At 43.1% G+C, this 72,089-nt stretch overlaps 2 protein-coding genes across 4 annotated transcripts; one reads left to right on the top strand and one right to left on the bottom strand.

The window, feature by feature from the left end:
- The first annotated feature begins 20,548 nt into the window (after positions 1-20,548).
- On the top strand, positions 20,549-41,540 carry LOC311129817 (equilibrative nucleoside transporter 1-like). The gene is made up of 14 exons (XM_084162273.1): positions 20,549-20,617; positions 21,938-22,035; positions 29,635-29,715; positions 29,844-29,925; positions 30,327-30,508; positions 33,184-33,323; positions 33,910-34,044; positions 34,180-34,277; positions 35,220-35,304; positions 35,583-35,668; positions 35,784-35,892; positions 36,141-36,226; positions 40,298-40,497; positions 40,786-41,540. The coding sequence occupies exons 3-14, from the start codon at positions 29,687-29,689 to the stop codon at positions 40,895-40,897; spliced, it is 1,344 nt and encodes a 447-aa protein (XP_084018399.1). The 5' UTR covers positions 20,549-20,617; positions 21,938-22,035; positions 29,635-29,686; the 3' UTR covers positions 40,898-41,540.
- Positions 41,541-48,157: 6,617 nt separating this feature from the next.
- On the bottom strand, positions 48,158-70,864 carry LOC311129500 (atlastin-2-like). 3 transcript variants are annotated; one of them, XM_084161797.1, is made up of 14 exons: positions 70,741-70,864; positions 62,761-63,125; positions 56,883-57,026; positions 56,610-56,714; positions 56,387-56,437; positions 56,216-56,272; positions 56,009-56,101; positions 55,037-55,175; positions 54,705-54,832; positions 54,518-54,574; positions 54,326-54,397; positions 53,090-53,521; positions 50,088-50,102; positions 49,447-49,958 (listed from the first exon to the last, which is right to left on the bottom strand). In XM_084161797.1, the coding sequence occupies exons 1-14, from the start codon at positions 70,817-70,819 to the stop codon at positions 49,845-49,847; spliced, it is 1,851 nt and encodes a 616-aa protein (XP_084017923.1). In that variant the 5' UTR covers positions 70,820-70,864; the 3' UTR covers positions 49,447-49,844. The 3 variants fall into 3 exon arrangements, with proteins under 3 accessions (XP_084017921.1, XP_084017922.1, XP_084017923.1); XM_084161795.1 differs by lacking the exons at positions 49,447-49,958; positions 50,088-50,102 and adding an exon at positions 48,158-49,430; XM_084161796.1 differs by lacking the exons at positions 49,447-49,958; positions 50,088-50,102 and adding an exon at positions 48,158-49,430 and having other exon boundaries at positions 56,883-57,023; positions 70,741-70,829.
- Positions 70,865-72,089: the final 1,225 nt, after the last annotated feature.

The following is a 72,089-nucleotide window of genomic DNA, read 5'->3' as shown; positions in this document are numbered from 1 at the left end:
TGAACTACCAGGACATTTTAAATAAAAACCTGATGGCCTCTGCCAGAAAGCTGAAGATGGGTCGTCATTGGGTCTTTCAGCAGGATAATGATCCAAAACATGTGGCAAAATCTACACAAAAATGGTTCAGCAGTCACAAACTCAAGGTCCTCCCATGGCCATCTCAGTCCCCAGACCTCAACCCAATCGAAAACCTGTGGGGCGAGCTAAAGAGGAGAGTGCATAAGAGAGGACCCAGGACACTGGATGATCTAGAAAGATTGTGCAAAGAAGAATGGTCAAAGATCCCTCTCTCTGTGTTGTCCAATCTTGTGAAATGTTATAGGAGGAGATTAAGTGCTGTCTTGTTGGCAAAAGGGGGTTGTACAAAGTATTAACATCAGGGGTGCCAATAATTGTGGGACACATGATTTCAAGTTATTTTTTTTCTAAATGTGTGATTTTTTTTTTTTACACCAAAGTAATGTACTTAAATAAAAGGTTGGATTTTTCTCTTTTTTTGCATTTGGGTTCTATGTTGTTTAAAAAAAAAATAGAATTTTTGGAAGTCCTCGACCACATCTTAAACAGGGGTGCCAATAATTGTGGAGGGCACTGTATTTGGTGGCACAGAAAGAAAGGAAAAGGGATTTATTGACTAAGTTCCTCTTGCCACTACACTACAGTGCCTTGAGAAAGTATTCATACCCCTTGACTTTTCCACATTTTGTTGTGTTACAGCCTGAATTCAAAATGGATTAAAAAATTTAAAAAAATAAAAAAATTATATATATATATATATCTCACCCTCCTACATAATGACAAAGTAAAAACAAGTTTTTAGAAATGTTTAGAAATTTCTTGAAAATGAAATACAGAAGTCTCTAAGAGCTTTGCACACCTGGATTGTACAATATTAGCAAATTATTATTTTTACAATTCTTCAAGCTCTGTCAAGGTGGTTGTTGATCATTGCTAGACAGCCATTTTCAAATCTTGCCATAGATTTTCAAGCCAATTTAAGTGAAAATTGTAACTAGGCCACTCAGGAACATTCAATGTCGTCTTGGTAAGCAACTCCAGTGTATATTTGGCCTTGTGTTTTAGGTTATTGTCCTGCTGAAAGGTGAATTTGTCTCCTGGTGTCTGTTGGAAAGCAGACTGAACCAGGTTTTCCTCTAGGATTTTGCATGTGCCTAGTTAGCTCTATTACGCTTATTTTTATTTTAAAAAACTCCCTAGTTCTTGCCTACAAGCATACCCATAACATGATGCAGCCACCACCATGCTTGAAAATATGAATAGTGGTACTCAGTGATGTGTTGTGTTGGATTTGCCACAAACATAACGCTTTGTATTCAGGACATAAAGTTAATTTCTTTGCCACATTTTTTGCAGTTTTACTTTAGCGCCTTATTGCAAACAGGATGCATGTTTTGGACAATTTCTATTCTGTACAGGCTTTCTTCTTTTCACTTTGTCATTTAGGTTAATAAACTCTGTAACTGTTGTAAAATCACCATTGGCCTCATGGTGAAATCCCTGAGAGCTTTACTTCCTCTCCGGCAACACAGTTAGGAAAGACGCCTGTATCTTTGTAGTGACTGGGTGTACTGATACACCATCCAAAGTGTAATAATAATTTCACCATGCTCAAAACGGATATTCAATGTCTGCTTGTTTTATTTTTTCATCCATCTACCAATAGTTGCCCTTCTTTGCTACCCATTGGAAAACCTCCCTGGACTTTGTGGTTGAATCTGTGTTTGAAATTCACTGCTCAACTGAGGGACCTTACAGATAATTGTATGTGGGGAATAGAGATGAGGCAGTCATTAAAAAGTAATGTTATTGCACAAAGAGTGAGTCCATGCAACTTAGTATGTGCCTTGTTAAGCACACTTTTACTGCTGAACTTTTTTAGGCTTGCCATAACAAAGGGGTTGAATACTTATTGACTCAAGACATTTCAGCGTTTAATTTTTAATTAATGTGAAAACATTTCTATAAACATAATTCCACTTGGACATTATGGGGTATTGTGTGTAGGCCAGTGACAAAAAATCTAAATATAATACATTATAAATTCAGGCTGCAACACAACATTAATGTGAAAAAGTCAAGGGGTGTGAATGCTTTCTGAAGGCAGTCTATATCTGGCTAAATCATTTTATTTAGAGTTAATGTGGACCCAGTGACTCACACTTGAGCACTTGGACCAGAACTTGAGCACGGGGACTCAATTCGGACTTGAAGTTTAATGACTCGACTACATCACTGGACGAAACAGTCATTAGCCTCTGTTCTACTTTTGGACACCAATGTGGTTGTGGAATGTTGATAACAATGGCAACCATCTGGTGATTGTACTGCTTCTCTCTCTCTCTCTCTCTCTCTCTCTCTCTCTCTCTCTCTCTCTCTCTCTCTCTCTCTCTGCAGCTTTTCTTACTTACAAAGCACGTAGAGGTCTGTAATTTTTATCATAGGTACACTTCAACTGTGAGAGACGGAATCTAAAACAAAAATCCAGAAAATCACATTGTATCATTTTAAAGTAATTAATTTGCATTTTATTGCATGACATAAGTATTTGATCACCTATCAACCAGTAAGAATTCCGGCTCTCACAGACCTGTTCATTTTTCTTTAAGAAGCACTCCTGTTCTCCACTCATTACCTGTATTAACTGCACCTGTTTGAACTCGTTACCTGTAGAAAAGACACCTGTCCACACACTCAATCAAACAGACTCCAACCTCTCCACAATGGCCAAGACCAGAGAGCTGTGTAAGGACATCAGGGATAAAATTGTAGACCTGCACAAGGCTGGGATGGGCTACAGGACAATAGGCAAGCAGCTTGGTGAGAAGGCAACAACTGTTGGCGCAATTATTAGAAAATGGAAGAAGTTCAAGATGACGGTCAATCACCTTCGGTCTGGGGCTCCATGCAAGATCTCACCTCGTGGGGCATCAATGATCATGAGGAAGGTGAGGGATCAGCCCAGAACTACACGGCAGGACCTGGTCAATGACCTGAAGAGAGCTGGGACCACAGTCTCAAAGAAAACCATTAGTAACACACTACGCCGTCATGGATTAAAATCCTGCAGCGCACGCAAGGTCCCCCTGCTCAAGCCAGCGCATGTCCAGGCCCGTCTGAAGTTTGCCAATGACCATCTGGATGATCCAGAGGAGGAATGGGAGAAGGTAATGTGGTCTGATGAGACAAAAATATAGCTTTTTGGTCTAAACTCCACTCGCCGTGTTTGGAGGAAGAAGAAGAATGAGTACAACCCCAAGAACACCATCCCAACCGTGAAGCATGGAGGTGGAAACATCATTCTTAGGGGATGCTTTTCTGCAAAGGGGACAGGACGACTGCACCGTATTGAGGGGAGGATGGATGGGGCCATGTATCGTGAGATCTTGGGTTTGTATGACAGGCTGTAAGATGGCTTTATCCTTGCCTTCAGAATTCAGGATCCCTACAAGAGTGGGTGAGTTGTAGTTGTATTGTGGTGTTTCTATTGACCTTCAGACTAAAAGAGAGACTGAGAACATCCTGTCATGATATCCGCTTTATCAGCCTTAATATGGCTAACAATGCAGTGTGAGCCTTGTGGATCACAAAGGCTGGATCACGTTTTAAAACTGCTATTGGTCTATTTCATTATTTTAACTCACACTTTAGGTCACAGATTCCTCTGGGTTCATGTACTTGGTTGCTCACCCAGATTCGGTTTGGAAAAGTTTCTGCAACTCAATTAGAACACGGAGGCAGTCTTCTAGATTCCATTCAACAGCTACAGGAAGAGGATATGTGGATTTTTTTCTCCTATATGATTTAATTAACTGCACTCGTCAGTCTATATCTCAGACTGCCCATCTTTTATTTTTATTGGCCAGTCTGAGATATGGCTTTTTCTTTGCAACTCTGACTAGAAGGTCAGCATCCCGGAGTCGCCTCTTCACTGTTGACGTTGAGACTGGTGTTTTGCGGGTACTATTTAATGAAGCTGCCAGTTGAGGACCTGGGAAGCGTCTGTTTCTCAAACTAGACACTCTAATGTATTTGTCCTCTTGCTCAGTTGTGCACCGGGGCCTCCCACTCCTCTTTCTATTCTGGTTAGAGCCAGTTTTCGCTGTTCTGTGAAGGGAGTAGTACACAGCGTTGTACGAGTTCTTCAGTTTCTTGGCAATTTCTTGCATGGAATAGCCTTCATTTCTCAGAACAAGAATAGACTGACGAGTTTCAGAAGAAAGTTATTCGTTTCTGGCCATTTTGAGCCTGTAATCGAACCCACAATTGCTGATGCTCCAGATACTCAACTAGTCTCAAGAAGGCCAGTTTTATTGCTGCTTTAATCAGCACAACAGTTTTCAGCTGTGCTAACATAAATTGCAAAAGGGTTTTCTAATGATCAATTAGCCTTTTAAAATAATAAACTTGGATTAGCGAACACAACGTGCCATTGGAACACAGGACTGATGGTTGCTGATAATGGGCCTCTGTACGCCTATGTAGATATTCCATAAAAAATCAGCCGTTTCAAACTACAATAGCCATTTACAACATTAACAATGTCTACACTGTATTTCTAATCGATTTTATTTTAATGGACAAAAACAATGCTTTTCTTTTGAAAACAAGGACATTTCTAAGTGACCACAAACTTTTGAACGGTAGTGTATGTCACGTAGAGACCGTGTTAATTTTGGCACTCTTTTTACAAAAAAATATAATTAAGTCACATTTTAGTCATTTAAGTAATGATTTAGTCTAGTTGTCAAAATGACGAAAACATTGGGCCATTTTAGTCAACTAAATGCCCTTTCATTTTAGTCACATTTTAGTCACATCACATTTGTATTGCCTCATTAACCTATAGTAAACAATCACTGACTTCCATGTCCACAAAAATACATAGCCTTGTCCTACCAACATATGTTTCTGCATAGCATCCTATTATTTTCCAAACAGCAGAAATATGACAAACATACACTACCGGTCAAAAGTTTTAGAACACCTACTCATTCAAGGGTTTTTCTTTATTTTTACTATTTTCTACATTGTATAATAATAGTGAAGACATCAAAACTATGACATAACACATATGGAATCATGTAGTAACCAAAAAAGTGTTAAACAAATCCAAATATATTTTAGATTTGACATTCTTCAAATAGCCACCCTTTGCCTTGATGACAGCTTTGCACACTCTTGGCATTCTCTCAACCATCTTCACCTGGAATGCTTTTCCAACAGTCTTGAAGGAGTTCCCACATATGCTGATCACTTGTTGGCTCTGTGGTCCGACTCATCCCAAACCATCTCAATTTGGTTGAGGTCGGGGGATTGTGGAGGCCAGGTCATCTGATGCAGCACTCCATCACTCTCCTTCTTTGTATAAGAGCCCTTACACAGCCTGGAGGTGTGTTGGGTCATTGTCCTGTTGAAAAACAAATGATAGTCCCACTAAGCCACGGGGGGCCAGTATGAAAATGTATGCACTCACTAACTGTAAGTCGCTCTGGATAAGAGCGTCTGCTAAATGACTAAAATGTAAATGTAAGCCCAAACCAAATATACATGCAGAGATAATCCGTTCACACACACCGCGTCTCACAAAGACACAGTGGTTGGAACCAAAAATATACAATTTGGACTCCAGACCAAAGGACACATTTCCACCGGTCTAATGTCCATTGCTCATGTTTCTTGGCCCAAGCAAGTCTCTTCTTCTTATTGGCGTCATTTAGCAGTGGTTTCTATGCAGCAATTCGACCATGAAGGCCAGATTCACACAGTCTCCTCTGAACAGTTGATGTTGAGATGTGTCTGTTACTTGAACTCTGTGAAGCATTTATTTGGGCTGCAATTTCTGAGCCTGGTAACTCTTATGAACTTATCCTCTGCAGCAGAGGTAACTCTGGGTCTTCCTTTCCTGTGGTGGTCCTCATGAGAGCCAGTTTCATCATAGCGCTTGATGGTTTTTGCGACTGCACTTGAAGAAACATTCAAAGTTCTTGTGATTTTCCGTATTGACTGACCTTCATGTCTTAAAGTAATGATGGACTGTTGTTTCTCTTTGCTTATTTGAGCTATTCTTGCCATAATATGGACTTGGTCTTTTACCAGATAGGACTATCTTCTGTATACCCCCCCCCCCCCCCCACCTTGTCACAACACAATTGATTGGCTCAAACACATTAAGAAGGAAATAAACTTTTAAGAAGGCACACCTGTTAATTGAAATGCATTCCAGGTGACTACCTCATGAAGCTGGTTGAGAGAATGCCAAAAGTGTGCAAAGCTGTCATCAAGGCAAAGGGTGGCTATTTGAAGAATCTCAAATAAAAAATATATTTGTTTAATACTTTTTTGGTTACTACATGATTCTATATGTGTTATTTCAAAGTGTTGATGTCTTCACTATTATTCTACAGTGTAGAAAATAGTAAAAATTAAGAAAAACCCTTGAATGAGTGTTCTAAATATTTTGACCGGTAGTGTATATAAGAATTAATTCAGCCTACACAGATATTGCACATTACATACAAAACAAACACACACACACACACACACACACACACACACACACACACACACACACACACACACTAGCGCAGAGAGAGAGAGTAGCAGCACAATCACCAGATGGTGCTGCAAAGTAGTATGGGTTGCACCTCCATCACTTGGGCGCGTCATCTCCATTGTTATAAACGTCCCACAGCCACATTGGTGTCCAAAATTAGAACGGGGGCTAATGACTTTGAACAGGTGCTAATGACTGTTTCGCCCAGTGATGTAGTCAATGGTGCAATTGTTTTTAATTTTGTAAAGCAGCTTCTGTTTCTTAACCAGGTAAAGGGTAGCTACCTAGAAGGCTGGTGGTGACTGGTTAGCAATGGGGAAGCAAGAGAGTCCCCTGCGAGATGTGTATAATCGGAGGCGGAGCCGGAGCGGAGTCTGTCTGTCCACACTCATAGTCTGCTGCTCACCAGTTGATGTAGGCTGTGTGTGCCGGGTGTGGCGCGTACTTCCCACTGCGCTGCGCATCTGTGCTGCTAATATTATTTGTGCTTATCACTGAAAAGCTCTCAATCTCTCCAAAAACTATTGTCCAGCCCACTTAGTAGTCAGATTTTAGTCACAGAGATAAATGTGTCTTGTCTCGTTCAACTGAAATGAAAAATAATTGTTGCTCAGTCATAGTTTTTCCTGGGTCTATTTAGTCAGTCTCGTCAATTGCCACTGAAAAATAGGTGTTTGACAACTATTTTAGTCACTGTTTTTGTTGACGAAATTAACACTACAAAGAGAGCACACTCACAGATATCAACATGCCTTCAGGCAGTGGTGTAGTGGTGCCTGGAGAACTGGGTATACTCCAATTTTTCCCAATAATTTCCAAGGCCCCACCCGACGAAGGAAAGGCGCCCTGTGTGACAAATTCTATGAGAAACAGTGATATACACTCTGAATGACCTAAAATGATAAATCCCATATTGGTCTTTCACAGTCAGGCCAACCGAAGCTGTACTGTGCAAGTAGGCTAATAGTAGGCCTAGCATTGAAACAAATAAATTTTTAAAATTCTCAGGTTTCAGATTTGTTCTCCTTTCTTTCAGGTTTTCACTCTCAAAGTCACACTTTTTTAATCAGAAAAACAACAGAATTGTATGTTCTAAGTCCATAACAATGCTTAAACCACATCAGGAGACCACTTTTGAGTGTAGTTACCCTTTAATTCAAGTGTGCAGGCACCTAGCACTGTTTGGTTAGCAGTGTTTCTGGAGCACACGAGTTGGAGTTTGCAAATGTATAAAAAATTCAAAACAGAAATACCTTATTTGCATAAGTATTCAGACCGTTTGCTATGAGACTCGGAATTGAGCTCAGGTGCATCCTGTTTCCATTGATCATCCCTGAGAAGTGTCGTGGTAATTATTCTAATCAAAGAAGAGACCTTTAGATTTCCTCAAAACAATTGAACTTTATTAATTACTGCAGTAATGGAGTTGGTCGGTAACCACCCTAGAGGTGATCACTGAGAACTCAGAAGAGCAGAACTGAGCAGAACTGACAAAGAAATGATCAGTCTATAATTTTAATGGTAGGTTTATTTGAACAGAGACAGACAGAATAACAAAACAAAAATCCAGACAAACGCATGTCAAAAATGTTATAAATTGATTTGCATTTTAATTAGGGAAATAAGTATTTGACCCCCTCTCAATCAGAAAGATTTCTGGCTCCCAGGTGTCTTTTATACAGGTAACGAGCTGAGATTAGGAGCACACTCTTAAAGGGAGTGCTCCTAATCTCAGTTTGTTACCTGTATAAAAGACAACTGTCCACAGAAGCAATCAATCAATCAAATTCCAAACTCTCCACCATGGCCAAGACCAAAGAGCTCTCCAAGGATGTCAGGGACAAGATTGTAGACCTACACAAGGCTGGAATGGGCTACAAGACCATCGCCAAGCAGCTTGGTGAGAAGATGACAACAGTTGGTGCGATTATTCGCAAATGGAAGAAACACAAAATAACTGTCAATCTCCCTCGGCCTGGGGCTCCATGCAAGATCTCACCTCGTGGAGTTGCAATGATCATGAGAACGGTGAGGAATCAGCCCAGAACTACACGGGAGGATCTTGTTAATGATCTCATCTGGGACCATAGTCACCAAGAAAACAATTGGTAACACACTACGCCGTGAAGGACTGAAATCCTGCAGCGCCCGCAAGGTCCCGCTGCTCAAGAAAGCACATATACAGGCCCGTCTGAAGTTTGCCAATGAACATCTGAATGATTCAGAGGTGAACTGTGTGAAAGTGTTGTGGTCAGATGAGACCAAAATCGAGCTCTTTGGCATCAACTCAACTCGCCGTGTTTGGAGGAGGAGGAATGCTGCCTATGACCCCAAGAACACCATCCCCACCGTCAAACATGGAGGTGGAAACATTATGCTTTGGGGGTGTTTTTCTGCTAAGGGGACAGGACAACTTCACTGCATCAAAGGGACGATGGACGGGGCCATGTACCGTCAAATCTTGGGTGAGAACCTCCTTCCCTCAGCCAGGGCATTGAAAATGGGTCGTGGATGGGTATTCCAGCATGACAATGACCCAAAACACACGGCCAAGGCAACAAAGGAGTGGCTCAAGAAGAAGCACATTAAGGTCCTGGAGTGGCCTAGCCAGTCTCCAGACCTTAATCCCATAGAAAATCTGTGGAGGGAGCTGAAGGTTCGATTTGCCAAACGTCAGCCTCGAAACCTTAATGACTTGGAGAAGATCTGCAAAGAGGAGTTGAACAAAATCCCTCCTGAGATGTGTGCAAACCTGGTGGCCAACTACAAGAAACGTCTGACCTCTGTGATTGCCAACAAGGGTTTTGCCACCAAGTACTAAGTCATGTTTTACAGAGGGGTCAAATACTTATTTCCCTCATTAAAATGCAAATCAATTTATAACATTTTTGACATGCGTTTTTCTGGATTTTGTTGTTGTTATTCTGTCTCTCACTGTTCAAATAAACCATTAAAATTATAGACTGATCATGTCTTTGTCAGTGGGCAAACGTACAAAATCAGCAGCGGATCAAATACTTTTTTCCCTCACTGTAACTCCATTACACTACTTTGGTACGTATCAGTGGGGATTAAGAAGTGAGTATATGCAATGCCCATGGAAAATTAAGTGTGTTACGGCATATACCTGCGTATACCCTCCACTACACCACTGCCTTCAGGCATGAATCAACCCCCCCCCCACTGATCCCCATAAGCAAAACAGAATATGAAGTTACACAACACAGATCATCTGGGATTTTGTACAGCTGTTGTCATAGCTTACTTAAAAAATGAAACAGAAAACATACGAATCTTGGTCAAATGAATCAGGTCTGCAAATTAATATGTTTTAGATCCGATGTTCTGTCACTTTCAATAATTTCCTTGATAAGAGCCTTGATTGAATGAATGATGGGCATATACATAATGGGAAGATCTACAGTAGTCTACTAATGTGTAGCAGCCACAGCCCTCATACCTGTGGACCTGTGGATCTACTAATGTAGCAACGGTCATCGAAATTGTTAAAAGGTTTTCAAAACAATTCTAATCAATGCAATAGTTGGACAATGGATGAAGACACTTCAAACTTTTTAGAATTGTAATAATCCATCAGAAATTGACTGAATTATAGCATATTAAACATTTTACATTGGTAGCAGATTTGGAAGAATGCTATGATAAAGATCAGGGGGATTTGCCCAACTGAGACCCCCTAGCAGCCTGGTCTCATTGATTAGATGTAACATAGTAAATTTAAATCCGTGACACTCAAATTAGTACTATATGTTATGTTTGGTATGTTTATATAAGACATATTGTTACTTAAGGCAAAAACTAAAGTAGGGTGGTTGGTCGGGGTGGATGGGTGTGCGTATAACGCGAATGTCTAGCAACCCAAAGGTTGCGAATTCAAATCTGTTCACGGACAACTTTAGCATTTTAGCTAATTAGCAACTTTTCAGCTACTTACTACTTTTTAGCTACTTTGCAACAACTTAGCATGTTAGCTAACCCTTCCCCTAACCCTAACCCTTCCGCCTAACCCTAACCATTTAACCTAACACCTTGTCACGGTTTCTGCCGAGGCTGCTCCTTCTCCTTGTTCGGGCAGGCTTCGGCGGTCGTCGTCCCCGGAGTACTAGCTGCCACCGTTCGTTGTTTCTGTGTTCGTTTGGTTTGGTCTGTTTTGGTACACCTGTTTCTCATTTTGTCTTGATTATGTGTCCTTTAAGTTCTCGTTGTTTCTGTCTTGTGGTTGTGTGTAGTTGTTCTTTGTCAGCAGGTGTTTCCATGTCAAGTTTGTGCTCATTTTTCTGTAGAGAGTCCGCACTATTGTGCGTGTTTGTTTATTACGCTGAGTGCGTTATTTTTCTTGTGCCTCCGGCTCTGTTTATAGCCGTTCATTCTGTGGACTCTATTAAAGTATTCGGGACTACTTCTGCATCCTGCATCTGATTCCCACACCACACCTACGCCAGCTCGGACAGAACTACACACCACTCATGGAATCAGCAGGAGCAGCAGCAGCGACCGAGTCATGGGAGGAGCACGTCCGCGGACAGGATGACAGGATAGCTCAAATCACCAACGCTCTTCAGGGAGTAATGAATACCCTGCATCGCCTGGAGACCAGTTGGGCACCCACGCCTCCTCCCACATTACCACCAGCACCGGTCAGTCCCTTTGTCCACGCTCCGGAACCCAGTGGGATTCGGCTCTCGCTCCCAGGGCGTATGATGGTACCGCTGCCGGGTGTCAAGGTTTCCTCCTACAAGTTGAACTCTACCTCGCCACCGTACACCCGGTGCCCTCGGGACACGAGAGCGTTTCCGCCCTCATCTCCTGTCTCACCGGCAAGGCGTTGGAGTGGGCCAACGCCGAATGGAGGAGAATAGACCCCGCGACGATCACCTATGCGGAGTTCTCCCGTCGCTTCAGGGCTGTATTCGACCATCCACCTGAGGGGAAGGCGGTGGGAGAACGTCTATTCTACCTCCGACAGGGGAGGAGGAGCGCCCAGGAGTTTGCACTGGAGTTCCGGACTCTAGCGGCAGACGCAGGGTGGAATGAGCGGGCCCTCATAGACCACTTCCGCTGCAGCCTACGGGAGGACGTCCGTCGTGAGTTGGCCTGCAGGGACACCACCCTCACGTTTGACCAGTTGGTGGATATGGCCATTCGCCTAGACACCCTGCTGGCCACCCGCGGACGTCCTGAGTGGGGGTCGTCCATTCCACCCTCCAGCACCTCCGAGCCTAGTCCTATGGAGCTCGGGGGTGCTGGCGCTAGAGAGGAGAGGAGAAGGAGCCCCAGGGGGACCAACCCCTGTACCAACTGTGGCCGTGGAGGACACACTGCGGCCAGGTGCTGGGGGGGGTCTCCTAGGGGACAAGACGGCAGGCCACGCACTGGGGAGTCCTTCCAGGTGAGTAGGCGCCCCACTTACCCAGAGCTCTCTGTTGTGCACCTAACCATACCTGTTTGCTTTCCACAGGTTGCACCTCGTTCCCAGCATAAGGCGCTAGTAGATTCAGGCGCAGCTGGGAATTGTATAGATCGGAGATTTTGTGCAGAGTTAGGGATTCCCCTCCTTCCTGTCAACAATCCTTTCCCTGTACATGCTCTAGATAGCCGTCCGTTGGGATCGGGGTTGATTAGGGAGCTCACAGCTCCACTTAGGATGGGGACGCAGGAGGGTCATGAGGAGACTATACAGCTATATCTTATTGACTCTCCTGCGTATCCGGTGGTGCTGGGGCTTCCCTGGTTGATTACCCATAATCCCTCTATTTCGTGGCAACAGAGGGCTCTTAAGGAGTGGTCTGCCCAGTGTGTAGGGCGATGTCTGGGCGTTTCCGTAGGGGCGACCTCGGTGGAGAGTCCAAACCAAGTGCCCGCATTGCACATTCCCCCCGAGTATGAGGATTTAGCACTTGTGTTTAGTAAGGCGAAGGCGACGCAATTGCCACCACATAGACAGGGGGATTGTGCGGGTGGCCAACGTTAGCCAGGGATGTGAGGGTTTATGTTTCCTCCTGCTCGGTGTGTGCCCAGTGTAAGGCACCCAGACACCTGCCCCGGGGTAAGCTACAACCCCTGCCCGTTCCACAACGACCCTGGTCTCACCTCTCGGTGGATTTCGTTACTGACCTTCCCCCCTCCCAGGGAAATACCACCATCCTGGTCGTTGTGGATCGGTTCTCGAAGGCCTGTCGTCTCCTTCCCAAGCCGGGTCTCCCCACTGCCCTACAGACCGCTGAGGCACTATTTACTCACGTCTTCCGGCATTACGGGGTACCCGAGGATATAGTGTCTGATCGAGGCCCCCAGTTTACCTCTCGAGTCTGGAGAGCGTTCATGGAGCGCTTGGGGGTCTCGGTGAGCCTTACCTCGGGGTACCACCTGGAGAGCAATGGGCAGGTTGAACGGGTAAACCAGGATGTGGGTAGGTTTCTGAGGTCTTATTGCCAGGGCCGGCCGGAGGAGTGGGCGAGGTATGTTCCCTGGGCCGAGATGGCCCAGAACTCCCTTCGCCACTCCTCCACCAGACTCACTCCTTTCCAATGTGTACTAGGGAACCAGCCGGCTCTGGCACCTTGGCATCAGAGCCAGATCGAGGCTCCTGCGGTGGATGAGTGGGTGCAGCGCTCGGAGGAGACATGGAACGCTGCTCACGTACATCTGCAGCGGGCCATCCGTCGACACAAGGCGAGCGCCGATCTCCACCGCAGTGAGGGACCGGTGTACGCACCGGGAGATCGAGTCTGGCTCTCGACCAGAAACCTGCCCCTCCGCCTGCCCTGCCGGAAGCTGGGTCGGCGGTTTGTGGGGCCTTTTAAAGTCCTGAGGAGGTTGAACGAGGTGTGTTACAGATTACAACTTCCTATTGATTATAAGAATATTAACCCCTCGTTCCATGTGTCTCTCCTCAGGCCGGTGGTAGCTGGTCCACTCCAGGACTGTGAGATAGCAGAGACTCCTCCGCCCCCGCTGGACATCGAGGGGGCTCCGGCGTACACAGTTCGGTCCATCCTGGATTCGAGACGCCGGATGGGGGGTCTCCAATATCTCGTGGAGTGGGAGGGGTACGGTCCGGAGGAGCGGTGCTGGGTGCCGAGGAGAGATATCTTAGACCCGTCTCTTCTGACTGAGTTCCATCGTGGTCATCCCACGCGCCCTGCTCCGCGTCCTCCTGGTCGTCCCCGAGGCCGGGGTCGGCGCACGGCTGGAGCCGCTCGTTAAGGGGGGGGTACTGTCACGGTTTCTGCCGAGGCTGCTCCTTCTCCTTGTTCGGGCAGGCTTCGGCGGTCGTCGTCCCCCGAGTACTAGCTGCCACCGTTCGTTGTTTCCATGTCAAGTTTGTGCTCATTTTTCTGTAGAGAGTCCGCACTATTGTGCGTGTTTGTTTAGTGCGTTATTTTTCTTGTGCCTCCGGCTCTGTTTATAGCCGTTCATTCTGTGGACTCTATTAAAGTATTCGGGACTACTTCTGCATCCTGCATCTGATTCCCACACCACACCTACGCCAGCTCTGACACACCTAAACTTAACCCTCACCCCTAGCCTAGCTAACGTTAGCCAGCTAGCTAGAATTTGTGACATATCATACATTTTGCAAAGTCGTGACATATAGTATGTTTAGCAAATGAGTACCATATTGTACGTTTAGATCATTCATTACATATAATAAGAATTGTCATTCGTAACATATCATACTCAATGGAGTGTCTCGGATACCCGTACAGAATAATACAAAATGCTCTGAGACCAGGTCGCCTAGTGTTGTCTTTGTTTATACTTCTTTAGCAGTTCATAGGTTAATCACAGTGTTGATGACACTGAGTATGTTTACATGCACAGTAATAATTTGATATTAAACTGATTATGGCAGTAGGCAGATTATGCAATAATCGGCGTAAGGTCAAAATCGAAGTAAGCATAAGGCGATTAAAACACATGGTTTTCTGAGAAATCTTTCGAATTATTAGGAAAATTGCATTCGGAAAGTATTCAGACCCCTTTACTTTTTCCACACTTTGTTATATTACAGCCTTATTCTAAAATTGATTCAATTGTCCCCCCCCCCCATCAATCTACACACAATACCCTATAATGACAAAGCAAAAACGTGTTTTTATACATTTTTGCACATTTATTAAAAATAAACAACTGAAATTTCACATTTACATAAGCATTCAGACCCTTTACTCAGTACTTTGTTGAAGCACGTTTGGCAGCGATTACAGCCTCAAGTCTTCTTGGGAATTACACTTCAAGCTTGGCACACCTGTATTTGGGGAATTTCTCCCATTCTTCTCTGCAGATCCTCTCAAGCTCTGTCGGGTTGGATGGGGAGCGTCGCTGCACAGCTATTTTCAGGTCTCTCCAGAGATGTTCGATGGGGTTCAAGTCCGGGCTCTGGCTGGGCCACACAAGGACATTCAGAGACTTGTCCCGAAGCCACTCCTGCGTTGTCTTGGCTGTGTGCTTAGGGTCGTTGTCCTGTTGGAAGGTGAACCTTCACCTCAGTCTGAGGTCCTGAGCACTCTGGAGCAGGTTTTCATCAAGGATCTCTCTGTTCTTTGCTCCGTTCATCTTTGCCATGATCCTGACTAGTCTCCCAGGCCCTGCCGCTGAAAAACATCCCCACAGCATGATGCTGCCACCACCATGCTTCACCGTAGGGATGGTGCCAGGTTTCCCACAGACGTGACACTTGGCATTCAGGCCAAAGAGTTCAATCTTAGTTTCATCAGACCAGAGAATCTTGTTTCTCATGGTCTGAGAGTCTTTAGGTGCCTTTTGGCAAACTCCAAGCAGGCTGTCATGTGCCTTTTACTGAGGAGTGGCTTCCGTCTGGCCACTCTTCCATAAAGACCTGATTGGTGGAGTGCTGCAGAGATGCTTGTCCTTCTGGAAGGTTCTCCCATCTCCACAGAGGAACTCTGGAGCTCTGTCAGAGTGACCATCGGGTTCTTGGTCACCTCCCTGACCAAGGCCCTTCTCCCCCGATTGCTCAGTTTGGCCGGGCGGCCAGCTCTAGGAATAGTCTTTGTGGTTCCAAACTTCTTCCATTTAAGAATGATGGAGGCCGCTGTGTTCTTGGGGACCTTCAATGCTGCAGAAATGTTTTGGTACCCTTCCCCAGATCTGTGCCTCAACACAATCCTGTCTCGGAGCTTTACGGACAATTCCTTTGACCTCGTGGCTTGGTTTTTACTCTGGCACTGTCAACTGTGGGACCTTTATATATACAGGTGTGTGCCTTTCCAAATCATGTCCAATCAATTGAATTTACCACAGGTGGACTCCAATCAAGTTGTAGAAACATCAAGGATGATCAATGGAAACAGGATGCACCTGAGCTCAATTTCAAGTCTCATAGCAAAAGGTCTGAATACCTATGTAAATAAGGTATATTTTTTATTTATTTTTACATTTGCAAAAATGTCTAGAAACCTGTTTTCACTTTGTCATTATGGGGTATTGTGTGTAGATTGCTGAGGATTTTTATTTATTTAATCAATTTTAGAATAAGGCTGTAACGTAACAAAATGTGGAAAAAGTCAAGGGGTCTGAATACTTTCCGAAGGCACTGTAAAGACCTTAATCAGCGTTCTAGCTGTGTATTTAATCTGCGCATGTGCTAGCACCAGCCGAGTGAGCCTCCCTCTTTAGCGTGAGTGAAGTAAATGTATGTATCTTAGAAGTAGTTTTCACATACAAACTTTGTATGTTCGAACTCAGAATCAAATATGCTTCCCAAAAATAACATGGTGTAAAACGTTTATTTTGATTGGCGATTTTCTGCATTTATCAGAGTGCCATCAGGTAGCCTGATTTTAGATGTCAGGATGTAAACAGGATTATTAGGGAAATCGTTCTTCTTGCAAAGCATGTAAACGTTTTAATCAAACTATTATATTAATCTGACTATCCACAATAATCACATTATTGTGTGCATGTATACGTACTCTGTGTTTTGTTCCCCGCAAAACCCCTAATCCTGCATGGGGTTCAGAGCTCTCAACAAAGAGTTAAAAATGCTTTCCCCTTGAATTTGTTTCTGTTCTCAGTCTTCAATTTACATTTTGATATTTACATTTTAGTCACTTATCCAGAGCGACTTACAGTAGTGAGTGCATACATTTTCATACATTTAACAAAAACAATCTCAGTATGTGGTCAGAAACACCACTTCCACCCCTTTTTGTGAATGTGTTTTTTCTTTCTTTTTGTGCCACTAACTCAACAGGAAGTTATAGAATAGACATTAATGTTTACGTTCGTATTTGCATATTATTGTCTGTCGTTACTAAAATGGGTAGATGACATCAGCCAGAATTCAAACAAATGTTAGTAAACAGACATCTTGACACGTCATGATTGAATAAGCTGGGGTTACTAACCAGAATACAGTTTGTTGACTGGTCTAGTAGTGGAATAAATGGAAAGGGGGTGGCAGGACAAGCAGTACAAATGTAGACAACCATAACAGGTCTAACCCTGCCCCTCTTTCCCATACTACGGCCCTGGAAAAAAACTGTCAGAGCTGTTCTGCTCTGTGTGCCGAATGAGTTTTCGCTCCAGGAGGAAATTAAAAAAATATGTGGCCGAGGTTGGAGAGACAGAGACAATTATGATATGATAAAAACATATTTGTTTTGTGAAATGTAATCAGGTCTACTTCTTTAAAGTGTAATATGGTGTTGGGCGACGACGTACCATTTAGAGGACTGGCTTTGGACTATCCATCAGCCAGCCCAGCTCCTTCGTGGGTTTGGGATCTGGGGTGTGTTTTGAGGGGAAGTTGCTAGACTAAAACTTCTCTGATGGTCTCTGTCCAAACCCCAGCAGCCTTATTTTAGACTAGACAGTGTGTGGGTGAATGCAGTTGGAACATAAGAGCAAACAACAGTCTCCCACTCAGCATGTCCAGATGTATACTGTCAAAACCGAACATAAACAACGCTTCAGCCAATTCCATTCAAACATAACAATTTAACAACCACAGCAGACAATCTAAAGAGCATTTGGAAAACAACACTCAGAGTAATGCTTTATAGTGTTGTCCAAAGAAAAGGGCTAAAATGTATAAAAACATGTTTTGGCTTTGTCATTATCGGATATTGTGTGTAAATTGATGAAAAAAAACAATTTAATCCATTTTAGAATAAGGCTGTAACGTAACAAAATGTTGAAAAACTTAAGGGGTCTGAATGCACTGTATGTCACTTGATTTTCTGGTCTCATGATCCACTGACACAGATGTATGTATTGCTGCCAATCAAATCAATCAGACATGAAATGTAGATCCTGTGACACACACAAACAAACACACAAACCCAACATAGTGATACGCTTCAACCCAAATCTACGCGATACTTGGAGCAACTGGAGCAAACAACATTTAAAAAGAATTGTTAGTAATGTAATGAGGTAATGTTATTGGACATACCCTACACCAGGGGTACTCAAGTACTATTTGAGAAGGTCCGGTCACACACATTTCCTAGGTGGCAAAGGTCCGGATGGATATTGTTATTTATCTGCATAGTAACAAATCCCCACCTCGCAACCCATGTGACCTCAAACTGTTCACACCCTTCTTGTTGGCAGAGAGACATTTATGCAGTGTTAAAGTGAATTTCCTACACATTTTGCCATGGGGCGGATTATTTGTATTGCTGTTTTAAAGCTAATTTTCTGCAATTGTACAAATGTTCACATGTCCTATGTGTGTTTATATAATACCAGGGATTGAAGTCTGACCGAGATCCCTCCCCCCCCAAAACAAATGTGTAGTCGGGACTCGTGGTCCACATTGACCCCTTTTGGGTCCGGATCTGGACCGTGGTCCGCCAGTTGAGTATGGGGGCCCTATACTCGGCACTCCATGTAGTTCTGTGTAAACTGACCCAATGGGAGGTCTCTCATCATCCATTCCTTGTTCAACTCGTTTGATTGCTGGATAATGGCCAATGATTAAACATCATCCACTATCAAGACACAAAATGGAGTGATTTAGTTAAGTGTAGATCCTGTGCATGCTCAGTCAAGCTTGTCCAATGGCAGTTCAATGCTCTCCGGTTTTTGGCGAGGACTCCATCGAAGCAGATGGTTTCGCATACGCCATTTGTGATTGTGCCTTTCTTATTTGGATAAAGGGGAATGATAACAAGTCTGTTTGTTTAACCACATAAAAGTACTTTTGCTCGCTCTCTAGCATAAACATAGATGTGGACATAGTGAATAAACCTGCAGGGGCTTTGGTCCTCACCAAGGGTTTCACTGACCTCGGCATCTCCCCAATGTGATGGAGGCTGATTTCAATTAGAACAGCTTACTCCAGCTTACTCATTTTACACATACTTCGGGGGCCGCTCATATAATAGCCTACAGGTTAACTACGTGGTGCTGAATGGACAACAGCACAATTCTTCTCATGTTCATTCAACAGTAGCCTAACCCGCAAAAAATGTATAATGCATTTAGGCCTACCTTAAAGGGCAACTTTACCACTTTCAACCTAATTTTCATTATCTACAGTACAATACCAGTGTCTATGTAAAAGTATTGCTTCCGTCCCTACCTGGGCTTGAACCAGGGACCCTCTGCACACATCGACAACAGTCACCCTCGAAGCACCGTTACCCATCGCTCCACAAAAGCCGCGGCCCTTGCAGAGCAAGGGGAACAACAACTTCAAGGTCTCAGAGCGAGTGACGTCACCAATTGAAATGCTACTAGCGCGCACCGCTAACTAGCTAGCCATTTCACACCGGTTACACTCACCCCCCTTTTGACCTCCTCCTTTTCCGCAGCAACCAGTGATCCGGGTCAACAGCATCAATGTAAAAGTGTTGCTTCCGTCCCTCTCCTCGCCCCTACCTGGGCTTGAACCAGGGACCCTCTGCACACATCGACAACAGTCACCCTCGAAGCACCGTTACCCGTCGCTCCACAAAAGCCGCGGCTCTTGCAGAGCAAGGGAAACAACTACTTCAAGGTCTCAGAGCGAGTGACGTCACCGATTGAAATGCTACTAGCGCGCACCCCTAACTAGCTAGCCATTTCTCACCGGTTACATCTACATATGTGAAAATTAAGCATTTCTAGATTTTGTAGAGAGAAATACAAAGTTAGAAAGTTCTACCCGATGACATCATTAAAAGTTACAACTTTATGAAAATTCACGGTGATGTGGGTAGCAAGAAAATACCCTCCCTCCGGCAAGAATCTCTGCAGATTTAGAAAATCACTGTTTTTCTTACTTTTAATCCTACCCTGTGATATCAAAGAGAAGCATTTTTTTTAGGACCTTTCTTCGTTTTAACCACAGATCATAGAAACACCAGTTTTCACATATGTAGACACTGGTATTGGGCTGGAGATAATGAATATGAGGTTGAGGCTAACTAGTAAATGAAGTCCATTGCTTTACATTTTAGTCATTTAGCAGACACTCTTATCCAGAGCAATTAGGGTTAAGTGCTTTGCTCAACTGCACAGACAGATTTTTCACCTAACAGACTCGGGGATTTGAACCGGCAACCTTTTGGTTACTGGCCGCTCTTAACCGCTAGGCTACCTGCCTCCCATTCATCTGTCTTTCAGGGTGAACCTCTCAGTGATGGCATTTTAGAAGTCTTCTTTATTCCTTTTAAGTTTGAAAAGTCTGTCGCTATTTAGATAATATTTTGCAGTTTTAAAGCAAATTTCCTGCAATTCTACACATTTTGCCATGTCTTGTGTGTTCATGTGATATTTGAGTGACTCAAACATTACAACTAAATCAATGGGCTAAAAAAACCTAGCTAAAAAAACGTTAGCTGACATGGGCTAGTTGATCTGGACATTTCTGACAAGTTATAAATAGCACTCTAAGGTCTGCAATGACTGACATGACGAGAGGAAAACCTGACTGAGTTTCTTAAAGCAATCAATCAGTACTGCTGCATGTCACGGGGGAAATGCATGTGCGGCTCCTCACTACATCCACAATTTGGACAGGGTTGAGGACAGACTACCGGTACTCTTCTTCTCGCGCTAAGGGTACTGTTCCAGTAGAAATAGCATTGAACTGTTTTACTTTTTGTTGAAAACTACTTGTACATTCATAGCTGAATTGTAGAATAGTTTACAAATGAGTCAAATATTGCAGTAAGTTAACTATTACAGTCGCGTCCAGATTAGGCTACAATTTATGATTGCACATTTTGTTTACGAGTGATTTCTTTGAGTGATGGCAATTAACTAAAACTATCTCCTACAGTGTAATTTTGTTTGGTTTTTCCATACTTTTTATGCGCCTTGGTGCTGACAAACGCTTATGGTTTGTTGGAGGAAACTCTTTGTTGTCCTGACTTGGAATTAAATTTAGCGCCAACTTTGAAGCTCGGTAGGTAACGTTAGTGCGACAAGAACAAGGCAATGGGGACTGTTGGGTCGCGTTTCTGGCTAAACACCCGACCCATCTGTTAGCTAACGTCAGCAAGCTAGCTGTCCAGTTATTGATTTGCGTTGTTTACAATTGTTGTGAGGACTAGTTGCCAACGTGTGAATGTATGCATTAAAATTTTTCTTCTTTCCGAGTAAAGCCTAGTTGCGTATTGCTCGCGCTGTCCATTCATTTCCGACTTGTTAGCTAACTAGCCAATGCTGAAACTTGTCTGCATGTCGTTTGATATATTTGTGTATCTAGCATGACGAACATTACTTTCAATGATTCCCAGACTAGACCATAGCCTAGTCTTCTATAGCAGGGTTTCCCAAACTCTGTCATCATGGGGTCCGACCTGGGTGCACGTTTTGGTTTTTGCCATAACACTACAGTTGATTCAAATAACCAACTCATCAAGCTTTGATTGTTTGAGTCGGCTGTGTAGTGCTAAGCAAAAACCAAAACGTGCCCCCAGCACCGAGTTTGGGAAACCCTGTTCTATAGCATGGCTAACTATAGAAGCATGGTTAGCCCAGTGTTACCTCGCTTGTCGTTGTGCGTGCTGTCGTTCACATGTCAGTGCTATTTCTGGGTCGTCCTTGCTGTGGAGCACGAGAATGACTTCTTTGTTGTAGCAGGAACTGCCAATGAACAGCTGATGAACTGCAGCTAACTGAGTGAGCTAGCTAGCTAGAACAGACAACAACAGCGTTTCACTCCTGTGTGAAATGGCTTCACAGAAAAAAACATGCTACACAGTTAATTGTTATTTAAACATTTAGCTAAATGCATAGTTGCTAATGTCCATCTTCAGAGAGTTGGAGTAGCATTGTTGAATTGGTATATTTTAGGGGCAGGAAATAGTTGGTGGCAAAAGGAAGGTAATTGATAAAAATGCCATTGGTGACCCGCTATTCCCTTTCTGTGAGCAGCTTTTCTTTTCAGTTCTCCCGTCTGTGGCCAAAGGAAAGGACATCTGCTTTGGTTTGGCACCACAGTGCACTGTTCACCTGCCTTCCACTCTTCAGAGGTAACTGCCACCAACCCTTGATGTGTATAATAAACTAGTAGGTTTATTAATGTGTTGTCAGTTTAGGTAATATACAAAGGATACATTTATCAAAAGGGATCGCACATAAATAATGTATTTTTGCATGGTTATGAGCTGTTAAAGGTTGAGTATACTCCTGGTATAAAAATAATACCATCAGGTTTCCTATCAGTCCTAAATGCTTATAAAAGGAAAGTTGGAGTTGAAGAGCTTCAGTACAGTAATGGCTTGTGTGTCCATAGTCCAGGCTGGAAAGAACACTGATACTATCACATGCCTCTGAATTATCTGCACAAAGCTGAATTTAACTGCATTACTGCACTATACACACCAACTTCCTGTATTCCCTTTTTCTAACTGGCTTTCTCATAACATTTTCTCTGTTCTCAGCAAAAGGCCAAAGACTTGGGTTCTTCTCCATGCCTTTGTCTGTCAAAGCATCTAACACTTCAAACTGTGTTACCTAGGCCTGCTGTGCAGAGCTAATGCAATTTCAGCCATGTGGAACTGATGGACTGAATATGTATTTCGCCCAGGCTTTTATTTCTAAAGTACACCATTTGAAGCAGGAGAGAAAGGGGGAGTTTACTGAGAACTCGCCATCAATAGGATTTTAATGTTCACACCACTCCTAGCCAACTGTCATAATAAACTGGCTCTATGGTGGGATGTTTGGAGGTGCTGCCTGCCATGGTGACTGGCTGTTTGTTGGCTGCCTGAGCAACCCACAGACACACCACAGTACCGTACATACCAGCCTCCTATTACAGGCCCAGCCGTGGCTGTGATAAACCAACCCTCACACCCAGCCCTCAGGCTATTCCTAGAGCCTACATTGTTTTTGACATGGTGATCCACCCTGTGTCAGATTCAGCAACCAGATCCCTGGAAAGGGAGAAGGAAATAGATTTTGGATGCTAACTCTGAGGGTGAGCCCTTGGCTGTTAAACATGATTGTAAAGGATTGAAGTACATGCATGCAGAGGGTGTGTGTGTTGGTAATTTTGGATAGGACAATTTCTCTTAGGAGTAGTATTGATTTCTCCCTTAGAGATTCTCCGGTACTTTTGTATACTTTTTAGGCAGTAGTTCTGAAAGTAGCGCTCACGAGCTAAAAGTGGTCCCCGAAAATTGCGTACACCACGTTAGTGCTCTCTTGCTCTGCTATGTGTGCATCTTGCTAGAGTTGCACACAGTGATAAGAGTACAACTACAGTACCAGTCAAAAGTTTGGACACCTACTCATTCAAGTGTTTTTCTTTATTTGTAAGATTTTCTACATTGTAGAATAATAGTGAAGACATCAAAACTATGAAATGACACATGGAATCATGTAATAACCCAAAAAGTGCTGGTAACTAATGAACTTATCCTCTGCAGCAGAGTTTACTCTGGGTCTTCCTTTCCTGTGGTGGTCCTCAAGAGAGCCAGTTTCATAGTGCTTGATGGTTTTTGCGACTGCACTTAAAGAAACGTTCAAAGTTCTTGAAATGTTCTGGATTGACTGACCTTCATGTCTTAAAGTAATGATGGACTGTCATTTCTCTTTGCTTATTTGCGCTGTTCTTGCCATAATATGGACTTGGTCTTTTACCAAATAGGACTGTCTTCTGTATACCACCCCTACCTTGTCACAACACAACTGATTGGCTCAAACGCATTAAGAAGGAAAGAAATTCCACAAATTAACTTTTAATAAGGCACACCTGTTAATTGAAATGCATTCCAGGTGACTACCTCATGAAGCTGGTTGAGAGAATGCCAAGAGTGTGCAAAGCTGTCATCAAGGCAAAGGGTGGCTACTTTGAAGAATCTCAAATATAAAATATATTTTGATTTGTTTAACACGTTTTTGGTTACTACATGATTCCATATGTGTTATTTCATAGTTTTGATGTCTTCACTATTATTCTACAATGTAGAAAATAGTAAAAATAAAGAAAAACCCTGGAATGAGTAGGTGTGTCCAAACTTTTGACTGGTACTGTAAATAAACTTCTGGGAAATGGTAATGTTGGCCACCAGCTGGCTCTCTCTGTCGAACCGTCTGGTTTCACAGCGCGTCAGAACGGAACTTGACTGGAAGTCTATGGCAGGAGTGGACAAAACAACCTCTGGTTTTAATTGGCTGATATCTCAGTCCATCACCATCTAGCATAACCCTTAGAACCTCCCCCTACATTGTGGTAAGACAAGGAAGTGAGTACGAAAAATCAAAGTACGCATCTTAGAAATCATGTTCACATATAAACTTTAAATGCCTGAACTCAGAATCAATTGGGCTTCCCCAAAATAATATGGTCAATGTGATAGAACATTTATTTTGAATATTGGTTTTTGTAGTATGCTCGCTCCCTCTCCCACCTCGATTTTAACCACACCCCTTTCAAGTCCCACTTTGTTGTACAGTTACCAGGCTCTATGCGCCAGCAATTAGAGCCTGGGGACGAGGTTACTGCAATAGTGATACTTAGCGTCAGTTCTTCTTTTGAGTGGCACCAATGAAGTGTCGTTGGCTCAGGACAAAGTGGAGTTTTGTGTTGTGGCTCAGAGTTGATCAGGAACGGGGACAGGCTTCGGTCCAAAGGGGCACGCCAGCCAGCTGGCACTGTTTGATGACTTGTTCAACCGAGTGAGACAGAATGAACAGGAGCTGGGTACCTCCAATCGGATTCCTGCTTCAACCATGTGACACACAGTCTCAATTGGCTGTAATAAAGTTTGGTCTTATTAGATTGTGCTGGATTTCAACGATTAGCAGGGGCCAAGAGAGTGAAATCCTATCCGCATTTCAGTGTGGACCGACCTGTCCTCAAAGGCCATTCAAGTCCAGAGACAAAGGGGACAATATTTATCTAGGATGCTGAAGAGTCAAATGCAACAATTGCAGAACTGTACAAAGTTTAGCCGCTGTAGTTTTGTTTACCAATGCCTATAAAAATGTAGTAGAATGGTAGCTACAGCTATAAATACTTAGTAAATGCTATGGGGCTACTTTAATAATGACAGTTTATAATGTTGCAGCTGGGCTCCTAATCAGTGCTACAGATAACCTAACCCAATCAGTCACCATTCCTTCCGCGGCTACTAACTTGTTCCTTGCGGCTCATATTAGTCAGTCCTTCCACTGATCAAGTTTTGCAATGAAACACGCTATTGAGAAATAATTAGGCCTAGCTCGTTAAATCCACTGTTGGTCTGTCTGGGTTCACTTTTGAGTATTAGAAGTCCACTTAAATATTGGGATTGGCCTAATTCCAACATTCCTGATTTTAATTTGTCTCTGTGCATTTAGCTATTTGATTTTGAATTTTAGGACCCCTTTAGGTGTCCCAAAAAATATATAACAAAATTATTTGATGAAACATTGAATTTGGCTGTACTGCTATTAGCCTATAGAAACACATTGAATAATAGATTCATACATGGAAACACAGTCAAAAAATATCAAAAGGAAGGTTCTTTTTTTTTTGCGATATAAGAAAGATCAGGAAATTATAAAAAATATTTTTTACACATTTAACCCCTTTTTTCTTTTAGGCACTAAACTACTTCCATATACACGGAGTATACCAAACATTAGGAACACCTTCCTAATGTTGGTTTGCAAAACAGAATAATGTCTGCAGAAACCGTCTCAGGGATGCTCATCTGCGTGCTCGTCGTCCTCACCAAGGTCTTAACCTGGTTGCAGTTTGGCGTCGTAACCGACTTCAGTGGAGAAGTGTGCTCTTTACGGATTAATCCCAGTTTCAACTGTACCGGGTATATGGCAGACGGGGTGTATGGCGTTGTGTGGTTTTCTGATGTCAATGTTGTGAACAGAGTGCCCTATGGTGGCGGTGGGGTTATGTTATGGGTAGGCATAAGCTACGGACAATGAACACAATTTTATTGATGGCAATTTGAATGCACAGAGATACTGTGACGAGATCCTGAGGCCCATTGTCGTGCCATTAATCCGCTGCCATCACCTCATGTTTCAGCATGATAATGCACAGCCCCATGTCGCAAGGATCTGTAAACAATTCCTGGAAGCTGAAAATGTCCCAGTTCGTCCATGGCCTGCATACTCACCAGACATGTCACCCATTGAGCATGTTTGAGATGCTCTGGACTGACGTGTATGACGGCGTGTTCCAGGTCCCGCCAATATCCAGCAACTTCGCACAGCCATTGAAGAGGAGAGGGACAACATTCCACAGGCAACCATCAACAGCCTGATCAACTCTATGCGAAGTAGATGTGTCGCGCTGCATGAGGCAAATGGTGGTCACACCAGATACTGACTGTTTTTCTGATCCACGCCCCTACCTTTTTTTGCAAGGTATTTGAATTCCCAGTCATGTGAAATCCATAGATTAGGGCCTAATTCATTAAAATTGATTACATTTGATTTTAACTGTAACTCAGTAAAATCTTTGCAATTATTGCATGTTGCGTTTGATCAAAAATAGTGTCGTTTTGTAGGCCAGACATATTCGTGGGGAGACTGATTTTCGGGATCTCATGGTCTGACAAACACCGCTGTAGCTCTGCCAACTTTCACAGCAGAAGCGGATGGCTGACATCAGCGGATGCGGTGGGTTGAGACTCAGCCCATGCAAAAAAAAACATCTCTAGCTTAAACAGATGGATGTTTTTATTATGCTAGTTAGATTTTGACTAGGCGGTTAAGCAAAATAATGGAAAAATCTAGGGTGCACCGCTGTGCTGTTCACATAATAACCTTGGAGACAACAATCTCTGAGAACCAAGCACATGATAAGAATCCACTTGGTAGCGTCATAATTAAACACAGCAGAGCCATTACTATGTTTGTCAACCTCTACAATGGTCCCTAACAATAAGTATGCTCACATGTACAGTACCAGTCAAATGTTTGGACACCTACTCATTCCAGGGTTTTTCTTTATTTTTACTACTTTCTGCATTATAGAATAATAGTGAAGACATCAAAACTATGAAATAACACATGGAATCATGTAGTAACCAAAAAGGTGTTAAACAAATCAAAATATATTTTAGATTATCTTTGGTAAAAGACAAGTCCATATTATGGCAAGAACAGCTCAAATAAGCAAAGCGAAACGACAGTCCACCAGTACTTTAGGACATGAAGGTCAGTCAATCCGGAAAATTTCAAGAACTTTGAAAGTTTCTTCAAGTACAATCGTAAAAACCATCAAGCACTGTGATGAAACTGACTCTCATTAGGACCGTCACAGGAATGGAAGACCCAGAGTTACCTCTGCTGCAGAGGATAAGTTCATTAGTTATCAGCCTCATAAATTGCAGACACATCTCAACATCAACTGTTCAGAGGAGACTGTGTGAATCAGGCCTTCATGGTCGAATTGCTGCAAAGAAACCAATACTAAAGGACACCAATAAGAAGATACTTGCTTGGGGCAAGAAACACGAGCAATGGACATTAGACCGGTGGAAATCTGTCCTTTGGTCTGATGAGTCCAAATGTTGTCTTTGTGAGACGCTGTGTGGGTGAACGGATGATCTCCGCATGTGTGGTTCCCACCGTGAAGCATGGAGGAGGAGGTGTGGGGGTGCTTTGCTGGTGACACTGTCTGTGATTTATTTAGAATTCAAGGCAAACTTAACCAGCATGGCTAACACAGCATTCTGCAGCGATACGCCGTCCCATCTGGTTTGCGCATAGTTGGACTATCGTTTGTTTTTCAACAGGACAATGACCCAAAACACACCTCCAGGCTGTGTAAGGGCTATTTGACCAATAAGGAGAGTGATGGAGTGCTGCATCAGATGACCTGGCCTTCACAATCACCCGACCTCAACCCAATTGAGATGGTTTGGGATGAGTTGGACCGCAGAGTGAAGGAAAAGCAGCCAACCAGTGCTCAGCATATGTGGGAACTCCTTCAAGACTGTTGGAAAAGCATTCCAGGTGACTGCCTCATGAAGCTGGTTGAGAGAATGCCAAGATTGTGCAAAACTGTCATCAAGACAAAGGGTGGCTACTTTGAAGAATCTAAAATATAGTTTGGTTACTACATTTTTAAAACATTTTAGTCATTTAGCAGACGCTCTTATCCAGAGCGACTTACAGTTACTGAGTGCATACATTTTTTTTTTCATACTACATGATTCCATATGTTATTTAATAGTTTTGAAAAATTAAGAAAAACCCTTGAATGAGAAGGTGTGTCCAAACCTTTGACTGGTACTGTATAGCTTACAGTACACACACAGTCCATCCTATTAGTGGATTGTGGGTTCCCACGGTGATCCCAGTGAAACATTCTGAAGTATTGTCCAGGGTAGAACACGCACAATGAGCTGCATTCAATACTCTTAACCAATGGCACAGTGCATTCCCATGACCATTCCCTCCTCACAACTCCAGTATCTATTAGGCACATTTTCATTTAAAGAGGCTTAGTCTGTTCCTTAATGGCATCCAGAACTTATGGCAATGCTTATGAGACGCATTGTGAGATAGCCTAAACCTGTTTGGGCTTTTGGGATGCTTGGAGTTCTGCACAGCCATCTGTGTACAGTGAACTTGGGCTTTTTGATTTAGAGGGACTCAAAGACGTCACAGAAGTATCTGTGTGTAGATGTCTTATCAGAGAGCGGTAGAAGAGTTGCTATGGGAGGAGTGAGGATGGGTGGGGCCAGTAAGAATATTGGGATTAGGAAGGACGTTTGGATGTTATTTGGAGACCACCTCTTAACCAAGGCTTCCTTCCATGTATAAAATGAAATTCTGTTCAGCAACCAGTCCCTCCTTTCAGTAAATCAAATCTTACATTTCGGCTAACCCTGCACTTGTCTAACTAAGTGTAATTCAAAATAAATGTTTCTCAGAAGAAAATAGTGCTGATTATAGTACACTAATCTGTGGCTGGCTTGTATGATACATTTGAATTATGTGCATATTTGGCTGCAATGTTTTGGTTTGTTGAGATGACACAGTATCGTACTTGATAAGGTTTTGAAGGTTGTCTTCTGGCTTTTTGTGTCATATTATGAAATGCTGAAACTGCATAGGCTACTTTGTGGTTTGGTGTAATGGCAGCCGTTATAACCACTGGTAGACATGCTGCTTATCTTAAATTAAGACTACATTTTCCTGGTAAGCAAGAACTTGGTTTGTATCTTTCAGTTACAAATGTAGTAGTTAGGAATTTATGTTGTTTGTCTGAGATGTCATATTGCTGACATGCGCTTCTGTCTATTTGGTCAGAAAAAAGAAAAAAGTAGCCTAACCATAAACAGATATTTGAGATCAAGTACCTGCTGAAGCTGTAGGTTTTCCCTTAGTATCCCTTAGGCAAACTACAATAGTTAGACAGGAAATTGGATTGTAACTGGCTGGTGGTGAATCAATTATTGGAGATACGATGTGGAAAAGTTAAGAAAATATCACAATGTTGCATTTTATGTTAATTTGATTCAATTAAAATTATAGATCATCAGGAAAAGAACTGCATGTCAAATTCATTTTCCTGAACTTTCTCATGTTTTGCTTGAATATTGTTGCTTTATGAAGGTGCCTCTAAAAAGACTAAGCTAATTTATGAACATTTCTGTTTTCAGAACCCGTGCCACATTTTGACTAAAGAGCTGGTTCCTGCAGTACTTCAGGAAAATGACGGCCATCAACGCTCCACGGGACAAGTGAGTGCATTGACTTAGAACTTTTTGCTTCTGCCTGGAATCATTCAATGCTAGGTGGATATGTATTTTATGGATACAATTAGTATACATATACTAACATTACTGGTGTGTGAATGTGTTTTTGTCAGGTATAATGCGGTGTGGATAATATTTTTCATCCTTGGCTTGGGAACCCTCCTGCCATGGAATTTCTTCATGACTGCAACCATGGTAACTGTTCTTCTGCATTCTGCTACAGCTGCTTGGTTATGATAACCATGAGAAATCAGACTTGGAGCTGTAGTCTAGTAGAACAATATGCTGTTAAGGCACATACTGATTTCCTAAGTCTTTAAACTGGTAATACAACTGGTCTTAAATGATACACCTACTCTAATCAAAGGGCTTCTGGAGCTGCCTCGAGGGAGGATATTTCATTGAGGCCACTTTTGTAAACCGCTAGAAGCCCCTGGTTCATCCCAGGGGGAGTTCAAACTTTTGGCAATATATCCCTAATCCCTGCACTGGCCCTGGGCAGCAGGCTAGCATTATGAAAACATTGACTCTCATTAGTTTTGGTCAAGAGCTAACCCCCAAGTCTCTCTCTCCTTTACCATGTTGCTTCTCTTTAGTACTTCACCAGCCGACTGAAGGACCCGGCCGTCGAGGGCTCAGCCAATCTGACGGCCAACGCCACGGTGGTGGAGGGAGACGCGAGGAACGTCCTGGAGTCCAAGTTCAACAACGTGATGACCCTGTGTGCCATGGTGCCCTTGCTCATCTTTACCTGCCTCAACTCCTTCATCCACCAGAGGTATAGTTAGAACTAATGGTTACTATAACCTACTGTCTACTGTAACCTCTAGGAAACCCAGGACTCACTTCAAACCACACCTCATTCCTCTTAAAAGCATCTTGAATTGATACCCCACTCTTATCCTCAATCCCTGCCTATTCACATGTCCCCTTATGCCTCACGTTCCCCTAAACTACCATAGCTCTAACCCTGAACGGTGCCTCTCATGTAAACCTAACGTATCTCTGCTAATGAAGGTTTTTTTCTGCATGTAAAAGTATTTCCAGATATATATATATATATATATATATATATATATATATTTTAATAATAATATCATCTTTGAGAACTATCAATCAACCAAATAAAAGCAAGACAGTCAGGGAGAATAAAACATTCCTAAAATTATCCATTCAGGAGTATTTTGGTCGATTGTTATGTTTGATTCACTCAGATGGCATAAGCCATGGCAAAATGTGTAGAATAGCAGGAAGTTGGCATGTGTAGAATAGCAGGAAGTTGGCTTTTGAAAGTCCACATTTCTTCTCAACCCCATGTAGGGTGGGCGATATTACGAGAGTATCGGATATCGAAGATGATTGACAGCCATCCTCGATGATGACGACATTGTGATGTGACAGATGATGTATAGCCTATTTCAACTTGACTGGTACCACGCAGTAAAGAGCTGACCTGGCAGTACACAGCAGGGCCATGCCAATTGGCCTATTCCTTTGCTTTAGCCTGCATAACCAATTTCAATAAATATGTTAGAAACCATTTACAGAATGCAAGAGAGCGATGTAGACTGAGCTAAGAATTCCTCCAAAGCAGCTCAAAATGTCCAGTCAGAAATACTTTTGCTTTTTTCTCTCAATGTAAGATGATCTGGGCCATATAGTCGAAGCCCATTACGTTTTCTATAGTGGACACTGCAGTGTCTAATTATTTTAAAAGCCTAATTTTGATATGAATATGACTACAGTTTTTATGCATGCTGGCTTTTTCCCGCATCCTCACACCAAGATACTTTATGATGAAACAATGAAAAAACATGATAGGCCTAATATAATAATGAGCAATATAGAACTAATAATAGCAATATAGAAAAATCTAACGAGTAGTTTGAACAAACCTTACAGTTGAGCAAGGCTTAGTCTCAAATAAATGATGCATGCATCCATCCTCCTTGCTGTTGCGAACCAAATGACCAAAAGACAAATCATACCAATTTAAAATAGCCTATCAAAAGCATTAAGACAAGTTGATGTTATGAAGAGTATTTCCCAAATAGGCTATTCTAATAGTGTTTAATGTCCTAAAGTTGCAGTTTTCAAATGGGAGCAATTGTGAAAGTCAGTCTATAGGCGATTCTCAATCACAGCTTTATTTTGAATGACAAATATTATCAAACAATATCACAAATTGAGCAAACAATATCAAGATGGGAAAGTCAAATGAGAAGTCAAGAGAACTTACAGCTGAGCAAAGCTTATGAAATAAATGATGTTGTCAGTAGGCCTATTTCCATAGCCTATTATTAGCAATGTATAGAACCTACATGCAACGTATAGAAGCCTAGGTCTGAAAAGAGGAAGATTGGGCAAAAATGTGAATCATTGAATAATTATCCAGTACTGGAGACAGCAGAGTTGTGTGCTCTGCAGCTGGTTTACAACCCATCACACGGCTCACAGCCAGCGACACTTTCTTGCGCATCGGCACGCACACCACACACACACACACACACACACACACACACACCCACACACACTACTTTCATGCCACAGCTACAGCAAGCTTGTGGTAGCGGTCCTTTTTAGCTGTCTTGTTTTTTATTATACATTTTTGTTTAATGTTTGGGGGTGGGGGGTTGGCCAATAGGGGGCGATACCACTGTGTGTTTATATATCACAATGTGTTATGGTTACTTAATCACGATAGGACAAAGGTTGACATCGCCCAACCCTAACCTCTGTGCTTTTAAACTGCAACATTTTGTCACTGCGGCCAACAGAAGGGCCTCTAAAAATGTTGGTCAGCAACATTGACCACGCCCCGCCACGCCCACCACCTAATCCCCATTTTGATCCTGTAATCCTCACCCCACCCTCTCATTTTACCCCTGAAGAGCCCCATCAGTTGTTTCCATAGGGCATTGGTATGTTGACTTTAATTATAGTTGGCTATAGAGAGATCCAGCGAGGGGTAGTGAGGAAAAAATGGATACATTTACATTTACGTCATTTAGCAGACGCTCTTATCCAGAGCGACTTACAAATAGTTACATATCAGGATATTCATTTTGCGCTAGTTTGCTCTACCTGCACCAACATTCTAGTATTTTTCCTTCATAGCTTGTTCTCCATCTTCTTTATAAATAAGGAGCCAATTTGTTTTCAGCACTTATTTCCATGACTGATCAAAACTCGTTTTCTCATGGCGCTCTTCTCCCTCTACAGCAGACAAATGGTGAGCAATATGTTTGAATCACAATAAAATTGCAGTATAGAATTGCGAGAATCGCAATACATATCGTATCGGCACCAAAGTATCGTGATAATATCTGATCGTGAGGTCCCTGGCAATTCCCAGCCGTAGTCATCCATCGGTGACCCCCAATTCTGTCTAAACAGTCCTAGGAATGTCTCATCTGTTTTTATCCTCCTTTCTTCCCCTCACCTCTCCCCCAGGATCCCTCAGAATTGGCGTATCGCCGGCTGCCTGTCTGTGATCCTGGTGGTGTTTCTGTTGACGGCGGTGCTGGTCAAACTGGACATGGACCCTCTCCCCTTCTTCTCTCTCACCATGATCAAAATCATCTGCATCAATTGTAAGTGGACCCACCCAACCTACCTCATACCTAACACACCAAGCTCACACACTTCAACTCATTCACCACTCACACCATCTGCTACGGAGTTGGCTTGTTTAAAATGGGACGTAGAACAGCAAGGATATGCTAACCCCCCTTTTGCTCTCCTGTTGGTTTGATTCTGATGCCTGATGAGGAGCAGCTTCTCAGACGGTCTAGGTTCCGCCAGAGGGGAGGACAGGGTGACCCAATTGGAATGCTTTGATGTTGATATGCACACTCTCCCTGTAAAGACTGTGTATACTAGGAAGGGGGTGAATTAAATGTTTTATTATGTAAAACAACCCCTGTGTTGTTCTCATTTGTTTTTGCTTTATCTCTGTGATGTGCCAACCCTACCTCTTTCGATCTTCCTCTTTGAGTATATCATTACTTTTTCTTACAATCTCTCTGCCCCCCCCCCCCCCCCCCTTCTTATGTTGCATAGATAAAGTTCTCTCCCTCTCTTGGCTTCAGATGTATTACTCCCTCCTATATCCAACACCTACAATCACTAATTCTCTCTCTACGTTGACTTAATTTTCTCCCCTCTGTCTCTACCCAGCGTTTGGGGCAGTACTGCAGGGCAGTCTGTTTGGCCTGGCTGGGATGCTGCCGGCCTCCTACACTGCACCCATCATGAGTGGACAGGGTCTTGCCGGGACCTTCGCTGCCTTCTCCATGATCTGTGCCCTGGCCAGTATGTCTGACACACACACCACTGCTCTCAGCACTGTCCATAACACTCCCACTCGCACCAGGTCCATAACTTCTATCCCAGGATGAGAACAGTAAGCACTTCCAGTTCATGACCCTGTGTTCTGTGTGTGTTTAGGTGGCTCGTCCCTGCAGGACAGTGCCTTTGGCTACTTCATCACCGCATGCGTGGTCATCTTCCTGGCCATCCTGTCCTACCTCGCTCTGCCCAGTATGGTAAAACCTCAACTAACACACTAATCCAGTGGCTCTCAACTGGTTTTGCCTCGGGACCCAAATTGAACCAGGTTGTCTGTCTCGATCCAATATTTTCCAATCTGGAAAACTATGGTTAATGCTAGTAAATTTACCAATTATATGACAAGGGAACTACAGTCCCACCTTTTTCATTGTCAATCATTCAATTTTGCCCATGTTCTTGATGAAGAATGTGAAGCTCACTGGTTTGAGACCACAAAATCTACCAAATCCGCTAAATAGCGCTGCTAATAACTCTATATTTAAAATACTGTGATTGACGAAATATAGGTTAATTATTATAGGTTCATTATAATTGCTACACACTTTCTACCTGGTTTCAGTTGTTTAAGTTCAGACTATTTCCCCCCCCCCCCCCATAAAAATAAATAAATAAATAAACAAAAACACTTGCAACCCATTCATAACCATTTGGGTTGCGACCCACCAGTTGAGAATCACTGCTCTAATCTACACATAACATTGACCCCCTGCTGATCTGGTCTTCCTAATGGGATGCTCTGACCTCAAAATGCTGGTTCACTTTGTCAGTGAAGTCGTCATTGGCTCAACAAGGTTATCTGAGGGAAGCCGTTAGCAGGGTGTAGCACTGTATAGCCCCCTGGCCTGTATCCATAATGTGTCCTCACATGCAGCTATATAGACAGATGCAGTAACCTGATAATAATATGTAGGGGTGTTAACCCCGGCGTCCTGGTTAAATTCCCAATCTGGCACTCATCCCATCATGGCCACCTAGCTTCCAATTGGCTCATTCATCCCCTCTCCTCACCCTATAACTCTTCCCCAGGTTGTTGCTGTAAAAGAGAATATGTTCTCAGTCATCTTACCTGGTATAATAAGGGTAAATAAATAATGTAGGTTGGCAAATGTGCTGAATTGTCTCTCCTGACCTCGCAGGAGTTTTTCCAGTACCACCTGGAAAGTAATGGATCCAGGCCAGCCGGCGGAGATGAGGAGAACAAGATGAACCTATTGAAAAAAGGTACAGTCAGCAGATGGAATGTCGTGTAATAAGACGCTGCTTATAAAACCCAACGCCATTGAGAAATGAGTTTCTCCTTTTGTGTGTAGTAGTGTACTCTATGACTCAGCCCAGGGCTTACTGGGTTATAGTAGAACTATAATTTGCTTGTTTATATGTTTGTTCCTTGATTTCATTCTGTGTTCTTCTTTAAAGTTGCTTCTCTTGCATCTCTATCTGTAAAGCTAACAACAAAAGAGGATGTGAGGAATCATACAGACTTTTGTGTTGTGTGACAGACAGCCCAGCAGAGAAGAGGCCGGTGGTCAGTCTGACAGAGGGGGAAGACAAGCCCACCATATCTGTGTTTGCCATCTTTAAACAGGTAAGGCACCTGCACAAAGACCATATCAACAAAGTGGTCCTTCCAAGTGAGGGAATTGGTGGCTGGGACTAAAACCCCCCACTTATGTTGTACTTATTTTGTCCTGTGTTGGTAGATCTGGGTAATGGCCCTCTCTGTGTGCTTCGTGTTCACCATCACCATCGGAACGTTTCCTGCAGTCACAGTTGATGTCAGATCCACCGTGGCCGATGGAGGTGCCTGGGGTGAGTGTGCTGAGGGAACGTTTATGTTGTAAATGATTACACAAGTCTTTATTTATCAGTGTTTTGCTGTATAAATGGCATGTGAAGAGGGAGACCAGCATACAGGCTTATTGCATTCATCCTCTGTATTAAAAACTGGCAAGGACGATGCCCTTGCGATTTTGCTCTAATAGGTTTCAGTATTGATTTTAAGTCTGGACTATAGTCTTGTTATTCACCATACTGTTGTTGTCCCTCTGTCTCCACAGATACATACTTCATCCCTGTGTCGTGTTTCCTGCTCTTCAACGTGATGGACTGGGCAGGAAGGAGTCTGACGGCCGTGAGTATGTGGGTGAGTCTTGAGGCCCTGAGCACTAGTTCCACTGACACTGGCTCAAACAGACAAGGGTTTATTTGTGTAGATTCCTACTTAACATCTGTGCTCCCTTGAAGTGGTTCCCCCTGGCCTGACCAATTGTTCCCCTTGGCCAACTTCTTTGACAGTTCACTGGACCTTAGATCAGAATGTCTTGGCGTCTCATCAATCTAAAAGGGGAGAGGAGAAGGATAGGCTAACGACTCCCATGACAACAGTATCACATACAATGACATAACACATTTGTTTAAAAATACCTTACCTTCTCAAATGTGTTAATCTGATCCAGATTACTGCCTGGTGATTACATGACGTTATAGGGGTTGTAAACCCCTCCTCCACACACCATCAAAGTGAATAGAATGGAATTATAGTTGGAAAACTTGTTGGGGAGTACGAGTGAAATCATGCCGAGACACCCTTCCAGTCGGATTTACAGAGCTAGACACAGCAACGAGACTGCCCTGGTAAGGGTCATCAATGACCTCATGAATGCTGGACCTCAGTGCAGCATTCGACATGGTCAACAATGCTATTCTGCTGGATCGCATGGAGAAGCTCTTGGGGCCTGTCAGACACTGTCCTGGACTGGTTCAGGTCCTATCTCACTGATCGCTACCAGTTTGTAGCCATCGGTCCTAGTAGGTCAGACACAGTTGTTTTGTATCTGCATGCTGCCACTGGGAAACATCTTGAGGAAACAGACAGGGCTTTCACTTTTATGTTGACGACACTCAGCTCTGTCTCCACAAGCACTGACATTGCCAATGCCACAACACTCCTGGTCAGCTGCCTGCAGGAAATCGAAGCGTGGATGCAGTTGTTTCCTGCAGTTAAACTGCAAAAAGAGATTGTCCTGATTGGCACTCACACCATCATAAACATCAGCTACAGACTCAATATTGATGGTGTCAAGGTCCTCCCCTCCAGTGAGGTTTGCCACCTGGGTGTGATAGTTGACAGTCAGCTCTCTTTTGAGGCCCATATCAAGAGTGAACAAAGTCAAATTTTTCCATCTACTGAACATTGGCAGGTTATGACCTATGCGATCACATCCTGCAGCTGAGCGACTCATCCACACCTTTATTTAATCCCGTCTGGACTATTGTAACGCCCTGTTTGTTGGCGCATCTGCCAAGTGCTTAAACAGGCTACAGTATTTCCAGAACAGTGGTGCACGTGTCCTCACCCACACCTCCCTCCGCGAGCACATCACTCCAGTGCTGTTCAAACTCCACTGGCTCTCCATATGGTCACACACCGACTACAAAATCCTGGTTCACTCCTAACAAGGTATCCACAACTCTGGACCCAATAACTTATATTTGCATCTTGGGTGTGAGAAGAGAAGCGCTTTACAAATTAAATGAATTATTATTATTATAAATCGTTCAGAATTCTGTGAAAAATCTGGTACAGAACACTTGATGTGTAGGCCAGTGGTTTGTATTGGAAAAAGCCCTTGTGTTTTTAGGATGAAGAGTGACTGCTGAAGGAAGTTGGGTTTGAGGGGTGGGTGAGGAGTGGTGACATTAAAGACCCCCTATTGATTTGGAGTAGCTTCCTGTTGTAAATAGATCTCATGACTGGGGCTGTAACCGCTCCCAGCTCTGGAGTCTGTAATTCACTGGCTGAGAGGTTTCTCCATAGAGATCTAGATGGTGTTCTATTTAATTCTACCTCCGCATCATGACTCCTATGATTACTTTAGAATGGAATGATAGGCTGAGTGCACATAGAGCACTGTTACCTTACATTCAGTTTGATAGAGGTTAACTCCTGAAGTTCTGATTGAGTGTTTGTATTCTGACCAGTGGAGGCTGCTGAGGGGAGGACGGCTCATAATAATGGCTGGAACGGACGCATGGAATGACATAAAACCATGTGTTTGACATATTTGATACAATTCTGCTCCAGCCATTACCACAGTCCCGTCCTCCCCAATTAAGTTGGCTAACTTTACAGTGCCTTGCAAAAGTATTCATCCCCCTTGGCATTTTTCCTATTTTGTTGCATTATAACCTGTAATTTAAATTGATTTTTATTTGGATTTCATGTAATGGACATACACAAAATAGTCAAAATTGGTGAAGTGTTTCAGAAAATGCAAATAAATAAATATCGGAAAGGTGGTGCGTGCATATGTATTCACCCCCTTTGCAATGAAGCCCCTAAATAAGATCTGGTGCAACCAATTATCTTCAGAAGTCACATAATTAGTTTGATTGCACACAGGTGGACTTTATTTAAGTGTCACGTGATCTTTCACATGATCTGTGTGTATATATACACCTGTTCTGAAAGGCCCCAGAGTCTGCAACACCACTAAGCAAGGGGCACCACCAAGCAAGCGGCACCATGAAGACTAAGGAGCTCTCCAAACAGGTCAGGGACAAAGTTGTGGAGAAGTACAGATTAGGGTTGGTTTATAAAAAAAAATATCTGAAACTTTGAACATCCCACGGAGCACCATTTTAAATCCATTATTAAAAAATTTAAAGAATATGGCACCACAACAAACCTGCCAAGAGAGGGCCGCCCACCAAAACTCACGGACCATGCAAGGAGGGCATGTGGGGATGTTTTTAATCGGCAGGGAAACTGGTCAGAATTGAAGGAATGGTGGATGGCGCTAAATACAGGGAAATTCTTGAGGGAATCCTGTTTGTCTTCCAGAGATTTGAGACTGGGACGGAGGTTCACCTTCCAGCAGGATAATCACCTTAAGCATACTGCTAAAGCAACACTTGAGTGATTTAAGGGGAAACATTTAAATGTCTTGGAATGGCCTAGTCAAAGCCCAGACCTCAATCCATTTGAGAATCTGTGGAATGACTTAAAGATTGCTGTACACCAGCGGAACCCATCCAACTTGAAGGAGCTGGAGCAGTTTTGCCTTGAAGAAGATGTGCCAAGCTTATAGAGACATGCAGCTGTAATTGCTGCAAAAGGTGGCTCAACAAAGTATTGACTTTGGGGGGGGTGAATAGTTATGCACGCTCAAGTTTTCTGTTTTTTTGGGGTGTAATTTCTTGTTTGTTTCACAAAAAAAAATATTTTGCATCTTCAAAGTGGTAGGCATGTTGTGTAAATGAAATTATACAAACCCCCAAAAAATCTATTTTAATTCCAGGTTGTTAGGCAACAAAATAGGAAAAATGCCAAGGGGGGTGAATACTTTCGCAAGCCACTGTATATACCCTGATTTAACATATTTTGGCTGACATTCATGTCCTTGTACAGTATAGGCTAAACCATTAGATTGAGATATAGCCTTGATTAACACATGGTTCCCTATAATTGCTGACCCTAGAACCTCCTTTAGCCAGCAGTGTGTACCTCATTAGTCTAATCTCCAGCCCATCTGAAAACCTGCCCTGAACCCAAGTCAGCCTCACACCACTCAATGCTCTCTTGTTCTCTTCTCCAGGCCCCACTGCCATCCAATCCAATTGAAATAATCAAATCCAATGCCATTAAGCTTGGCACGGGTGGAATAGTTCAATTATTTCACGGAGAAAATGTTTCGCTATCCCTTTTTACAGTGCTGTGTTTTATTAGCCTAGCTCTTCGCTGAAGCATATAGTAGGCCCCATATTATGTAACTAATTGTGTTTTATAGTGCGAGTTGAGTTGTTTATATCTCTTGCCTGCTCTGAATTGTGTTACTCAAGGTTTAATTTGGAGGCCATTGCTGAATTCCCTGAGTTCACAGGCTCCTTGTCTAAGCTGTTCATTGGAATGTGTGTGGGTTTCAGACCCAGTCTTATCCAGGGTATGGCACGGTCTCAGGCTACATAACCTTGCACTACTGTCTCCCACTCAGTTTATGTTACTGAAGCTACACAGGAAGTGTGTATAACCATCAGCAACCTGACATTTCAACACCCCTGACCAGCAACTTTCTTGTTGACAAAATCCAGTGTATAGAGAGGTGATTGTGATCAGGGTTCAAATTCACAAGTGCTCTGTTTAAACAGGGTGTACAGTATAAGGGTGGAGTGGATGTGTTTCCTACTGAGATGTCTTCTTCTTTTGTCCTGTCAGCCCGGTAAGGACAGCGTCATCCTGCCCGTCATGGTGGGTCTCCGTATGGTCTTCGTGCCTCTCTTTATGCTGTGTAACGTCCAGCCCAGGAACAACCTGCCCGTGCTGTTTGCCCACGACGCCTGGTACATAGTCTTCATTATCCTCTTCTCCTTCAGCAATGGATACCTGGCCAGCCTCTGCATGTGCTTTGGACCAAGGTAAGACCATCACCCGTGACGACTACAGCACAGTTCTCAACACTCTGTACCAGGGACCGGCACTGCTGACTGGTTCCTCAGCGAGAAAGCTGACTAATTGTAGTCAGTTCTCAAGCGGTACTCCATAGAAAGGAACCATAGCTTGCAGGTTCCTGTAACATAGGTTGAGAAACACTGTACTAGCACAGTCAACTCATGACAAAAAAGACATTGCACTGGTTCATCATTTGTATACAGTCCTGTTTTCTTCTCCTAGTCATGTGTTTTGTCCCTCCTATTTCCATACAGGAAAGTGGCACAACACGAAGCGGAGACGGCCGGCACCATCATGGCATTCTTCCTGTCTCTGGGTTTGGCTCTGGGAGCCGCCCTGTCCTTCGTCTTCAGAATCATTATCTAGACCTGGAGTCCCTACAACACCACCCCACCCCTCGGAACACTGTCTGCTCCCCTACCCGCCATGGAGGAGTTGAACTACAACACTCGGACGCAGCCAGCCTCAGAGCTTGAGTCTGTCTGTGTTTCCCATCCTCCCGCTGAATGATAATACTCTCCATTTAGAAAGAATGCAAAGTTAATCTAGTTCAGCTGCCTATGTAACTACTCTCATCTCGTGCTCTAGTTGCCAACATCATGTCTCATCCTGCAGGGAACATGGTGGAAGACAGGAGAAGCGCTCTCTCCACTCAAGGGAGTATTTCAGCTCATAGGCCAAAATGCCGCTATGAGCGGTAAGTGATGTATTTATATGGATTGCGAAATGATTGTGAAACTTTCTGGCTTCTAATGTCTTAGTGTGTTATCATTGAGTTGTATGGGCCCTCTATAGTTTAGAATAGGTTTAAAATCTCAATGGAGTTGTTTTACCAGCCTACGTCCGTGTGTAAATGCTCATTATGGTATAGCTTTGCCCTGACATGTAAAGGTATTTTGTAGTATAGTATTTTAAGCACATCGACAACAAATATGCAGCTATTAATTACATGTTGTGCTAGTGAACGGTGAGGGGAGGAGAGTTTGTAAACCGATCATTTGCTCTGTCAGTTTGTGCAATTTTTTGGGTTTATCATAATCATTTTGTATCAGAACTACACTGAACAAAAATATCAACACAACAATTTCAAAGATTTTACTGAGTTAGGTCATATAAGGAAATCAGTCAATTGAAATAAATTCAGTAGGCCCTAATCTATGGATTTCACATGACTGGGAATACAGATATGTAGATATCTCATTCGCATAGAGTTGATCGGGCTGTTGATTGTGGCCTGTGAAATGTTGTCCAACTCTTCAATGGCTGTGCGAAGTTGCTGGATATTGGTGGGGACTGGAACATGCTGCCGTACTCGTTAATCCAGAGCATTCCAAACATGCTCAATGGGTGACATGTCTGGTGAGTATGCAGGCCATGGACGAACTGGGACATTTTCAGCTTCCAGGAATTGTGTACAGATCCTTTCAACATGGGGCCGTGCATTATCGTGCAGAAACATGAGGTGATGGCGGCGGATGAATGTCACGACAATGGGCCTCAGGATCTCGTCACGGTATCTCTGTGTATTCAAATTATCATCGATAAAATGCAATTGTGTTTGTTGTCTGTAGCTTATGCCTACCCATACCATAATCCCAGTGCCACCATGGGGCACTCTGTTTATAACGTTGACATAAGCAAACCGCCAGCTGCCCGGTACAGTTAAAACTGGGATTAATCTGTGAAGAGTACACTTCTCCAGTGTGCCAGTGGCCATTGAAGGTGAGCATTTGCCCACTGAAGTCGGTTGTGACACAGAACTGCAGTCAGGTCAATACCCTGGTGAGGACGACGAGCACTCAGATAAGCTTCCCTGAGACGGTTTCTACAGTTTGTGCAGAAATTCTTCGGTTGTGCAAACCCACAGTTTGATCAACTGTCCGGATGGCTGGTCTAAGATGATCCCGCAGGTGAAGAAGACTGATGTGGAGGTCCTTGGCCTGAGATTGTGAGGCCGGATGGATGTACTGCCAAATTCTCTAAAACAACATTGGAGGCGGCTTATGGTAGAGAAATTAACATTAAACTCTCTGGCAACAGCTCTGGTGGACATTCCTTCCAATTGCACTCTCCCTCAACTTGAGACATCTGGCAGTGTTGTTTAATCAGCTTCTTGATATGCCACACCTGTCAGGTGGATGGATTACCTTGGCAATGGAGAAATGCTCACTAACAGAGATGTAAACAAATTTGTGCGCAACATTTGAGAGAAATAAGCTTTTTGTGCATATGGAAACTTTCTGGGATCTTTTATTTCAGCTCATGGAACATGGGACCAACACACTTTACATGTTGCGTTTATATTTTTGTTCACAGTGGTGGAAAAAGTACCCAATTGTCATACTTGAGTAAAAGTAAAGAAACCTTAATAGAAAATTACTCAAGTGAAAGTCACCCAGTAAACTACTACTTGAGTTTACAGATAGCCAGGGGCACACTCCAACATTCGGACATAATTTACAAAGGAAGCATTTGTGTTTAGTGAGTGTGCCAGATCAGAGGCAATAGGGACGAACATTTTTTACATTTTAGTCATTTAGCAGACGCTCTTATCCAGAGCGACTTACAGTTAGTGAATACATATATTTTTTTTTTTTATATTGGCCCCCCGTGGGAATCGAACCCACAACCCTGGCGTTGCAAACGCCATGCTCTATCAACTGAGCTACATCCCTGCCGGCCATTCCCTCCCCTACCCTGGGCCAATTGTGCGCCGCCCATGAGTCTCCCGGTCGCGGCCGGCTGCGACAGAGCCTGGATTCGAACCAGGATCTCTAGTGGCACAGTTAGCTCTGCGATGCAGTGCCTTAGACCACTGCGCCACTCAGGAGACTGGTTCGAATCCAGGCTCTGTCGCAGCCGGCCGCGACCGGGAGACTCAAGTCGAGCACTGATAAGAAGTAATCAGGTAGGCCTATATTATGACGTTTCCACTGGATCAGAGCATGACATTTTTCCCTTTCACACTGAGTGGTTATCGAAAAGAGAGACCTGGAAAGATTTTTCAAATACATTGAGGAACTATTGTCATTTCAATGGATGTAAAAACAGACTTTGTTTGCTTGCTCTTTGAGGTGAAGAAAACATTACTTTGAGAAGCTCTACATGTCATTAGTGGTGGTGCGTTAAGCCAATCAGAAATACTATCAGATCCCCAAATGGGCACATTTTATATGCCTACATTTGCGGGCATGCCAGGTAGCCTATAGGCCTGCTTCTATGTGTGCACGTCCTTACTCAACATTGACAGGTGTGCTCCATACAAAAGACAATGACTAAATTGATAAAACTCGTAAATTTACATTACATTTTAGTCATTTAGCAGACGCTCTTATCCAGAGCATACATTTTTTTTTTTTTATAATACTGATGATTTTGTTTTTGCATGACTTTAATAAGTACAGCCAAATATTTATATTTACACACAAGGAATGTACACATGGCAGAAACATTTTGGTCAGGTCATTCATTGTCTGTCCATGATGACAGGGTCCAGGCCACGGTCCCATATCTTTCATTGGTTATCCAAAACTGCCCCTCTGGACCCAATATAGAAGAATATGTACCTTTAACCAAAGGCAGACAAGGCCCACTGTTTGACATCTGTGGGGCATTGTGGGTATTTATGCAGGACCTCCATGATCTGGCTGTGGTCCAACATGAGTTTCATCAGCTGGTACTCCTTCTGGATCTTAGCTGTGGAGCCGTCCATAGACTTAATCAGCTCCAACTGCTGCAGGTGCTCAAATGCCTTTATGACGACTGGCTTGTCAAAGTTATGGATAGAATGGGATTTCCTCTGGAGGAATTTCTTGAACTCATTGTGAACCATCTGGAAGTTAAACGGCTCTCCGTCATAGATGTCATTCAAGTGTTTCATGGCAATTATCAGGCACAGTTCAAGAATGGACAGACCATGAAGTATGTTTGCTTTAGAGTCCACCATACAGACTCTGCTGGCCTCCAAGAGATCAGTGGGCTTGATGGCAGGTTTAGATGCGCTCACACGGCTCAGAGACAGCATCAGCAACAAGTGCAAGGAGCGGAAGTCTTTTCTGGAGTTATAATGTCTTTGTAAGACATCCACCACTGGTTGGTCTTCACATAGCGTCTTGATGCCGTCGTTCCACTCCTCAAATGTAATGAAATAAACCAAAACTTGTTTCTCACAAGTGTAGCATAGGTTGTGCACTCTGCAAACAGTGTCCACTCTGACAATGATAGTAGGAAGACTGGAATAATCATATTGAATGCATTAACAGAAATTACCATAACCAAAGTAACAAACATTGTAGACTAGAAATTATAGGAATTAACGGTAAATGTACTACTGGTGATATATGTAATGGGGAATTGATATACACTAACAATCAAATGCAAACAATTCACACAATGAAGTTATGAAACAAATTGGCGGGAGAGAGCGCATTCTGGAGAGAAGTGCATTGTGCACCTGGTCAATCATATGTCTGCATTGGTCATGCAACATTTATCGTGATACGGCCTCAGCAGAAGTCAGGACATTCATACTTGCGCTACGTGGAGCAGTGCAGCTCTGTTGTCAAGGAAGTGAGTTTGTTTTCTACAGGATGTACCGCCCCCACCTACCGTCAACCAATCATGTCAATGCGGAGCTATACAGAGCCCTCTCCATTGTTACAACATTTGGGAGGCGCATGGCGATGCGGTACGCCGCTTGATTTGGCTTCTGCAGGCGCCGGAATTGCGTCACACCCTCCATATGGAGCCTTCGACCACATTTTCGGATCAAGCATAAATTGGCTTTTAGTCTCCGCAATGGATTAGTTCACTGAGATGGGCACAATTTATTATTTATATCTATATATAAATAATACAAGTTTGGACACACCTACTCATTCTAGGGTATTTCTTTATTTTTACTATTTTCTACATTGTACAGTCGTGGTCAAAAGTTGAGGATGACACAAGTATTGGTCTTCACAAAGTTCGCTGCTTCAGTGTTTTATGAGATATATTTGTCAGATGTTACTATGGTATACTGAAATATAATTACAAGCATTCCATAAGTGTCAAAGGCTTTTATTGACAATTATATTTAGTTTATGCAGAGTCAATATTTGCAGTGTTGACCCTTCTTTTTAAAGACCTCTGCAATCCGCCCTGGCATGCTGTCAATTAACTTCTGGGCCACATCCTGACCAAGTTCTCAATGGGATTAAGGTCTGGGGAATTTCCTGGCCATGGACCCAAAATGTCAATGTTTTGTTCCCCGAGCTACTTAGTTATCACTTTTGCCTTATGGCAAGGTGCTCCATCATGCTGGAAAAGGCATTGGTCGTCACCAAACTGTTCTTGGATGGTTGGGAGAAGTTGCTCTCGGAGGATGTGTGTGGTACCATTTTTTTATTCATGGCTGTGTTCTTAGGCAAAATTGTGAGTGAGCCCACTCCCTTGGCTGAGAAGCAACAACACACGAATGGTCTCTGGATGCTTTACTGTTGGCATGACACAGGACTGATGGTAGCGCTCACCTTGTCTTCTCCGGACAAGGTGTTTTCCGGATGCCCCAAACAACAGAAAGGGGATTCATCAGAGAAAATGACTTTACCACAGTCCTCAGCATTCCAATCCCTGTACCTTTTGCAGAATAACAGTCTGTCCCTGATGTTTTTCCTGGAGAGAAGTGGCTTCTTTGCTGCCCTTCTTGACACCAGGCCATCCTCCAAAAATCTTCGTCTCACTGTGCGTGTAGATGCACTCACACCTGCCTGCTGCCATTCCTGAGCAAGCTCTGCACTGGTGGTGCTTCGATCCCGCAGCTGAATCAACTTTAGGAGACGGTCCTGGCGCTTGCTGGACATTCTTGGGCGCCCTGACGCCTTCTTCACAACAATCAGTGTAGTTTTGAGTGCTTTTCAAACCAGATTGGTACAAGTAGAATATCCCTGGATTGTATCAGTCAGGTTGTTGAGCTAACGTGCGCTAATGTGATTAGCATGACTGTTGTAACAGCAAATCTTCCAGAACATAGACATGTCTTATATGGGCAGAAAGCTTAAATTATTGTTAATCTAACTGCACTGTCCAATTTACAGTAGCTATTACAGTGAAAAAATACTATGCTGCTGTTTGAGGAGAGTGCACAACAACAAAAAACGTATCACGGCAACTGGTTTGATACATTCACCTCTGAAGGTAAATAATGTACTTACGTTCAGTAGTCTTGCTCTGATTTGTCATCCTAAGGGTCCCAGAGGTAAAATGTAGCATAGTTTTGTTTGATAAAATCCATTTTTATATTCAAATGTAGGAACTGGGTTCTACAGTTTGAACCCCTGCTGTCTCTGGCTTCACACCCACCCCGCCCGGCCATCTAGATGTGTGAAAGTTAGTGTATAAGCTAATGATCCATCATTTATGACATTGCTGGGAGTGTGTAAACTTACATTTTCGTATTACCATATCATTTTTGTTAGTTCTCTATAGTTATGTACTTGAAAATTCAGCAATTTGGCACATTTGGGCAGACTTGATACAAAATAGTCCAGTATTGCAATGCTTCACTGGATCAATCTGAAACTTTGCACACACTGCTGCCATCTAGTGGACAAAATCTAAACTGCAATATTAGTGGCCTTTCTCTTGCATTTCAAAGATGGAACAAAAAATGTATAGATTTTTTTTGTTTGTTTGTATTATCTTTTACCAGATCTGTTATTCTCCTACATTAATTTCACATTTCCACAAACTTCAGTGTTTCCTTTCAAATGGTATCAAGAATATGCATATCCTTGCCTCTGGTCCTGAGCTACAGGCAGTTAGATTTGGGTATGTAATTTTTGGCGAAAATTGAAAAAAAGGGTCAGAGCCTTGAGGTTAACAGGCGTATGCATCCCAACAGACCCATTTCAAGCGCACAATGTGGTCTGTCTTATCCTGAATGGAGTGAAAGTCAACCAGAGTTACTGTACTCTACATGAAGCAGTCCCGTAAAAAAAATATATTTCTACGACTTGGTCTCCCTCTCTTGGCCCCAGTAGGTATTGAAGTTTAAACGATATCAAATCACATCCAGCATTCATTGCTGTAGCATTTGTGAATACATGAATATTACAGTCCATGCCATAACATTACTTCCAAGTGTTTAATGACTTCTTTAAAGCTTTAATTGTCCAGTCTGAATTTGTAGACAATAACATTGTAGAGCCAAGTGCGTTCAATTGTATTTGTTAAAATGGCAGAATAGTTGTCCAAGAGCAGACCTTTCCCTGTGCAGCAGCATCACTGACTAACCTAACATCTGCTCTGTCACAGGCCTTTTCTTGTGACAATGCTCTCTGGCTACTGACTGCATACAGGTAGTTTGAGAACCAGGCACTAAAAGGTACAGTGGATTTAGCAGAGGATTGAATTGTGGGGTCCATCTCCAACCAAAAGACAAACCGTAACTGTGGCTTATGTCATCTCAATGAAACCAGTGTAAACTGGGTGGGGGTGGTCAAAATGAAGCTCTACGATAGCAAACCTCACTTTGGCGTTATACTTCCACAGTAGCTTTCTACTTACTGTATTGTCAACTGGAATGCTGTGAAAGGAAGCTGTGATGATTTTGCCTTCGTTCCAATAAACAACAGAGTCATGAACTGTCAATTATCCATTTTAATCAATAAGGTCAATGTACTCATTGAAAAATAAATTACAGGAAATGATTTAAAATGCAAAAAGACAATCTCGACCCACTCAAATTCCAGAAAGCTTTGTCCGAGGTGGAATCGAAGTGCTCTAGCCTAGAGTTTTATTTTTTATCTACTATACTAGTACGTAAACATGCAATTTTACATGTAAGACCAATCACAAAACATTCCTTAAACCACACTTTAGGCCAATCAAAAAACCACAACACTATAAAAATGTATACAAAGTTCTTTCAATATTTGTCATATACATCATGCCCTATTTGAAAAATATAAATGACTGTACAGACTGGCGCGTTCCTAGGCGAGACAGTTGTGGATGGAATTGGTACTAAAGTGTTGGCATAACTGATATCATTAGTGCTGTATTGACAAGAGAAAAACATGCTAGATTTGCAATACCTTTGATCACTCCCACTGTACTTCTGGGTTTTCAAGAAAGACAAATTAAATGGTCTGAATATTTCCCCGCTAACCAGTAGCTTGAGCTCTAGGGCCTATTTTAGCGCTATGCTATGTAGATCTAATACCATGCAGTGGGTAATACTGGTAGGTAGATGCTAAAGCAAGTTCAGTACCTTAAAAACAATGAGGCTCAAATACTTTCTAAAGCCACCTCTGTTAAAAACCAAACAATAATCAGAAGAGGGGGAGTAACAGACTGGCTTGGCTACAGTATGTATGACCAGGCAGACAGTTCAGCTTGCATCCAAAGGCACAGCGTAAGAGCTGCATTTCCCTGAATTTCCCTTCAAACCCAAGCATGTACAATCCGTTTAATTAATGGCAGTATTAGACACTAAAACCAGGCCAGCAAAACTGACAATCCTTCATTATTTAAAATCCTGGGTGGGGGTAGCCTCTACAAGATGGCACATTCGATAAATGGGTCCAATTTGGTAAAGGCGGGAGAAGACTGGCAACTCCACTTGTTAACTCGCTGATTGTCCACCTTCCAACAGGAGCGATCCGATAAGAGGAGCCAGTAGTAACACAGGACAGTACAGCAGACAAGGAGGGTGGGTGGGTGGGTATACTTTGGTTTGCAGAGCTCTAGGACTTATCACACTGAATGGGTGAGCGGATAGCAGGAGGGGGGTGGGGGGGGGTCAGTGTGACTTGGTGTGCTGTGTGGCCTGTTCTGTCAGACTGGCTCTGATGGAGTTGACCACAGTCTGTCTAACGTTATCCTCCATATATTGCTCACTCAGAGGCTTCAACACCTGGAGAGGAGAGAGCACAGGGGGACATGACTAAATCAAAATCAATAGAAAACAACATGACAATAAGGAAAAATAGAGCGAAAGAAAGGCTTCCAACATGCAGACCGAAAACATTGATGTTTTAAAACAAAAATAATTAAAATGTCAAAACTAAACTCAGATCATGGCAACTGAAAAAATGGATTCCAAAAAAGATCTATGAAACGTGTCAAGATGATTTAAGACATTTCAGTGGGCCTGCTGTGTTTACAATCAAGAGTAGGTAGAGTGCCAACCTGCGCTCTACATGTAGAGTGAACCAGGCAGACAACATCCCTGTAATTAAGACCAGCCCCATAGGCCACAAGGAATGACAAGAGCAGAATGCAGATGCATTTGGAAATAAAGAGCCAAGCAGCTAGCCAGAAAGGCTAGTTAGTCAGTCTTGTCATTGTTGTTTGAGGAGAGTCGCTTTCTCTGTATTGCTGCTGGTAGGAAAAAGCTCCATGTGATTCGACTCCTGGCTGACTCGAAGAGTTTGGAAAGCACCTGGAGACAGGGGAGGTGAGGAATTAGCAGAGAAGAGCAATGTCAGCAGAGAGACAACCAAAGATGACAAACACAGTACACTGAACTGCACCAGGAACAAAGGCAGGAAGGGAAACCTCCACCTCTCACCTTTCTGGGAGTCTTCTGTGAGGCAGAGAGGAGAGGGAGAGCAAGATCAGATTAAAGAAGAAAACAGATCACCAGCTGATTGGACAAGGGAAGGGCAGGCTGAAGGCTGATTGGATGGTAAAGGAAAGACAGTTAATTGGATCAAATCAAATTTTGATGGAGGGGGTTAATTTCACATGCAGAAGTATACTGAAATGCCTTCCTTGCCAGCTCTAAACCCAACAATTAAGTAATCAATAGTACATAGGGTAGAACAAAAACAAGCTATACAGTGCATTCGGAAAATATTCAGACCCCTTCACTTTTTCCACGTTGTAATGTTACAGCCTTATTCTAAAATGGATTAAATAGTTCCCCCCCCCCCCCTCTCAATCTACACACAATACCCGATAATGACAAATCAAAAACAGGTTGACATTTTTGCAAATGTAGATACATATATATATAAGAAAATGAAATCACATTTACATAGGTATTCAGACCCTTTACTCAGTACTTTGTTGAAGCACCTTTGGCAGCGATTACAGCCTCAAGTCTTCTTGGGTATGACGCTACAAACTAGGCACACCTGTATTTGGGGAGTTTCTCCCATTCTTCTCTGCACATCCTCTCAAACGCTGTCAGATTGGATGGGGAGCGACGCTGCACAGCTATTTTTAGGTCTCTCCAGAGATATTAGATCTCTGTGGCTGGGCCACTCAAGGACATTCAGAGACTTGTCCCGAAGTCACTCCTGCGTGGTCTTGGCTGTGTGCTTAGGGACGTTGTTCCATTGTAAGGTGAACCTTCACCCCAGTGTGAGGTCCTGAGCGCTCTGGAGCAGGTTTTCATCAAGGTACTCTCTGTACTGTACATCTATCCCTCGATCCTGACTAGTCTCCCAGTACCTGCCGCTGAAAAACACACCCACAGCATGATGCTGCCACCACCATGCTTCACCGTAGGGATGGTATTGGCCAGGTGATGAGCGGTGCCTGGTTTCCTCCAGATGTGACGCTTGGCATTCAGGCCAAAGAGTTCAATCTTGGTTTCTCGTGGTCGGAGTCTCCTTTAGGTGCCTTTTGGCAAACTCCAAGTGGGCTGTCATGTGCCTTTTACTGAGGAGTGGCTTCCGTCTGGCTACTAACATAAAGGCCTGATTGGTGGAGTGCTGCAGAGATGGTTGTCCTTCTGGAAGGTTCTCCCATCTCCACAGAGGAACTCTAGAGCTCTGTCAGAGTGACCATTGGGTTCTTGGTCACCTCCCTGACCAAGGCCCTTCTCCCCCGATTGCGCAGTTTGGCTGGGCGGCCAGCTCTAGGAAGAGCCTTGGTGGTTCCAAACTTCTTCCACTTAAGAATGATGGAGGCCACTGTTCTTGGGGACCTTCAATGCTGCAAAAAATGTTTGGTACCCTTCTCCAGATCTGTGCCTTGAAACAATCCTGTCTCTGAGCTTTACGGACAATTCCTTCAACCTCATGGCTTGGTTTTTGCTCTGACATGCACTGTCAGCTGTGTGCCTTTCCAAATCATGTCCAATCTGCAACATTGAAGGTCCAAGAACACAGTGGCCTCCATTCTAAAATGGAAGAAGTTTGGAACCATCAAGACTTTGAGCTGGCCGCCCGTCAAACTGAGCAATTGAGGGAGAAGGGCCTTGGTCAGAGGGGTGACCAAGAACCCGATGGTCACTGACAGAGCTCCAGAGTTCCTCTGTGGAGATGGGAGAACCTTCCAGAAGGACAACCATCTCTGCAGCACTCCACCAATCAGGCCTTTATGGTAGAGTGGCCAGAGAGCCACTCCTCAGTAAATTGCACATGACAGCCCGCTTGGAGTTTGCCTAAAGGTCTCTCAGACCATGAGAAAAAAGATTATCTGGTCTGATGAAACAAAGATTGAACTCTTTGGCCTGAATGCCAAGCTTCAAGTCTGGAGGAAACCTGGCACCATCCCTACGGTGAAGCATGGTGGTGGCAGCATGGGGATGTTTTTCAGCGGCAGGGACTGGGAGACTAGTCAGGATCGAGGGATAGATGAACGGAGCAAAGTACAGAGAGATGCTTGATGAAAACCTGCTTCAGAGCGCTCAGGACCTCAGACTGGGGGCGAAGGTTCACCTTCCAACAGGACAACAACCCTCAGCCAAGACAACGCAGGAGTAGCTTCGGGACAAGTCTCTGAATGTCCTTGAGTGTCCCAGCCAGAGCCCGATCAAACATCTCTGGAGACACCTGAAAATAGCTGTGCAGCGACACTCCCCATCAAACCTGACAAAGCTTGAGAGGATCTGCAGAGAAGAATAGGAGAAACTTGAGGCTGTAATCGCTGCCAAAGGTGCTTCAACAAAGTACTGAGTAAAGGGTCTGAATACTTATGTAAATATGATATTTCTGGGGTTGTTTATTAAAAAAACCTGTATTTGCTTTGACATTATGGGGTATTGTGTGTAGATTAAGGGGAAAAACAACAATTTAATCAATTTTAGAATAAGGCCCTAACGTAACAAAATGTGGAAAATGTCAAGGGGTCTGAATACTTTCTGAATGCACTGTATGTATAGGGGTAAGGTGACTAGGCATCAGGATATATGATAAACAGAGTAGCAGCAGCGTATATGATTGTGTGTATAGTGTCAGTATAAATGTGTGTACATGCGTGTGTGAGCAAATGGAGTGTGTGTTGGAGTGTCAATGTGTGTAGAGTTCTTAGTGTGTTAATAGAGACAGGGCAAAAATAGAAATACAAGGGTCAACTCAGTCCGTGTAGCCATTTTGTTAGCTAGATCGAGTTCAGGGCTGATGGGGAACTAGAGGGCCACTAGAAGTCTGGAATCTGAGGGAAGGGAATCAACGTCACAGACGGGAGACATCAAGGAGGAATTCTCAGCTTCACAGGGCTTTGAATCACCTAGAAAGTCACTTGTCCTAAATAATCATACTTACAGTACTCTAATTGACTTATCAATACTTCTATCCTTAACATGAAAACACCTTCATCGACACAGACATCGGCACCCACCTGTTCCCAGAGTGTCTCTGCCAACAGGTCTATGATGGTGCCCACATCTCTGAACTCCCCTGAGTATTTGACGTAGGCCCACATGCAGAGCGTCATGAGGGCCACACCCATGACCAGGTTGGCCAGCATGGCAATAGTGTTCATTCCGATGAAGCCGGTCAGCCCTGAGACGATGTAGGTGGCGAACATGACGACGAACAGCGTTGCGGGCGTGCGTGCGGCGTAGAAGATGTTCTTGCCCTCGTTGTGCTTGTGGAAGTTGGAGTAGGCCTCATCCAGCTCGCCCTCCAGCTGCTCCTGGTATTTCTTGCAGAAGTCCTCTCCGCCCATCTTCTTCACGGAGCGGAACTGACGCACTGAGCACTCCTTGAACTCCTCGTGGCAACGTTCCAGGTCTGGAGGGGCGATGTAGGGCTTGTCCCCTCCACACACCTAGCAGCGAAACACCACAGTTCAGAAACCAAACACAATATTACACTGACTTTAACAAAGACTAATTGCAAAAAGATTACCTCTATGGATGACGTCATGGGTTACATGATTTTGATTGTATTATGACACTATTCAGTGTACAATATCAATCTGCATGGAATGTGTGGATAAAATCAAATTTTATTTGTCACGTGCAGAATACGACAGCTGTAGACCTTACAATGAAATGCTTACTTACAAGCCCTTAACCAACAATGCAGTTAAGAAATATAAGTGTTAAATGTTTTACTTATCTACAAAATTCAAATAAAAAATAATTAAAGAGCAGCAGTAAAATAACTGTAGCGAGGCTATATACAGGGGGTACCGGTACAGAGTCAAGGTGCGGGGGAACAGGTTAGTCGAGGTAATATGTACATGTAGGTACAGTTAAAGTGACTATGCATAGATCATAAACAGAGAGTTGCAGCAGCGTAAAAGAGGGGTAGCCATTTGATTAGCTGTTCAGGGGTCTTATGGCTTGGGGGTAGAAGCTGTTATGTAGTCCTGTGTAGCTCAGTTGGTAGAGCATGGCGTTTGCAACGCCAGGGTTGTGGGTTCGATTCCCACGGGGGGCCAGTATGAAAATGTATGCACTCACTAACTGTAAGTTGCTCTGGATAAGAGCGTCTGCTAAATGACTAAAATGTAAATGTAAGAAGCCTTTTGGACCTAGACTTGGCGCTCTGGTGCCTTGCGGTAGCAGAGAGAACAGTCTATGACTATACATTGTTCGTATAACAAGCTAGGGGTGAACAAACCTACCATTTCCATGCTTTTGCTGTAAGTGTCTTTCGCGCCAGCAACTGCTGTAAGGTTGTTGGCTTCAGCCGTTGCCTAGGTAACATGGAAGAAAATATGAGCACAGTCAAACGCAAAGAGGGTGTGAGCGGAATAAGAGACTCCACGGGCTTGCTCAAAACTATTAACGTCAATGTTAAGCAAACCAATACAGACCTGTAACATGGACTTGGGATGAGGAAGCTCCTCCCCTTGATATATCTTTATATAGGCCTGGGAAGTAAATGTGGAGAAATTCATTTTGTATTGATTATTTCCGTTGTAAAGAGAATACATTTTTAGAACACTTTCAGGCATTTCCAGTATTTCGTGTCGCCATGGGAGAGGCAGAGCGCTTACTCGCCTTAAAATACTCCACTAGATCTCTGCAGGTGACTTTCGCCCCTCCAATCTCCTTCTCCACCAGGTTCTCAGGAGCCAGCAGTAAGGGCACCAGATTGCCCAGCGCCTCTTTGAAGTCACCATCAATGTCTACACAAAGAACACAGCCAGAAGCATAGTAAAGCCCAATAATGTCTCCTCCAGGGGTTAACTAAGCTTCCTCTCCACTTCAGTCTTTCAGAAAAGGGTCAGGGAGTCACTGAGGATGAGATAATGTTGGGTGGGTGGGGTTAATGGCATATGGAGGGGGGTGAGGGGGTGGAAGTGATAATTCTCTGTAGTGGGAGGCCTCACCTTTTAATCTTCCGTCAAACATGGGATTGGTGGCCACCTTGAGGCCAGGGTGGGGCAGTAGGAAGCAACCGATGTTGGAGAAGCAGGAGTGGATATGTTTCCTCACTGTCTGCAGCTCCTCGTGCTGGTTCTGTTTCACCTGCAGAAAACAACACAGCTGTTACATAATATCCAAGAAAGACACTGGTCTTCTGTCCAATGCTATCCCACAAGCGGCCACTGGACCAATTGGAACATGCTACCCAACAACTTAAAACAAGTCAACACTTCCATACACGCGGCTCAGTTGTTACATTCTACCCAATAAGACGGCTCAACTGTTACATTCTACCCAATAAGACGGCTCAGCTGTTACATTCTACCCAATAAGACGGCTCAGCTGTTACATTCTACCCAATAAGACGGCTCAGCTGTTACATGCTACCCAATAAGACGGCTCAGCTGTTACATGCTACCCAATAAGACGGCTCAGCTGTTACATGCTACCCAATAAGGCGGCTCAGCTGTTACATGCTACCCAATAAGGCGGCTCAGCTGTTACATGCTACCCAATAAGGCGGCTCAGCTGTTACATGCTACCCAATAAGGCGGCTCAGCTGTTACATGCTACCCAATAAGGCGGCTCAGCTGTTACATGCTACCCAATAAGGCGGCTCAGCTGTTACATGCTACCCAATAAGACGGCTCAGCTGTTACATGCTACCCAACACATAGCATACAGTGGTATAACATATACACTGCTAGATCCTCCACTAAAAGTGATACTGCATGTCTCCTTCCATTCAAAGCTAAACTTAACAAAATTACTAATTACAATTCGGCCAAGATACTGAATTCAAACTCATTTCGTTCAAAACTGTAGTGGAAATTCCTCTCCTAAAAAGCCACACTGGACTAGATACTATGTTTAAATATGGAGCAGCCCATTTTTAAATGATCCTTCACGGGCCTCATTCTCTCCTCCAGACTTACCTGCAGTCTCTTCTCTAGAAAGCAGTTCCCTCCCTCCAGTCCATAGTTGTGTTCGTATGGATAGCTCCAGTCTCTGATCAGGAACATGAGTGACTGGAACACAAACAGGGTTACTGAGAAAATCAGTGCTCAGAGGGGACAAATGTGCTTGTCAAAACTGTTGAATATATTGAAGAAACCATATCCATTTTCAGGACAGTAACATACCTGAAAGGGTTTTAGATAGATTTCCTCCAAAGCAAGCCGGCCGTATTCGGTGAAGAGCTAAACATATGGAGTAAAGACAATGGATGTTAGTCATCATAGCCCTAACATCGTTTTCAAACACTAACAAATGTGTAACGTATTCATTAAGATGGGGTGGAATTATGTATATACCTGGAGATGCTGAAGATCATCCTCCTGAATATTCTGAGACAGGTTATACACCTGAAAACACAAACATACCATGAAATATCCTTTGTACGTAAGCCAGTTAACATACCAGTTCCATCAGCAATGAACTATGAACTCAACTGGCACAATGTATGCAGTCTTCTGGGTACATGATCAGTAGAATACTAATAACTCAGTCACAGTCAGGTCCATCCCATAGACTCACCTGTACAGAGCTGGTCATGGTGCTCAGGGCAAAAACTGTTGCACAGTCCTTTATGGTGGACTGGCTGTCGAAGGCTCCCTGTGTGTCCACTAACAGAACAGCAACCTGTCGAGGGTTAGGATACTGCAAGTCACCTTTAGTTGATCAAGACATGATGGAAATCCACTTAAAGAAAGTACAGCCAATATGAGTGGCAGGGATTGACAAAAGATCAAACATATAAGGACTGTGTTCCTCTCAATTTCAATGGTTGTGTGTGTCAGTAAGGTTCACCTTGCTCCCATCTGGCTTGTTGACCACAAACACCTGACTCCAGACCTGGATCCCTGTGGTCTCCCTTTCACAGCCTCCTCTCCAGCTGAACCCTGTCAGTGGCTCATCATCACCCCCCACCCACGAGTCTGACTGTTCCTGCTGCTGTGAGAGGAGAGGGGGACAATAAGAAAACAGAGAGAGTGGTAGGTATAGAAAACCTCAAAGAAATAAGTTACTGAATCATGTAGGCAAGTGTGTGTATGTCATGTAGGTAATGTGGAAAAAGCCCTACAGTAAAAAGGGAGGAATTTATTTATTACATGCATTTGCAACTTACTACCACTGGAGGTCACTGTGGTATCATATTCATACTACTGGTCCGCCTGAGATATTAGGGTAATTTTACAGAACAGCCTGTGCCAAATGCAACATGTCAGACTCAGTTCAGTCTAGGCCACGTGTCAAACTCATTCCACGGAGGGCTGAGTGTCTGCGTGTTTTCGCTCAACCCTTGTACTTGATTGATGAATTAAGGTCACTAATTAGTAAAGAACTCCCCTCACCTGGTTGTCTAGGTCTTCATTTAAAAGAGAAAAAAGACACTAGGCCTTCCATGGAATGAATGACACCCCTCGTCTAGGCAGTTAAAAAATATTATAAAAACTTAAGTCTGAAGAACACCTTCAACAGGATAACAGCTGCTGTTATTGTGAAAACAAGGCCATTAGAAGTGTGCGTGTTACTCTACTATTCCTTACAATACAAGTGCCGACAAATCCCTCTAGAAAATGCAAGTAAATGCAAGGTTGTTGCAGGAATAGTAGGCCTACATCAATGTGATTTGACTGACAAAGTAACTCATTATACAAAACTGTAGTCCCTTGGTACGACAAGAGTATGCTGCCCAGTGTTTCCCCAACTAAGCTAACATATGGAATTGTTTTAAGATGGTCATACCAAGGATCATTTAGACATTTGATTTAGAATTTTAGGACCCCGTTAGGTATAAAAAAAAAATACATACAATTATTGAATTTGGCCTCACTGCCATTTGCCCATAAAAACACATTGAATAACAGATTCATGCATGGAAAAACAGATGGTCAAAAAAATTATAATCTAAAGGAAGTTTGTTTTGAAGTGTCTGTCCTATATCTGAGAGATATACCACAGACAGAAAGGGTAACCCAGACATGTCACAGGCTATAAAGTTGAAGCATCTGTTTGGTAGTGAGAGGAAGTCCAGTCACAGGTAGTGGGAGAGGATGGAACTTGGCCGACATTCTTCTAATATTCTCATCCATTAAAACATCAGATTTCAATACATTTGTTCCCAAAACTACAATCTGTTACGAATACAGTGCACTAAGTTTTATAGACTTGACGCTTAGCCAAAGTTGTAAAAAAATATTACGTTGTTTAGGAGTGCAAGGTCATATTGAATTTGTGCACACTTCAGAGGCGGCGTTCCCTAACGGAAATATGCACATACATGCTACAACGCGCCAATAGGATCTCGCTAGCTCGTGCTTGGCCCACCTCCTTGCTTGTTCAGTCCACTATGCTTAATTTGCTCCCACTAAACACAGATGAACCATCTTGGGTTAGTTATAAATATAAGAAAGATCAGGAAACCATTATTTTTGGACACATTTATATATTTCTACTTACATATATGCTTCCATATTATTCTTTTTTTTGCTGGTACCGGGCTACCTTCAGACAAGTTGTGTGGCTTGTGGGCGCCTTTGCAAAAAAAACATCTCTAGCTTAAAGACACATTTCTACAGGGATTTTTGTATTATGCTAACTTTATTTCCACGGGGCCGCAGAAATTGACTCAAGGGTTAAAAATAGATCCTACAGTGCAATTAAACAAGGATATTACAGTGCGTACAAGAGCACACTTTTTTTTTGGGATCAGCTTAATATTGCACATAGTAAGTATAGACCGGAAGTAGAGGCCTGGGCATTGTTGTTCACTAATTTACTCCAAGTAGGGAAAGGATGGTGGGGTTGAAAAGTAATAAAGGGGAGTATATATATAAAAATAAAAACACATGGGGGATTGGAAGTGATGCAGACAATTTCATTGATAGAAGATACAATCTACACCTTATGGACAGAGTTAATTTTACAATAACTCTATTATATATGAACTTCTTCTACTCTCAACCTCTCCGATTATTTTCATGATGTCCATCCGGTTTGCTTCTATATGCCATATCTTTCTAACTGTGCTCTTTCCCAAAAGCTCCCAACATACAACCTATATACTTATTATGGACACAGTATGCTTACATTATTAGCTATCTTTGTTATTATTTGTTGTTATTAGTCCCATCCTTCAACTCTATTCAATACCTCCCATCTATCTCTTAACACCATCCATATAGGATTTCTATTTGCCATATATATTTCAACCGTACTGTGATGTTTTACAAAAGTTCTGAACCTTTCTATTCTCATTACTTCTACAGATTGTGAATTAAAAATAAACATTTTTGCTAAAAGTATTATATTATTGATTGATTGACTATGACTTTTCAGATCACCCAGTAATGCTATCTGCAAGGTTAGTTCCAGGTAAATATTGCAATCCTTTAGCCATTCCTGAACCTGTGTCCAAAAACAAGCTACAAATGGACAGAACCAAAACAAATGATCTAATGATTCTGTATCTTCACAGCAAAATCTGCAGAGCTGGGAAGATTGTATCCCCCATATAAATAACATTCTATTGGTAGCAAGAATTGTATATAATAATTTAAATTGAAAGATTCTAATTTTTGAATCCGGTGTTTTTGAATCCAAGAGCACACTTTACATAACAAGTTTTAGTTCTATTTTCTCTCGGTCTCCTCCCTCTGTGGACATCAACCAGTCCAGTCAGGGGAGGGCAGTCAGTCAGTCAAATTGCCACACACGAAAGAGCAGACTTTCTCTCTCCAGCAGGAAACGTGACTGGAATGGAGTGTTCAAATTCTAGGCCATAAAAAGAGAGCACAGATGTGCAGTGCAGACACCAGGAGGAAATGAAATTATTCATCTAAAGATTATAACCTGCTGGAGAATAACATGGGGGATACTCAATCTCTGCAGTGCTTTCGGTTTATTCTGGACTGGAACTAGTGCGACACAGAGCAATCCTGAAAACCTGACCCTGGATGAGATTGAGTGCATCGTTGTCTCAAAGCAACAATAAGCAATCACTGCTCCTCTGCCCCCACTGTGACCCGTTTTTCTCTGTCCTCAGATCATTCTGTGTCTCAGACCTTGAGATGAACAGACCAAGGAAGGCAGGGACTCTTGCAGTCTACACTGTGACATTGAGTGAGGCAGCTTTATCAAATCAAACGTTATTTGTCACATGTGCCGAATACAACAGGTGTAGACCTTACCGTGAAATGCTTACTTACAAGGCCTTAACCAAGAATGCAGTTAAGAAAATAGAGTTCATTACTAAATAAAGTAAAAATACAAAATACAAATAAAATAATAAATGAGGCTATATACAGGGGGTACCGAGTCAATGTGCGGGGGTACAGGTTAGTCGAGGTAATTTGTACATGTAGGTAGGGGTAAAGTGACTATGCACAGATAATAAACAGCGAGTAGCAGCAGTGTAAAAACAGGGGGGGGGGGGGGGGGGGGTTAATGCAAATAGTCTGGGTGGCCATTTGATTAATTGTTCAGCAGTCATATGGTTTGGGGGTACAAGCTGTTAAGGAGCCTTTTGGACCTAGACTTTGCGCTCCGTTACCGCTTGCCGTGCGGTAGCAGAGAGAACAGTCTATGATTTGGGTGGCTGGAATTTTTTACAATTTTTATTATTGTCAGAGTATAAAGATATCCCTTACCCAAGTTTCCTGACATACACATTTGACATACATACACACATGACCAAAAGTATGTGGACACCTGCTTGTCGAACATCTCGTTCCAAAATCATGAGCATTAATATGGAGTTGGTCCTCCCTTTGCTGCTATAACAGCCTCCACTTTTCTGGGAAGGCTTCCCAATAGATGTCGGAACATTGCTACGGGGACTTGCTTCCATTCAGCCACAAGAGCATTAGTGAGGTCGGGCACTGATGTTGGGCGATTAGGCCTGGCTCGTAGTCGGCGTTCCAATTCATCCAAAAGGTGTTCGATGGGGTTGAGGTCAGGGTTCTGTGCAGGCCAGTCAAGTTCTTCCACACCAATCGACAAACCATTTCTGTATGGACCTCGCTTTGTGCACAGGTGCATTGTCATGCTGAAACAGGAAAGGCCCTTCCCCAAATGGTTGCCACAAAGTTGGAAGCACGGAATAAACTAGAATGTCATTGTATTCTGTAGCGTTAAGATATCCCTTCACTGGAACTAAGCGGCCTAGGCCGAACCATGAAAAAACAGCCCCAGACCATTATTCCTCCTCCACCAAACTTTACAGTTGACACTATGCAGTCGGGAAGGTAGTGTTGTCCTGGCATCCGCCAAACCCAGATTAGTCCGTCGGACTGCCAGATGGTGAATTGTGATTCATCACTCCAGAGAACGCGTTGCCACTGCTCCAGAGTCCAATGGCGGCAAGCTTTACGCCACTCCAGCCGATGCTTGGCATTGCGCATGGTGATTTTAGGCTTGTGTGCAGCTGCTCAGCCATGGAAACCCATTTCATGAAGCTCATGACGAACAGTTATTGTGCTGACGTGTCTTCCAGAGGCAGTTTGGAACTCTGTAGTGAGTGTTACAACCGAGGACAGACGATTTTTACGCGCTACGCACTTCAGCACTCGGTGGTCCCTTTCTATGAGCTTGTGTGGTCTACCACTTTGCACCTAGACGTTTCCACTTCACAATAACAGCACTTACAGTTGACCGGGGCAGCTCCAGCAGGGCAGAAATTTGACAAACTGACTTGTTGGAAAGGTGGCATCCTATGACGGTGCCACCTTCAGTAAGGCCATTCTACTGCCAATGTTTGTCAATGTCTATGGAGACTGCATGGCTGTGTGCTCGATTTTATACACCTGTCAGCAACACGTGGCTGAAATAGCCGAATCCACTAATTTATATATAGTGTATGTGAAATGACCTGAAGATAGCGATAATTAATCTAGCACAGTCTAGGAATGGAAAATGTATTTTGGGGGAAGTAAAGAGCCTGAAGGAATTTCACACTACTAAATTAATCCCAAAGGAAAAAATAACAAATAATATCCATGTAGAGCCATTAGCAGACTTCCCGTTTACAGCAGTTTTATAAACCCCTAGATGGACATTATGTGCGTCAGCCAATCACTTGCGTAAGTGGCTCATTCATCTGGGAATACAGGACTCTAATAAAGGGTTTATTCAGGATCGCCAAACTTCTTTACAAATGTTGGTATTGTACCGACAACAGAGAGATTGACCCTGAAAAGGTTAGCAGCGTTACATAACGCCTTTTAATTCACACTACCCTCAGGGTTATGTTAATGACTTGATAATAGATTGTTGAGGCTGCCAGCATGTGCTTTTAACCACAGCTCCCAGATAAAGTTGGTTCTTCCTTTTTAGCACAGCAAAATCTTCATTCAACCTGATCTGCTCAATGAACGATTACATTTAGGGCCCTGAGTTTATATAGCCTAATCTAGAAGTAGGGCCAGAGTTTTTTCCTGGTCAGGTCACGTGGTCAGAGAAATAGCTCTGGGGCCCCGTGTAGCTCAGTTGGTAGAGCATGGCGTTTGCAACGCCAGGGTTGTGGATTCGATCCCCACGGGGGGCCAGTATAAAAATGTATGCACTCACTAACTGTAAGTCGCTCTGGATAAGAGCGTCTGCTAAATGACTAAAATGTAAATATCAGTATTCTATATAATACAGTGAATTGTATGTACTGCAGGTATAAGTGTGAACCTGGTCTCACCTGGTTGAGCATGTATCGGAGCATGAAGTCCAGCAGGAAGGACTTGCCCTTCCGGAAGGCCCCAGCGACAGACACCACCACCACATTGAGATCTCTGACATCCTCATGCAGTAGGAGCTTCTCCAGGGCCTCCGTGTCCAGCTCAAATTTGTGGTCGTCCTCGTGGGCCAGGACAATCTGGATGGGCCGAGCCTTCTCCTCTAACCCCACCACAGGCTCCTCTATTGGCTGCTCCTTATCGTGACTCCGCTCTGGGGCCTGTTCCCACTCGTCTGTCTCGCTATCTGCCTCTGCCCGAGGCCCTATCCTGGGAGGAGGCCTCCAATCTGGCAGGGACAGAGGAACATCCTCCACACCTCCCACACCTGACAGAACAAACAGGTTTCATGCTGTTAAGAGCAGGGAGAGCAGTTTAAACTTTACACATCACAAGGAAAGGTTTCAGAGACAAGTGTAGTCGGTGTCCTCTTCAAAAAGGTTTGTCATTAGTCTCATCATCTTAGAGGATTCAAGCATCTGAACTTCAATCACCCTCAGACATTGTCCATATTATTGAACATTCCATGACAATTCCTGGCCATGGTATTTGTTGCATGCTGCCAGTACATTGCCACAGGCCTGCATTACACACACTTGGGTATTAGGAAACGTATTGGCGAAAGGGGGACAAAAGCCAGGGGTATTGTGAGATTAATGCACTAAGCCTTCATATGGGTCATATTTGGGCCAATGTCTTTAGCATCTACACTATACAGTATATGTTATATGTATCCAGGCTATTACCTCAGGGAGCTCAACGTCACAAAAGGAAAGCATTTCAAAAAGCTTTCAGTTTTGCCTTTTAATATTTCCCTGAAAGGGTGTCTAATGGAAGGTGTTCCCTTTCTAGAAATGTGTGGGAATTTCTCTACAGCGATGTCACTCCTATCATAGTAGACAAACGACTTATCCAACACCCTGGAAACTGGTATGACAAGTATTTGGGACTGCTAGTGCTCATGCAAACAATCATCTTACAACTGCCATCGCAATTAGACAAAAAAAAAACAAATAAAAACAGGTTGTGTTGTTTCAAGGAGACCCTTGGAAAGTATGGTTCACAACATACCAGCAACACCAAGCGAGACTCCAAGGAAAACGTCAATCTGCCCATTGACATTTTCCTCAGAGCTGACAGTCTTACAAGACGTGTGTGATTTGAACACATCGAACAACAAACATCATACCTAATAACAACCCCAACCAAAGCTCAGAGTGAGGATTTGTTGTAAGGCAGGTTTGAGAGCTTGGTGCTGGTCTGTTCTCTGCCGATGACAAACAGCAGTGGGCTGACTGGGCTCTGTGGCTGATGCCAGGAGAGGGGTTGTCGAACAGAAGGTATGAGAGAACAGGACAGTATTCTGCGGAGCATTCTCTGGAGCAGAGCTTACACTGAAGAGGCATCCTGCTGATTCTGGTCTAGTGACTGTCTGGTCTACCAACAGACTGCATTCACTGTGGGTTTGAGACCGCTAGATAAACAACACTGTACAAAAAAAAGAAGACAAGTCAAAGTAAACACTAAAATCACAACAAACAATAAGCCAGATAGACTAACAGTGGTTTTACAAATGTATTCTACAGCTAGACAGACATCCATGTCAGAGTTAGTGTCACTGAAGCTAAAAACAAAAGCTGAATTTATATACAAACGAGTTGGGACGAAAGCCCCAGCTCCTGACACCTCAGAATTTCCCCACATGGGCAGACATGCAATCTACACCAGTCTGATTAATAATCACCTGCAACACGTGCAGAGTAGCAGGTCAGGACGAGAAATAGAAGACTCGCTGGGAGAATCAGGTAAGAAGGCCATCTAACTTGTGGCCAGACTGCTCCCAACTTTATTCACATATAAACAACGGTACTTAACATCCCGTGTCAGTCCAGCATAAATGGATAACCCAAACATACGCCCCTCTTAGCCCAATATTGGACTAAAGGAGCCTAACGTTACTCCTTAGTCCAAGGACCTTACACATTCTGTTTAAAGGGCGAATTGGCTATTGAAGACAAAACAGCCAAATACACCAGCTAAAACCTGAATGGATTCTCAATTGCAGTAAGGTTCTAGAAACATAAATCCCTCTACTTACATATCACATCAATAATTTCACAAATGCAAAATACACACTGTACATAGTTTTAGCACAGTTGCAGCCGACAGTATTTCAGTGTCCACACATTTGTGGTGTCTGTCTTCCGTTTACACACTGGTGTTCGGAAAAGCAGATCGCTAATTAGCACAGGTAGTCCACTGATTTCCTTCCGTTTTCCCTAAACAAGCGCTGTAACATGGGAATATGGCCGTGTGGGAACTCTAACCCTATAAAGGTGTGTATCAATTTAACCTTTTTTATTATTTCTCGCCGATATGAAAGATAAGGTCATTATGCTTCCAAAACCGTACACCAAGCGATGCGTGTTAATGTTCAGACCGAGTGTCGCAGCTCTTAACAAAACTCCACCCTACAGAAGAAGCCTTCATCCAATGACTTGTGTAATGTAATGGAACTGAGTCATGATCAAGGGCTAGGCCCCTCTACACAAGTGTCTATCAAGGCAGTGGAATAAGTAGCAGTAGTCAGCAAAATGAAGTGCCAGTGCTGTTATAGGAGCCATAGGAGAGAGACAAAAGACACTAGTCTGCAGGGACTGGGCTGCTGAGCTACAGTTCTGCTACAAGGGACTAGTGGGGGGGTTCCACATACCTATAGCGCTGATGGGAAGAAACCATTTAATGTGAGTGCTGCTGAGGGAAGCTAGAGGTTAGGCTAATACACAGTCCAATCCCTCTACCTTTGAGCAAACAGTGACAGATCAAAAAATTGGCAGGCTTATCATTACCTTTATCTTCCCACAGTTCTCTCCTATTGCATTGTATCAGCCCTGATCAGGGTCTATTGGCAGGCCATGTATGGAGGCAGTGGAGGTCTACATCTCAGCTCAGTATCTGAAACAGCTCTCCATTTATGCTCTCCCTATCCCCTGACTCATTTACTACATCTGAAGCATTGAGAAGCCACAACAATACACTTAGCCATGTCTATACATGGGAATTTTCTTCAGAGGAAAGGGACATTTCATTCAAAGCAAAACCCCAGTCACACTCTCCTTTTTCGCGACACATGCGGACTGGTGCCAACTCCAAGACTACACTTTCTCTGGACTGGAGTCAAGCAGGGCAAATGTTCAACTGCATTCTTGTTAATCTGTTTTCAGTTTTTTTATGAATAATCTTTTTCATATCCTCCATTTGCACAAAATACTTACTTGCCAGCTTGCAATACAATATTTCAACCACTAGCAGATGTGCATACGCATGGTCTAAAGTTTGCGGGGAGGTGAGCACATTCTCACGTCAAGTTCAATTGTTATAAATGCCAACTTTTTCGTGAAAACTGGCGCACGCACATTTTGGGGTATATTTTGTACGTACTCACAGTTTATAAATGAGGCCCCTGCACACCAAGTGCAGACCCAGTGAGTGTTAACTATTGCCACACAAACAAAACCAGCTGTATTTTGCACTCATACAAGCATCAAGTCACAAGGCTAACAGATTTAAAAGACACCCATTACTGAAACATCCAAAACAACACCTGGGTTATCTTCAGAATCTTCAATTTTCCTGCTGACTGATTTCTGTACACATCAACATTCCAAAAACATTGGTACACAAATAATTGTGCCAGATTGTGACTGTTGTTCAGTGAGAAAGATGTTAGCTAACCAATAGACTAGAACAGCTGAGAAAATGTAGCTAAGGCTACACATACAGTGCCCTCCACAAATATTGGCACCCCTGTTTAAGATGTGGTCGAGGACTTCAAAAATTCTCCTTTTTTTTTAAACAACATAGAACCCAAATGCAAAAAAATAGAAAAATCCAACCTTTTATTTAAGTACATTACTTTATGAGAGAACAAAAAAAACTTGAAATCATGTGTCCCACAATTATTGGCACCCCTGATGTTAATACTTTGTACAACCCCCTTTTGCCAACAAGACAGCACTTAATCTCCTCCTATAACATTTCACAAGATTGGAGAACACAGAGAGAGGGATCTTTGACCATTCTTCTTTGCACAATCTTTCTAGATCATCCAGTGTCCTGGGTCCTCTCTTATGCACTCTCCTCTTTAGCTCACCCCACAGGTTTTCGATTGAGTTGAGGTCTGGGGACTGAGATGGCCATGGGAGGACCTTGAGTTTGTGACTGCTGAACCATTTTTGTGTAGATTTTGCCACATGTTTTGGATCATTATCCTGCTGAAAGACCCAATGACGACCCATCTTCAGCTTTCTGGCAGAGGCCATCAGGTTTTTATTTAAAATGTCCTGGTAGTTCAAAGCGTTCATAATGCCATGCACCCTAACAAGGTTCCCAGGGCCTTTGGAAGAGAAACAGGCCCACAGCATCACAGATCCTCCACCATACTTCACGGTGGGCATGAGGTGCTTTTCGGCATACTCATCTTTTGTTTTACGCCAGACCCACTTAGAGTGTTTGTTGCCAAAAAGCTCAATCTTAGTCTCATCTGACCAAAGCACACGATCCCAGTTGAAGTCCCAGTGCCGCTTAGCAAACTCCAGACGTTTACGTTTGTGAGTGTTAGTGAGAAAAGGCTTTTTCCTTGCATGCCTCCCAAACAGCTTGTTGGCATGTAGAGAGCGTCTGATGGTTGTTTTGGAGACTTTGTGACCCCAAGATGCCACTCTTTGATGCAATTCTGTGACAGTGAGCTTAGGACTTTTTTTTACTTCTCTTACCATCCTCCTCACTGTGCGTTGTGGCAAGATAAACTTGGGACCTCTTCCAGCCTTGTTTGTCACTGTTCCAGTTGTTTTAAACTTCTTAATGATTCCTCTGACTGTAGATACGGGCAAGTTAAGGCGAGTGGCTATTTTCTTGTAGCCATTGCCTGACTTATGAAGGTCGACACAAATCTGCCTTACTTGAATGGTGTGTTCTCTTGTCTTTGCCATGTTGACAAATGGGTAAGAGAATTAGGCCTCTGTGTCACGTCATATTTATACCCCAGGGAAACAGGAAGTCATGAATTACTAATTAAAAGTTCCTAGATACCTTGAGCAACTTTAGCAACTACAGAAAAATATATTTAAAAAAAAATCCATTAAAATTTTCAGCGGAATTGTTAGGGGTGCCAATAATTGTGGGACACATGATTTCAAGTTATTTTTTTTCTAAATGTGTGATTTTTTTTTAACCACCAAAGTAATGTACTTAAATTAAAGGTTGGATTTTTCTCTTTTTTTGCATTTGGGTTCTATGTTGTTTAAAAAAAAAAAGGAGAATTTTTGGAAGTCCTCGACCACATCTTAAACAGGGGTGCCAATAATAGTGGAGGGCACTGTATCTATCATGTTACAATAGAGTTGATGACAGCTGTTGCACCTGAGAGGGAGAGAAAATACATCTGGTGTTTGCTCCTTGCTTCAAATCAAGGAATCTGACAAGGATACAGAATGGGCATGCAAAACCAGAGGAGCAAATACTTACCTTTTCCATATATTAAGCTTACTCTGTTTACTGAAATCACCATAGCAGCGCAAATTGTCGTGCTGGCTTGCTTTTGCCGTCACAGTCTTTCTTGCTTTCTTGTCCCGTTATGGCGACTGGTATGACGTTTTTGCGTCCCTTGTCTAAATGCAGCATCTTGCGCTCTCAGATCTCAATTCTTATTAGCCAATGCCCGTCACGTGATCGGGTCCTTCACACAGGCATCACAACTCCGAAGTAGGCTACTAGTAAAGACCGACACGTCGGGGCGGCAGGTAGCTTAGTGGGTAAGAGCGTTGTGCCAGTAACTGAAAGGTCGCTGGTTCTAATCCCCGAGCCAACTAGGTGAAAAATCTGTCGATGTGCCCTTAAGCAAGGCACTTAACCCTAATTGCTCCTGTAAGTCGCTCTGGATAAGAGCGTCTGCTAAATGACTAAAAATGTAAATGTAAAATGGATGCAACGGTGTGCATCCTTATCAAATTCTGAGGTGCATATTGAAGACGTTAGAAGAACTGTCCACATTTACTTTGTCAGCCAACAAGATGAGTAATGAACAGCAAAAGCACTAGCCTTTGTCAATCTACTATCCCTATAGTACAAAAGTTGACCTATTCAATTAGTCAGCTTGTCGTTCCATGCGAGAAATAAATATTCCAAACAGACTCTGGGACAATTGCGGGACGATAGAGCCGAAATTAATACAACCACTGTATATCAAAAAAACTTTTAAAAGCAATGAGGCTGATGCAACAGATCAGAACATTTATCTTAAAATGTTGATAAACTATTAGGCTACTTCTTTATATTCCAAGCGCAGCTATGCGCACACGGCAGGCAGCTGGCTATAAGCGTGAATGTTCCAAAATGCAATTAGTGGGAAAACACTGTCCTCCAATGTGCACCGCAAATGCGAGCAGTTTCATGAGATGAAAATAAATTTAATAAAACCTTTCGAAATTTTGAAAGAGGGAAGATCTAAAGATGCAACAACTAGCATGGGTTGTTCATATGACTAGGATTGTGTCTTTGGCTGCTGGACAACGAAAGAAGGTTGAAAACATGAGAAATACTGGTGTCAATAGTATATGAGTAAGTGTTAAAAGAATACCCTTAACATGCCTAAGTTCTGAACACGGTAAGACATGCCTCAAAATAAAAACATCCAGGTTTTAAACAATTATGTTTATGGTTAAATAGTTTCAAAATGTTACCTCAGTTTGCAAGGTGGGCAATGTTGCGGCGCGCAGGAGGCACTGGCCTTTCTCTCCTATCTGAACAAACAGTGCCTCGAGTATGACAAAATCAAGCCTTTGAACAAGTGGTCACCAACCTTTTTTGAGTAAAGATGACTTTCGCAGTCAAAAAGCAAGCCAAGATCTACCGTTCAAATTATATATATTTTTAAACATGTCAACATTAACCTTATAAAAATTGTTCAGTTCTGTGCAGTAGGCAGGCCTAATACATTATCACAGCATATTGGCTATCTGCCTGGCCTGACAATATTGTTCTTCTCAGATCATATTATATATCAAAACTCGAGCTTTGATAACAAAATAGATCAGTTGATGAGTATAAATTGAAATAATTTGCTTTTTTATTTTACTGGACTTGGATGGTCATTGTGCTTTCAAGAAAAAAAACGAGGTAAAAAATAATAATCACATAGTCAGTGTTGTTCAGGTCGGAATGTCAGGGCTTGTGTAAGCATAACTGGGGAAGAAGTGTAGTTCATCAACTGGGAGGCACACAGGGTATGGATCTGTGCAAATCTGCTACAATAATTGTATATTTTTATCCTTCTTGCTGATTTGAAAGATAATGGCAGTATATTTTGAAAACCGCTTTGCAAGTGATGATTGACGTTAATAAACGTTGAAACCCAGCGTCAGAAACCTAGTGTTGTAGTTCACACGAAGCCAGCAGTGAGCGAAACTAATCGCTGAAAACCCTATGGAGAGAAGGGTTTTCGAGAACTAGACTAGAAGGCTTGCTGCAAGGGAACTGTTAGTGACAGCTGGTTCGATAACATTACATTATTTAGCCAACACATGTCCCTACAAACGTAGATAAATATCAATTACAACTCTCGTATGAAATGCAAAAAAGTATCCCACTGTCTGGGGCTGAACCCCGGAACAACGGGCAACACGCGCGGTCTGAAATGACCGACCAGGCCAGGTGAGTGACCGCTGGTCTGCACAAGCCGGGACGAATTAGCTAGTATAGCTAGCCAGCTAAGCTACACAATACAATACACCTTTCACTGGCTGGGTCCCTGTAAAAGTAAAAACATAGCTTGGCTACTGGAGGTTAGGACACTCAGGAGAAACAACGCCAAACGAGGTAAATTGCAGTTTGTCACTGTCAGTCTCAAGCACATATCCATATTTTCTTCTTATATAAAACCTTACCTTCGTCAAAGACGTGTCTTTTGTGGTTTTGTCCGAAATGATTCCGTTCCCTCAGCCCGTTCAGCCTCACCTCCGCCATCTTGTCCTGTTTAAATTAAAATAGTCACACGTAGCTGACGTCAACGAACCCAGTTTTGCCTCTTTCCTTTATCAAGTTCACGTTGCCTGATGGTTATCCGCTGGGTCCTAAGGAAGGTATAGTCCCTATCAGAGGCTGATGTCCAATCAGTGGTGTAAAGTAACTAAGTAAACATACTTTGAAGTACTACTTAAGTAGTTTTGGGGGGTATCTGTACTTGACTTTACTATTTATATTTTTTACTAGGCCTACTTTTACTTTTACTCCAATACATATCTAAAGAAAAGATGTACTTCTTTACTCCCATACATTTTCTCTGACACCCAAAAGTAGGCTACTCATTACATTTTGAATTCTCAGGCAGGACAGCAATATGGTCCAATATCTAAAAGCTATGCATGGTCAATCTGATGTCTGCAGTGGGGGATGAGGTCTCTGCAGAAGGGGAACTGTCATATGCATCCAAAAAATTGGTCTGCACCGCACCACTGATAATGATTCAGGTCTAATCTCTTTAGCCATCCAGCTTATTAGCCTACAAGCAACTGGCTAAACGAAAAGACAAGACCTTACCTCTTCTAAGATGTTGGAGTGTTTCCCGGTGCTTGAAATAGGAGCTCAGCAATGATAGCATGAAGTAAAAAGGCTCCACCATTTTCCCACCTGCATCTCCATCCCGAATCTCTCCATTGCCCCCCAGCAATTAAGCTATTGTTTATATGTGTATTTCACACTGTTGAGGTAAAAATCAGAGTTTAAAGCTTGTATGGATGTCTACCCCAATACATGTTTATGCCATCGTCATCAATCAACTGCATTACAGTTAAAAACGACTTTGACTACCACCACCAATTTCTGTATGCTAGCTATGCTACCAGCTTATACGAATGGGGGTTAGCATTTAGCAGTCACTTTTTCTAAAACTGAAAAGGGACAACTTCTAAAGCCAACCAATCATGTCAATGCAGAGCTATATTGTAACAATAATGCACGAGGGGGTGTGGTATATGGCCAATATACCACGGCTAAGGGATGTTCTTATGCACGACGCAACACGGAGTGCCTGGATACAGCTCTTAACCGTGGTATATTGGCCATATACCACAAACCCCAGAGGTGCCTTATTGCTATTATAAACTGGTTACCAATGTAATTATATAATAATAATAATAATAAATTAGAGCAGTAAAAATAAATGTTTTGTCATACCGGTGGTATACGGTCTGATAAACCACGGCTTTCAGCCAATCAGCATTCAGGGCTTGAACCA

The sequence above is a fragment of the Coregonus lavaretus genome, assembly GCF_964263955.1.
Source record: "Coregonus lavaretus genome assembly, chromosome: 1".
Taxonomy (NCBI): Eukaryota; Metazoa; Chordata; class Actinopteri; order Salmoniformes; family Salmonidae; genus Coregonus; species Coregonus lavaretus.
Note: the sequence above shows the minus strand (reverse complement) of the source record. Positions and strands in the feature narration are given on the sequence as shown.

What these genes read in the sequence shown, in the direction of transcription:
- LOC311129500 (XM_084161797.1), bottom strand. Translation starts at nt 70,819, where the DNA reads ATGGCGGAGGTGAGGCTGAACGGGCTGAGGGAACGGAATCATTTCGGA. An exon ending in TCCGATACATGCTCAACCAG is followed by an intron (nt 57,027 to 62,760) that starts GTGAGACCAGGT and finishes CTCCTCTCACAG; the next exon opens with CAGCAGGAACAGTCAGACTC. An exon ending in CCATGACCAGCTCTGTACAG is followed by an intron (nt 56,438 to 56,609) that starts GTGAGTCTATGG and finishes TTGTGTTTTCAG; the next exon opens with GTGTATAACCTGTCTCAGAA.
- LOC311129817 (XM_084162273.1), top strand. Translation starts at nt 29,687, where the DNA reads ATGACGGCCATCAACGCTCCACGGGACAA. An exon ending in AACTCCTTCATCCACCAGAG is followed by an intron (nt 30,509 to 33,183) that starts GTATAGTTAGAA and finishes CCTCTCCCCCAG; the next exon opens with GATCCCTCAGAATTGGCGTA. An exon ending in TGCATGTGCTTTGGACCAAG is followed by an intron (nt 40,498 to 40,785) that starts GTAAGACCATCA and finishes ATTTCCATACAG; the next exon opens with GAAAGTGGCACAACACGAAG.